Here is a 72089-nt window from a genome sequence, read left to right as displayed (position 1 = left end):
ATTCGCCATATGAATTGTTGTCCCGTGTTTGTGTGTGTGTTTGCAAGTACTTCATCGTGAAGGAGACGCGAGAAGGCCTACCCTTGGGAATTCCGGGAAAACAATTGGGAAATTGTCTGCGGAGTCTCGTCTCCGAGTACATACGGAAAAGGATTGAGAGCTCGTCTCTCGGATTTCCCTCACGGGAAGGAACGACCATCGAGTCTGAGAATTAGAACGGAGGGGTTTTCTCAGGTTCTTGTGCTTGTAAAAAGATTCTCCTTAGGGGGGGGGGGGGGGGGGGGGGGACCTGTCTGGCAGCTTATCTTCTGGTCCCAAATACTGTGTCGAACTTCTCCCTCAACTCTGTTTAGCTGAAAGATTATTTATTTTCATCTTGTTGATTGTTCATGTGTGCTCCCATTTGTGACATATACGCTACACGCATGACATGACACAAGCCAAACTCACACCTAAACACACACAGTGAGCTCACATCAGGCTCACCTCCCAGCCATAGAGCCAATACGAGCTCACCCCTGAGCTTGGGAGCCTGCAAGCCAAGCAGGAAAGTCTCTACCACAAGAGCCGGTGTCCCATGCCACCAAGCCCACACCACATGGGTGTGCAGGCAGAGCTCCCAAGGGCCAAGAGTCCATGTGTGGTGATCACACAAGATGTCTCACAAATGAGACTCAAGTCCTATTTCTAGGACTTCATAACCAAAAGGCAAGGTTCACACTGGTCGGACATACTGAAGGCGCCCATCTTGATGTCTTAAGACGTAACACTTCCCCCCTTATATTTAATTGTTGTCCTCAACAATATCCTCAGTTATAAAACCAAGAAAGCGATTCCTCCTCAGCAATAGCCTCAGTTATAAAACCGAGAAAGCGATTCCTTAACGATCTGACTGACTCACAAGTGGCTTGGCATAACCGGCCTGTACATAGTAGAGGGCGGTATTATTTCAATTACCTATTAAATTTACACAGAGCACGAAGAACATAGATGCGTCCAACGACTAGAATGTCATTGCAAACACGAGACCGACACCATCTAGGCCCCAAAGGCTGGGGCCCCTTTCGGTATTTCTTTATTCAATTGGAAGTGAACGATCTGAACACTTAGATCAAACTCTCACTAAGATGTCCAAACCTGGAAAGGACTGAAAACGCAGGCTTCCGACCTGATTTCTGCAGTAGAATGGCGCCAGAACCCCTGTAGGTCAAAAGCACCTCTCTAGGACGGATTCCCTTGCAATTTAGAAGCTTTCTGGTGAGATGTAACAAAAATTCAGCATGTTGTAATTCCCTGTTTTGCCACTGCCAGGTGCCTAAAGCCCTATCTAAGCATGCCAAGGCCTTTTTGAGGCTCCCCTGGTGTTCCCTTGTAGTTTAGGTGCGAAACCCTAAACCTGCAGAAAAACACAGCAGGATGTAGCGAAGCGAACACGTATATGCGTGTCCCAAGGGCTCCCGCACGCAATGGGACAGTTCCCCTTTCTTCGAATTCGCAATCTTTTGCAATGGAACTGTGCGTTCGTGTGGGGGATTAGCAATTGGCTAATCCAGTTCCTGTTCAGAAGGCACTTGCCTTGGCAAACGAGCATAAAACCCTCAGAATTGTACATGATCATCTGAGTAGCCCAACTAGTGGGGCATTACCATATGTGCAAAGGGGAGAGAGACATGCACGAGAGCAGATCACCAGGCTACATGAGGCAAAGGAGAAGGCAAGCTTTCCATTAAAGCTGTGAATAAGCCTTCTCTCTCATTGGGCACCCTCAGTTGGGATCGAGACTCAGGGTTGACTTGCAGGTTGCTCTCCTACTATCAAGTGTTCATTTTGTCCCTTTGGTTAAATTTCCTAGTTCCCACCAACTTATAAAGCTGTAAGTGACTTGCCGAGCGGCCCAAAATCCCATCTAGCGCACACAGGCTTACATACTCATCAAAATTTAGTCCTAACTGGCTCGACTAGTCTTGGACTGAACGACCTAGACTCTCGACGTGAGAAACCTATTCGACCGCAACCGTTTCACATTGGCCATGCAATGTCCACTTGCACCTTTTCAAGGGTTCCAAGGAAAACAAGTAAAAAGAAAATAAAAAATATGTAGTACATATTTCATAAAGGCAACAAGAAAAATTTATCTCCTGGTGATACACCCCACCCTTGAAATACTGCAAGCGACCTTGCTTGCATGCCAATAATACATGTGGATATCTCCTAATATCACATATGTTCTATGATGGGAATCCAACATATACATGCTTCCAAAAATGCAGCATTGGACGACTTAACAATCCCACCAACCTGGCTACCACATATATATATCAAGCATAGAAGCCTTCTTGTGTACTCTCAAGCACGAACTTCTCTAGCCAAATTCTGTATGGAAAGAGTAGACACAATTGCTTAACTACTCCTTTCAGTATCATGAACCATGCTTTTACCTTGCTCTAAAGGGCTACATAAGATCACTATGGGTTCCATCTGAAAGGATTTCAGATATGATTGCAATAGCTGAGGAAAATCAACCAAATCAAACTCTTCCATTTATTTGGCATCCAATGATGGATAGTTCTTGAACTTCACCAAATAGCGTCTTGCAACTTTTCCTCTAACCTTCCTTTCCTTATGTGCCAATATCTCCCCTTGGGTTGTTCTTCATCAAGCATGTTCTTTAGCACATCACCAACAAAGGGCCTTAGAAGGCGGACATGAAAAGCATTATGTATTTTCTAGCCTTCTGGTAGCTTCAACCTGTAAGCTACATCGCTGATCTTTTCTAAAATCTTAAAAGGACCATTATATCGCATACTGAGCTGAGCTTTGGAAACAAACGTTTGCTGCCTTTCTGTTTCCTTAACTTGGCCTTTTCAAACCGCAAAAGTACCCAATCACCAAGTGAAAATACAAGCTAACGACGGTGACGATCAGCAGCTTTCTTTTGCTTAGCCTGAGTCTTCTCAAGAGCAATCTTTATCTTCCTATATGTTTCATCCATGTCTTGCACATACTTGTCTGCCTCAAATATCTTGTCCTTGGTTTGCAAATTGGGTGGAACTTTCTTCCCTCCTATTATCTCAAATGGTGCCTTACATGTGGACGTATGCACAATGTTATTGTAAGCATATTCAACCAATGGGAGATGGCGTTCCCAAGTTACCTTGTGCTTTGACACATAACATTTAAGTAGATCTAGGACAATAGAATTTGCCTCTTCTGACTATCCATCATTTTGTGGATGAAACGAAGATGAGAACTTTAGCGTAGTGCCCATATTCTCAAACAGTGCCTTCCAAAAAAGACTCGTCATACGTGGATCCCTGTCACACTGACAATTGACTGAGGCATCCTGTGATATTTAAAGATATTGCTCATGAATATCTTGACCATGTGTTCTGGCTTTATCTTCTTCCTAACAGGAATGAAACGAGTCTGCTTACTGAACCTACAAATGATAGTCCAAATCCCATCATTGCTTGTTTGGGTTCTTGGAAGATCAAAGATAAAGTCCATCGCTATGCTTTCCCATGGCCTATCAGGGATCGACAATGGATGCTACAATCTCGGTTGCTTTTGCCTGTCAAATTTGACTTTTTGACATACTAGGCATGATCTTACAAAAGTGTCAACATCTTGATGTGAAGCTGGACAATAGAAAAATGCCTCAACCCCTTTCACTGTCGCATCAATTCCACGATTCCCTGCATATGGTGGAGCATGACCGTCCATCAAAACCTTTGGCCGCAACTGTTTAGTAACACATAACTTTCCATGCATCATGAGAGAGTCATTCTTAAGCATATAGTGATCATGATGTTGCCCATCAACAAGCTGATCATAGATCCTTGCAAAATCTAAATCTTCAGCATATTGTGTCTTTATTTTGTCTAGTTCACAATGGTACGGAATTGACACTGTTGAAATTTGGGGCTTTCAATCCAGTGGCGATTGGTGGTTTTGGCTCATAACCGCACATAAGCATAAACGGGCTATAGCCAGTAGCCGAGTGCTCTGTATTGTTATAGGCAAACTCAATTTGCGGGAGATAACGTTCCCAATCAGATTGACATCAAGAGACATATATGCTCGTCGCATATCCTCCGTAGTTTGATTTGTATGTTCGGTCTGTCCATCAGTCTCAAGACGATTTGAGGACGACATGCACAAAAGAGTCTCCAATTTCTGGAAGACCGTTTGCCCAAAAATTGCTTGTGAATTTAGAATCACGATCACTGAAAATTTTGTCGGGCAAACCATATAGTTTGTATAAATGTTTCACAAAGAGTTTAGCTAACTTGTGGCTCTTTACGGTGGAACGTGTGGGCATAAATCGCACCATCTTCGTGAGTCGATCGACGACAACCCAAATGGCATCATGCCCACGGTGGTTCATGGTAATCCAACTACAAAATCGATAGAAATTCTTGTCCATTTGCTATCGGAATTTGCAAAGGATGTAGTAACCCAACGCATTCTTGACGTTCACCTTTGGTAAGCTGACATTGCGCGCATTCCCGCACATATGTTGGACGGGAGAGACTCACACACCCATGAAGTGCATGCAAACACTACCTAGATCAACATAATGTTAATCGAGGACACAGATGACACGATAGGCACACGGAGGAAATCTCTTTAGCTTGTCAGGCTGAGACCATCCTACACATACAACACTCTGGAAGGCCAACTAAACCACAATCAAGAACCTCACTACTCTCAACTACACCACCTAGCCACATACACACATACGGAAGGTAACTCACCTAATCATGCCAGATTCGTACGAAACTTAAGGAACACCATCCCCTCACTAGGATACACCTGTCCCTAAGCTTCTACACTCAAAACCCTCACTCAAAACCCATCTGCGAAAAACGCGTAGGATGACAAAGCCGAATTTTGAAAGTGCTCGAAACTGAAAATTATAAGTACCTATGCGTAGCTTATGTCGCCACGATTCTATAGACTACTAGCACGCAGAAAACAGACATCGTTTGATACACTTACGGCCACAAATAGCTCGTAGATGTGTCGACGTGTGCGCTTCGTCTCGCGTGGAATGCTTGGCGTTGTCGCGTAGCTCTCCTCGAGCCTACAACAATGGTGCAGTCGGATCTCCAATGTGTTGAGCGAGCCGGGCATAGCAAGAGGATGAAGCTCACACTCACTCTCTTTCTCTCTCACACACAGTAGACGGCAGCGCTAAAGTTTGATTATGATAAAAGTCTTCTTACAAAATGACCTAGGTACCTTATATACTAAGGCTACCTTAGGTTTAACCAAAAATGGGGTTGAAAGGGTCAAATGGCTTTGTATTTACAATCTGGAAGTGCCATTGCACCCCGGCTTCTGAAACTAGAATAACTACTCATTACAAATGACGTTTATAGCCATAATCCGCAGCATTTCATAACTCGCAAAAGATAAGACTTTGGTACGAAACTTGACTTATGTTGTGTTGTTGACCTAGCGGTCAACATTCCCCCCTTCCGCGTTCATGTCGTCCACGACATGACCTGATTGTCGATGGAGATGTGGTCTTTGCTTGTCGTTTTGTTGTTGGAAGGAAAGTATAGACGTTAGCCTTGGCAGTAGCTTGTCTTGTTCGTCCAATCGGATGTATATAGTCTTCACATGATTCAGGAAAATCATAATTGATGACGAACGTTATGTCTTTCACATCCACGCTCCAAGCTGCAGCATCTGTTTCTATCATTATAGGTCTACTGCCGGATCTAAATTCAAAAAGAACCCAATGTCCTTTAACTTGACTCTTATCATCATGGATAGAGAAAGCTCCATCCATCACTTGCTCCAGCAAATCTATCAATTCGGAGTATTTGTGATTCTCAGAAACAACTTCTACAATCTGTAGAATTGAGTGATTGGCTTTTTGATCTTGTGAGCCAATGACAACTTTGTAAGGAGTTATGTCGTGTAGTTGACCCAGCGGTCAACACTTTGCTGCTGTTTTGGCTTCATCTGTTGCACTGCTTGTAACTTTGTCGAACCACAGCAAGAACTATGATCCATTAGAGCGGACGTCTATCATTGTAACCATTCATCTTTTGAGATCCTCTGATTACTTTTATGTCTGCTCTTTGTCATTGAGGACTTCTTTGTTCTTTTGCAATCATGTTGTTAGTGTTGTCTGCAGCTTTGTCATTGTATGCCATTCTTCGACTCGCCATTGAGGAGAAGTATGCTATGATCTGAAATTGGTGCTCCAATTCATTTGTCAATTGATTTGAGTAGCATTTCCTTATTGTTGATGTAGAAGGAATATGTACAAGAGAATGGTGATAGGTGTCTTTAGATTAGGGTCTAAAACCTGGAGGACCAAAGGAAAAAAACCCGGTGGGAAAAAAATACCTTTGGTATACGCTCTTATTGGACTTGAGCAGTTGAACGTGAAGTACATGTTCATGAAAGTTGTGTGCTTGGGTGAAACACGGAAAGAGTGCCTGATGCAAGTGCCAATTATGAGACACTCTATATGCATATGAGAAATTTGTCAACAAAAGCATGCAATGTGAAAGAAGGAGATGATGGGTGTTTCGAGGAATAAATGTAGCACATGTGACATCAAAAGATGTCTCAATAGCTTCCACCTTTCCGAGAAGGGTTTTCGATGTAGAAGTTTCTCCACTCATATCTCACTGTGCTCCGTAGGTGAGTGTCTTCTGGACCTTCTCCTTCACTTCACCAGACTTAAGTACTTAGACTTCGACTCTTTTGCTCACCTATACCAGCATGAGCGACACAACGTAAATATGCTCAACTCTTCCAGCTTGAGCAGTACATAGAATAACTAAGACGCTTAGACCACAGAGAATATTACTTGAAGCTTTGGAACTAACACCTCACTCATTTTGTGGCTTAGCTATTCGACTCTGACTTGTATGACTTGTCGGTTGCATGTTGACACTGCTTTGTGCAAGTTCTTCGGCTGTTGTAGTGGCTGCTGAGACATACTTCGTGAAGTTTCATCGTTTCCCTGTACCTTCTTCTCTTTGTAGTGCTCGGGTTTCTCGTCATTCTTTTCTTCATGTGGATTATGGATTTTTATTTTTTTTTCTTAATAATAAACAAAGAAAATCTTAAAACAACTCAACAAAAGAAAAATCATTCAAATAGAAATCTAAATGCTATGTACACTATACACATGTCCCTAGGGGCTCATATATGGATTTTGTCCCCATACTCCTCTGTAACACTACTATGAGGGCATATACTCTAAATTTCGTCAAAAAATTATCACAATAAAATGCAAAAATTCAATGCATCTCACAAAACATTGCCCTCTAATAGTCATAATGTTAGGTCCGCATTCAGAATGCCTCCCCCCTTCCTATTTGGAGTCGTCCTTTACGACAGGGTATCGCAAAGGGTATGTGTTGTGCCTGGGCAATTAAAAGTTGTGCCTATGCAGGCCTTGTAATGTAGCCCTATTATGCATACACATTGAATGCATGGAAAAGATTTATGTTGTGCAAGATGTGGGTACAAGCAATTTGCTTATTGCCATTTGTTGGCGAGGCTTCCTATTCTAAGCAATGTAATGGTCTTTGAAGCTCCTGTATCGTTGCTTGATTGAAGCGACTTGCTCTCTTCTAACTGTACTGTAATCGCAGGAAGAATTGTAAGAATTCAAGCGGCGATACACTGACAGCAGTTTTGTTGTTTTTCTTTGGGACCCATTTCTTTGTGATTATTGGCTGTTTTTGTGCTGGCGCTTGTTTGGGAATCCATACTTGCCCGTGCTTCGTTTGTGTTTGAAGAGACTTGTTTGGAATCCACCTTTTTGTTGTGTGAGTCGACAGTGTTCATTGCTTCAGCCCTTGTATGGAATCCACCTTTTTGTTGTGTGAGTCGACAGTGTTCTTTGCTTCAGCCCTTGTACACTTGGTTGGGGACGGGATTCAGGCTTTGAAAGTTGATACTGTGGTTGTTTTGGAATCCAAATGAATTCCGGACTTTTTTGTGCTTGAATCAACTTCTTTGGAGCCCAAACCTGAGTTGTGAAAGCTTGCGACTTTGTGATATTCTTACCCGTTCGTGCACGCTTTCCTTGTTTTTGTTTTGGTGTTGGATCTTGTGATTTGTCATTAGAGATCTTTGTCTTCTTGATCCATATCTGTTTTTGGTCGATCTGGCTTTTTGGTATCCAGATTTTTTGAGCTTTTTTGCTTTGACTTGTTGTCCTGTTCTTTTGACATGTCGTGGTTGTTGCTGAAGGGGTTGGTGATAGTGATGGCCTGAGTTGATGATAGGGGATGTCGTAAGATTCATCACTATCACTACTATCCTCAACAAGGTTGACTTCTTGTACTTTCCCTTGATTTTTTTGCTGGTAGTGGAAAGTTACTGTTTGTTTGCTCGTGGGTGGTAGTTTCTTAGAGGACTTTTCTAGCCCATTGATTAGAGCATTGTTAGCTCGTTGCTCTGGTCGTATTCTTCCTAGTTGAGTCTTTGCCTCCTTATTAGGAGCCATGTATGAGGATGCTTGTGGTGGCTATGTCTTCACGGAGGACTTTGGAATCCACTTTTGATGCACTTTAATCGTGTAGCAATGACATTGAATCTCGGGTCGTTGATCTTCTTGAAGCTCGAAGTGTTCTACAGAGTCATAGAATTCGTCATCTTCTTCATCTTTTGATTCTCCACCTTTCTTTGTTTGCTCCTTATTTCGAGAGCTTGTTGATGTCTGGTTCTCTTGTTTTCTTGGATTACACTCACTGCAAAATAAGGAACGACATTATAGCCATTTTCATCACAAAACTTTGTTGTGGGAGCATCCTCCACGGCGCACACGTCTAGAGTAGCCAAGATGTGTTCCCATCCAAAAGGCTCTAACTCTTCTTCAGGAAATGGTTCTGGGATATAGTCCATATCCTCTATAACAAGCTTTAGGAGACATTCCTCACGTTTCAAGCTACCACATTGTGAAGCTCCACACATCCACAGTTCTTTAGGCTTACCCAACCAAGCTGGAAGTTCTTATCCTACTATGTGTTGAAGCTCATACTCACTCTCTTTCTTTCTCACACACAGTAGACGGCAGCGCTAAAGTTTGATTATGATAAAAGTCTTCTTACAAAATGACCTAAGTACCTTATATACTAAGGCTACCTTAGGTTTAACCAAAAATGGGGTTGAAAGGGTCAAATGGCTTTGTATTTACAATCTGGAAGTGCCATTGCAACCCGGCTTCTGAAACTAGAATAACTACTCATTACAAATGACATTTATAGCCTTAATCCGCAGCATTTCATAACTCGCAAAAGATAAGACTTTGGTACGAAACTTGAGTTATGTTGTGTTGTTGACCTAGCGGTCAACATTCCCCCCTTCCGCGTTCATGTCGTCCTCGACATGACCTGATTGTCGATGGAGATGTGGTCTTTGCTTGTCGTTTTGTTGTTGGAAGGAAAGTATAGACGTTAGCCTTGGCAGTAGCTTGTCTTGTTCGTCCAATCCGATGTATATAGTCTTCACATGATTCAGGAAAATCATAATTGATGACAAACGTTATGTCTTTCACATCCACGCTCCAAGCTGCAGCATCTGTTTCTGTCATTATAGGTCTACTGCCAGATCTAAATTCAAAAAGAACCCAATGTCGTTTAACTTGACTCTTATCATCATGGATAGAGAAAGCTCCATCCATCACTTGCTCCAGCAAATCTGTCCATTCGGAGTATTTGTGATTCTTAGAAACAACTTCTACAATCTGTAGAATTGAGTGATTGGATTTTTTATCTTGTGAGCCAATGACAACTTTGTAAGGAGTTATGTCGTGTAGTTGACCCAGCGGTCAACACTTTGCTGTTATTTTGGCTTCATCTGTTGCACTGCTTGTAACTTTGTCGAACCACAGCAAGAACTATGATTCATTAGAGCGGACGTCTATCATCGTAACCATTCATCTTTTGAGATCCTCTGATTACTTTTATGTCTGCTCTTTGTCATTGAGGACTTCTTTGTTCTTTTGCAATCATGTTGTTAGTGTTGTCTGCAACTTTGTCATTGTAGGCCATTCTTCGACTCGCCATTGAGGAGAAGTATGCTATGATCTGAAATTGGTGCTCCAATTCATTTGTCAATTGATTTGAGTAGCATTTCCTTATTGTTGATGTAGAAGGAATATGTACAAGAGGATGGTGATAGGTGTCTTTAGATTAGGGTCTAAAACCTGGAGGACCAAAGGGAAAAAACCCGGTGGGAAAAAATGCCTTTGGTATACGCTCTTATTGGAGTTGAGCAGTTGAACGTGAAGTACATGTTCATGAAAGGTGTGTGCTTGGGTGAAACACGGAAAGAGTGCTTGATGCAAGTGCCAATTATGAGACACTCTATATGCATATGAGAAATTTGTCAACAAAAGCATGCAATGTGAAAGAAGGAGATGATGGGTGTTTCGAGGAATAAATGTAGCACATGTGACATCAAAAGATGTCTCAATAGCTTCCACCTTTCCTAGAAGGGTTTTCGATGTAGAAGTTTCTCCACTCATATCTCACTGTGCTCAGTACGTGAGTGTCTTCTGGACCTTCTCCTTCACTTCACCAGACTTAAGTACTTAGACTTCGACTCTTTTGCTCACCTATACCAGCATGAGCGACACAACGTAAATATGATCAACTCTTCCAGCTTGAGCAGTACCTAGAATAACTAAGACGCTTAGACCACAGAGAATATTACTTGAAGCTTTGGGACTAACACCTCACTCATTTTGTGGCTTAGCTACTCGACTCTGACTTGTATGACTTGTCGGTTGTATGTTGACACTGCTTTGTGACAAGTTCTTCGGCTGTTGTAGTGGCTGCTGAGACATACTTCGTGAAGTTTCATCGTTTCCCTGTACCTTCTTCTCTTTGTAGTGCTCGGGCCTCTCGTCATTCTTTTCTTCATGTGGATTATGGATTTTTATTTTTTTTTCTTAATAATAAACAAAGAAAATCTTAAAACAACTCAATAAAAGAAAAATCATTCAAATAGAAATCTAAATGCTATGTACACTATACACATGTCCCTTGGGGCTCATATATGGATTTTGTCCCCATACTCCTCTGTAACACTACTATGAGGGCATATACTCTAAATTTCGTCCAAAAATTATCACAATAAAACGCAAAAATTCAATGCATCTCACAAAACATTGCCCTCTAATAGTCATAATGTTAGGTCCGCATTCAGAATGCCTCCCCCCTTCCTGTTTGGAGTCATCCTTTACAACAGGGTATTGCAAAGGGTATGTGTTGTGCCTGGGCAATTAAAAGTTGTGCCTATGCAGGCCTTGTAATGTAGCCCTATTATGCATACACAGTCAATGCATGGAAAAGATTTATGTTGTGCAAGATGTGGGTATAAGCAATTTGCTTATTGGCATTTGTTGGCGAGGCTTCCTATTCTAAGCAATGTAATGGTCTTTGAAGCTCCTATATCGTTGCTTGATTGAAGCGACTTGCTCTCTTCTAGCTGTACTGTAATCGCAGGAAGAATTGTAAGAATTCAAGCGGCGATGCACTGACAGCAATTTTGTTGTTCTTCTTTGGGACCCATTTCTTTGTGATTATTGGTTGTTTTTTTGCTGGCGCTCGTTTGGGAACCCATACTTGCCCGTGCTTCGTTTGTGTTTGAAGAGACTTCTTTGGAATCCACCTTTTTGTTGTGTGAGTCGACAGTGTTCTTTGCTTCAGCCCTTGTACGCTTGGTTGGGGACAAGATTCAGGCTTTGAAAGTTGATACTGTGGTTGTTTTGGAATCCAAATGAATTCCGGAATTTTTTGTGCTTGAATCAACTTCTTTGGAGCCCAAACCTGAGTTGTGAAAGCTTGCGACTTTGTGATATTCTTACCCGTTCGTGCACGCTTTCCTTGTTTTTGTTTTGGTGTTGGATCTTGTGATTTGTCATTAGAGATCTTTGTCTTCTTGATCCATATCTGTTTTTGGCCGATCTGGCTTTTTGGTATCCAGATTTGTCGAGCTTTTTTGCTTTGACTTGTTGTCCTGTTCTTTTGACCTGTCGTGGTTGTTGCTGAAGGGGTTGGTGATAGTGATGGCCTGAGTTGATGATAGGGGATGTCGTAAGATTCATCACTATCGCTACTATCCTCAACAAGGTTGACTTCTTGTACTTTCCCTTGATTTTTTGGTTGGTAGTGGAAAGTTACTGTCTGTTTGCTCGTGGGTGGTAGTTTCTTGGAGGACTTTTCTAGCCCATTGATTAGAGCATTGTTAGCTCGTTGCTCTGGTCGTATTCTTCCTAGCTGAGTCTTTGCCTCCTTATTAGGAGCCATGTATGAGGATGCTTGGGGTGGCTGTTTCTTCACGGAGGACTTTGGAATTCACTTTTGATGCACTTTAATCGTGTAGTGATGACATTGAATCCTGGGTCGTTGATCTTCTTGAAGCTGGAAGTGTTCTACGGAGTCATAGAATTCGTCATGGTCTTCATTTTTTGATTCTCCACCTTTCTTTGTTTGCTCCTTATTTCGAGAGCTTGTTGATGTCTGGTTCTCTTGTTTTCCTGGATTACACTCACTGCAAAATAAGGAACGACATTATAGCCATTTTCATCACAAAACTTTGTTGTGGGAGCATCCTCCACGGCGCACATGTCCAGAGTAGCCAAGATGTGTTCCCATCCAAAAGGCTCTAACTCTTCTTCAGGAAATGGTTCTGGGATATAGTCCATATCCTCTATAACACGCCTTAGGATACATTCCTTACGTTTCAAGCTACCACATTGTGAAGCTCCACACATCCACAGTTCTTTAGGCTTACCCAACCAAGCTGGAAGTTCTGATCCTACTACTGTGGCGGAATCAAACTCCTCAACCGGTGTTCTCGTCACATCCCTGTAGCTATGGTCCCTCAAGGTTATCTTTGTTATGGTTTCCATATGGCTTAGGTATATTTGGTCATAACCCCAATCTTGGACCATTTTCAATTGTCGCATGAATGGTCTTCCCAGAATGATTTCATAGTTGTTCTTCTTGCCAAAGTCAACAACAGCAAAAGTGTGTTCATATTCAATGCCACAAGAAGTAACAAGTACTTTTTCTAGCAGTCCTAGGGGCTTTTCCTTGTGTCCATCTGCAAGCTGCAGGGTCATTCGTGTGGATATTAAGGCAGGTTTTCCCCATTTTTTCCAAACCTCTTTGGTTGCAATGGCCACACTAGCTCCACTGTCAAGGATTGCCATGGTTTGTACACCATTGAATTCCACAGGAAGGGTGGTGTTTCCATCTTCTCCCTCGTAATACTCGCCTACCTTGTTTAATGGCACTGGCCTAGTTTTTAGTTGAGGCATTTCAAGCTCTTTGATGCCTTTCTCGATTTGAGTCATTGGGGTTTTTACACCAAATTTCTCTAGACATTTACCCACATTAGCCCACATGTTTGGTCTTATTCTGAGCAACTCGGCTAACATTATTGTACAGGTGACTGGGGTAGATAGAATATCTACTAGCCCCTTTGAATCGATGGCCTTGTTGGGAGACAGTCTCTTTGATGGGACTGCAACCACATCTGACTTGGTCTCGTACTCTCCCATGTAGGACGGTAGTGTTCTTAGCGAATGGGGTTGACTATCCATAGATTGTATAGATCCTTTGTCGCCCCAATAAGATCTCACGTTTAGATTCATTTGAGATCCAGTCTCAAATTCCTCTATTGGTGGTAGAAACACTCCTCGTTCATCGCCAGTCTTGTCTACTCGTCTTCTTAGGTCATCGGCTTCATTGGCCTCTCTGACTTGTTTCCACAATTCGTCAAGACCATCTATCTCTTTACGATCCTCAGGTATAGCTTGGTGAAATCCCTCAGAAGAGTTATCCGTGGTATTCAGTACTATCCTTGGTTCTAATGCTGGGTCTTTGAGTTTTGGTCTGTGCTCATGACTAGAATCTGGCTCTTTTAGTTCCTGGTTTGGTGGAATTACTTGTGTAGGCATGACATGGATCGCATCCTCAGGTTTTGCACCTGGTGGTTCTAGTAAAGATTGGGCTGTTTGAATCATTTTCCTGCACATTTCCAACCTTTGCTTTTCTAATTCCGCATAGGGATATGTCATCCACCTCTGTTCTTGGGTTTGGTTGTTTTTGAGCCTCGCATCATAGGCTTTCAAGAGGGCTAATGTCTCATTAACCTTCTCTACCAACACAGATCCTCCTGAACTAGCACTTCTCCGTTTCTCATCCGTGGATGGTTCTTCTAGAGGTTTAACCATCTGTGTAAGAGAAGGTGCCTCCTTTTCCTCATGTTGTTTTATCTTCTCATGAGCTTTGGTAAGCTTCTCAGCTAGGGAATTTTGCTCTCGCTCCCTGCGTGCTTTCATCCTAGTCTTTCTAGCTTTCCAACTATTTCATTTGCTCTTGGTTTTCTGACTAGGTGCGTCTGTCTTTGGTCCATCATCTGTCTTTGGACTCGTGTCACTTTCCGTGTTCTTTGTCTCTGGATTCTCATCAGCTTTCTTTTGAGCTTGTGCTCTCGTAACCACTTGAACTGGTACAACATTTTCATTTTCTGAGCTACTAGGTAGATGAACAATCCCTGATACATTTGTCGTGATTTTCCTGATTTGGTTTGGTTTTTTTGGGCAATCAGGGATCAAGTGAGTGATGCCACACTCAAGACAATAGGCATTTACTTCAGTGATCTCCGTATGAGGACATTGTTTGACCAAGTGGTTGTCACGACTTTTGTGACAATATGTCTGTGGTTGAGGAGATTCTTTTAGCATTTCCTCTTGGCTAAAAGCAAGCTTTGACCTAGATAAGCCGCTTTTGCAATGAATCGCAATGTCCTTTCGTCCATTTCATACCTTCTTTCTTTCGCCTGAAACCCAGGAGGTGGAGGTTGTACCGGCCTCACCACTCCATGTGTTTCTCTCACATTTTGTTTCTCCGAAGGGTAGTACTCTCTTTGGTTGCTATACCACATTGTAGCTGGTACTGGCGTTGGTTTATTTGATGCTTCCATCATTGGCATGTATCTCATGTCTACCGGCATTCTAGCACCTGGCAGCGAAGGTTGTTGTTCAAGCTGTTGCCTTGAAACTCCTACTGGTCTTGGCGCATTCCCCGTAATGTATCTAGGTGGAGTAGGTGCTTCTGGAACAGGTTGTACGTACCTCTCCCTAACATTTTCCATGCTATAATAGCACTCTTCCCCCATATGGTTCGTCCATTTTCTCTCAATTTCACACCACTTCGGCTCTCTCGAATCATACCTTACAAGAGGAATCAACCTCTTGACCAAGTCGTCGTTAAGCTTTTCTTGATCAATAGGTGCCGTTGGCTTGGCAATGGACTCACTTATCTGTGAAACACTATGCTGAGAGGATGTGTCATCTCCTTGACTCTTTAAGTCCTTTTCTTTGTATGCCTCACAGTTATCCACTAGATAAAGAGCTTCTTTGATCAACTCGTTTAGCGTCATCCTCCTTATCATATGCAGATCCTTCTGAAGGCCCGCATGTCTCATTCCCTGGATAAAGATCAGCATCAGTCGTGCTTGCATAGGTAATTCCGCTCTCGGACAAAGCTTAACATATCTCTTGAGCCGTAATGATGCTTTGCGTACTGATTCATCCTCTTTCTGTTTGAATCTATGGATTTGCGAGACCGTGTTGTGAGCAATACCTTTTGGCGAGAATTCTTCAATAAACTCCTCAAACAGCTCATCTAGGGTCTCAAAATCCCACATTTCCACCGAGTCGAACCATGTAGTTGCATCATCTTCTAGAGTCAATCCAAATCCCGCAAACTGTGTCGCAAAATCTGAAACTTTCTCTGCTCTAATCACTCTTCTAAAAGCCGTTACGTGATCTCTCGGATCTGTATCTCCGGAGTATTTTCTGTTTACCCATTTCTGGACTTGGGATGGTCTAACTCGTCGATTGTCTACAAGTCTAACCAGAGACTCTACCAATCCTTCTCTCGTTATCGCTCTTGAAGGGAATCCTAGTGGCTCTCTTCTTGGAACTCCTATAGGAATTCTCGTGTTTGGTGGAGGCATTTGTGGTCCTTCATTGACCAAATATCCACCTCTTTCTAGTACAGTCTATGGATTTGTTCTTTCTACAACTCTGTATTATCGTCCATACTTGTCGACAACTATAGATCTCCATTGACAGTCAACTCCGTATGTATAGACATATAAGAGCTTGTAATCCATTATCTCTTCTAGGTATGGATCTGAGCACTTATAAAGATTGACCTCATTGTCGTCAATGTATCTATATAGTCCTTCACTCTCATGACCAATCATCCAAACTCTCTCAACAAGATGGGTCTTTATCAACTGCAAGTTTGGAAGATCCATTGTGGGAGGATATTCCTCTATCGTCGGGATCTCCAAGCTTGTGTAAGCTGCGTTTGAATCTAGGGTAGACATGATTTCTGGGCTTAAGAGCTTTTGCTTGGTTCAAGTAGACTTAGTCCACTGTGTTCAAGTGCTTTGGTTAGGGAAAAGTCGAAACTATGTCCAAAACCGCAACCGTTTCGTCACAATTCTCCAAATTGTCGCTTTCAGACACCCCTGACTTCCGGATGAATTTTGAGGTCTCAAACGATGTTTTTTTCAAAGTTGAACTAAATGGTTGTCGTGGGCATACATTTAGTTCATGTTTTGCTCTAAGATCTGTAGAGCCGCTCTCAGGCTACGTTTTGATATAAAAACTTTTCCGATCCGATACCGTTTGTGAAAGTTATGGCCAAAATAGTGAAATGCAGTTTAGACTGGTCAAAATGAGTCCAAATTCAATTTTGAAAGAAGATTTGGGATCTCTGTGACTCTGTGAACACTTCTGTATGGTCAAAATTACAGTTGGACCCTAACACTGGCCTAGAGACATCCTACGCGTAGTATGTCTATATGCTTAGAATTTAACAAAATTTGGTCCAGAGACTCCCCTTAAGTCCAGCAACACAATGGTATGCTCAGAATTTCATTTCAACCTAAAAATGGCCTTGAGACATCCTACGCGTAGGATATCTTTTTGCTAAGAATGACTTGAAATTTTCACCCCAGCTTCTCTTTGATGTGCTGATCACAGTGGTGTGCTCATAGGTTGGTTTGGAGTCCTAAATCAAGCTCTGTTTCAGCTCAAACTTGCACTGTAGCTTCCCCTTGATGTGCTTAACTCAGCTATTTTTACTTTTTGATTCTGACACCTATAGGTTGGTCAAATGATCAAGAATCTATTCCAAAAGCCTGATGTCTGTTCTGATGAATTCCCAACTCAACTCAACTCCAAATTGGACCAAAATTGACTAGGAGGCTTGCCTAAGGCTATATGACAGCATGGTATGGTCAAAGTAGAATTTTGGTCTCAAAATCATGTAGGAGACATCCTACGCGTAGGATGTCTTTTTGCTCAGAATGAACCCAAATTTGAACTACAGACTCTCCTTAAGGTGCTGATCACTCTGGTATGCTCAAAATTAAGTTTGGAGTGCAAAATCACACATATGACATCCTACACGTAGGATGTTTTTTTGGCCTGTTTGACCCCAGACTTGACCCAAAGCTTCCCCTTGATGTTAGCAACCCAGTGGTATGCTTAGATTTTAATTTGGATGTCAAAAGACCCCAAAACTAGCTATCCTTGCTTTTTCAGTCAAAAGTGCTAGAGTCTGTTCAATCTTCCTTTCACTAACCCAAATGAGATGAAATTTATCACATGCACTCAATACAACATTTAGATCATGCTCCTGCAGCCATCCTATGGTTTTGGTCTTGGAATAATGCCTTGGCACAATTTGGGTAGGATGTCTGGCAATTCTCGTCTTTTAGCTTTGATCTGTCAAAATTTGGTCAAATTTCCACTTTCCAGGTGAAAATAGGGTAAAACCTACCTTCTGAACACACTCGTAACCTCAGATTTTCAAAAAAATGCCCAGATCACCCTGTAGACATCCTACGCATAGGATGTCTATTGCTGATTTTTTGAGACTGAAGTTTCCCTGATGCTTCCTTATGCTCTCAGCAAGTGCAAGTATGCTTCATTGCAAAAACATGCAACAACCACTCAATTTAAGCCTTTTCTGAAATTTTACGTTTTCTGACTCCGGCTTTTGGCTTTTGGTCAACAAAAATAGGGAAAAACACCCAAGTCAATATGTTACTAGGGTAAAACCTACCCTCTGAAGCCACTGGTGCAGTCAGAATTTTCAAATTTGGTCTCCAGAACCCCCTTGAGACATCCTACGCGTAGGATGTCTATGTTTACAGAATTGCAGGTTTTCTTCACAGAACCCTTGCAAATGCTCTTTTATATGCACAACATCAGTCACTCATACTAAAATATCCACAAAAGCTTGTTTAATGCATTTTTACCCTCAAAAGTACACTTTTCCGTGATTTCAAATACAATCAAGCACTTTAGCAAATCATTCAATGCTGAATAGCTCTAGATCAGAATCGGATCACTTACCTAAAGCTACTCCTACAAATCATATGGGGTTTTGCATCTATGAGTAGAAAAACGCTTCACTGCCACACACGGACTAGTAAACGCTTTTATCACCTCACAAATCACTCGACCACCAACAACTACTCTAATCCCCAGATCCTAGCTAAACCTATCTAGTCGCAGACCCTCGGCAAGACACACGCTTCCTGCCTATCCACTTGATCGCGGAATCGCGGAATCGCGGAATATCCTCTTCCGAATCCACTTAAGAAAAACGCTTTCTTTAGCCGAAACTAAATCAACCAACCATCACACGAGTGTTAGTAGGAAACCTACTTAGGTCCTTGTGTCCCCGGCAGCGGCGCCAATGTTGGACGGGAGAGACTCACACACCCATGAAGTGCATGCAAAAACTACCTAGATCAGCATAATGTCAATCGAGGACACGGATGACACGATAGGCACACGGAGGAAATCTCTTTAGCTTGTCAGGCTGAGACCATCCTACACATACAACACTCTGGAAGGCCAACTAAACCACAATCAAGAACCTCACTACTCTCAACTACACCACCTAGCCACATACACACATACGGAAGGTAACTCACCTAATCATGCCAGATTCGTACGAAACTTAAGGAACACCATCCCCTCACTAGGATACACCTGTCCCTAAGCTTCTACACTCAAAACCCTCACTCAGAACCCATCTGCGGAAAACGCGTAGGATGACAAAGCCGAATTTTGAAAGTGCCCGAAACTGAAAATTATGAGTACCTATGCGTAGCTTATGTCGCCACGATTCTATAGACTACTAGCATGCAGAAAACAGACATCGTTTGATACACTTACGGCCACAAATAGCTCATAGATGTGTCGGCGTGTGCGCTTCATCTCGCGTGGAATGCTTGGCGTTGTCGCGTAGCTCTCCTCGAGCCTACAACAATGGTGCAGTCGGATCTCCAATGTGTTAAGCGAGCCGGGCATAGCAAGATGATGAAGCTCACACTCACTCTCTTTCTCTCTCACACACAGTAGACGGCAGCGCTAAAGTTTGATTATGATAAAAGTCTTCTTACAAAATGACCTAGGTACCTTATATACTAAGGCTACCTTAGGTTTAACCAAAAATGGGGTTGAAAGGTCAAATGGCTTTGTATTTACAATCTAGAAGTGCCATTGCACCCCGGCTTCTGAAACTAGAATAACTACTCATTACAAATGACGTTTATAGCCATAATCCGCAGCATTTCATAACTCGCAAAAGATAAGAATTTGGTACGAAACTTGACTTATGTTGTGTTGTTGACCCAGCGGTCAACAACATACTTTCAACAACTTTCATGTGCGGCCAATAGAAATATCGGCCAACCAAGGACAAAGTACAGTGTATGCCAGGGTGTCCTGCACTTGTTGCATCATGACACTCGAATAAAATTTTCTTGCGCATATCCTCATCGACGAACACACACACTTTGTCTTGCTTGAAAAGTAATCTCTTACGTATGGAATACTTCTTTGCTACCTTTGTCTCTAGAGCCATCCCAAAGGCATTTGGATCGCTATGGCTTTCTTGAGTGGAATAATGTGTGCACGTTTGTGAGCTTGCAACTCTCAAGTGCTACGGGTCGCTCATCTTGGTATAGGACAACGCCGATTGCATAATCAGTGGCATCTGTTTCCACCACAAAGCGTTTGTTAGGATCCACAATCTGCAACATCGGTGTTGTAGAAACAACTCGCTCAATGTTTTAAAACATTGATCGAGATCATCGGTCCATCGAACAGACGGACTAACACTACGCTTCATGCTTTAAACGCATTTTAACAAACAAGTAAAGGGTTCTGCAATACGAGTGTAGTCCTTGATAAAATTTTGAAAGAAGCTAGTAAAACCAAAAAAGGATTTCAATTGCCTATTTGCGCAAAGAATGGGCCAATCCAGCACAACAAGTATCTTTTTAGGGTCAATGCAAATGCCATTGACCGAGATGACATGACCGCTACAGTAATTCCGTGTGGAAAAATTCGCACTTAGTTTGCTTTGCATACAACTTTTCTTGTCTTAAAATACGCTAGATGAGATGAAGCTCCTCGAGTGTTTTGTTCTAAATCAAGACATCTTTGAGGAACACAACAACCCACTTTCCTAGATACGAACGAAAGAGATGATTCATTATTTGTTGAAAAGCGGCAGGAGCGTTGGTTAACCCAAAGGGTAAAAGCGAAAATTGATAATGTCCATACCGTGTATGAAACACAGTTTTTGGGACATCATGAGGGTGTATCCATATCTGATGCTACTCAAAATGTAGATCGATCTTAGTGAAATAACGAGCATCGGAGAGTCGATCCATAAGGTCGTTCATGCAAGGTGATGGATACTTATTATGAAGGTTACCTTATTGAGACCTTTGTAATCTATGTAAAAGGGCATCCCATTGTCCTTCTTTTTGGTGAGAAGGATTAGAGCGCCCCATGGAGACATACTAGGTTCATTGAAACCTTTAACAAGATGGGCTTGAAGCTGCCTAGCTATCTCGTCTTCCTCTTTTGGGTCGAGGCATTCTTCTATTGGCTAGCTTTACGTCAAGATGTTGACACATTTGTAAGATCATGCTTGGTATGCCAAAAAGTGAGATTTGACAGGTAAAAGCAATCGGGATTGTTGCAGCCATTGCCGATCTCTGATACGCCATGGGAAAGCATAGCAATGGACTTTGTAACAAACTGCTAACATGTCAAAGCCTAAAGAATGAGCCAACTTACATATGTGGCCAAGGGGCCTAAACCCTAAGAAGAACAAGTAACAGAAGAAGTCCTCCCAACTTATGGGGACCCCGTTCGATGGGGCCCCAAGTGACATAAAAGAAGAAAATAAAGCACGATTCGGACACACACCAAAAACTGATGACGTGGTAGATTTCCGAAAATTGCACTGGCATGATGACGTGGCAGGCTGTACGGATTTTCGTAAATTACACTGACAGCTTTTGGCATTGCTTTTTGGACCAGAAGCTTTTGAGTTTAAAGGTTTTTTACTGTAACTGCTTTTCAGGCCAAGGGCCTTTAAATATGAGGCTAGGGCTCATTCTCTGGCATGCTTCTTGGAGAAGGTGCAGAGTCTGGAGTATTGGCTTGTACTGTGTTGATGCAATATAAAGAAATACCGAAAGGGGCGCCAAGGTTTGGGGCCAATACTTCTGGGGTGGAATTCCGCCACTCCGTGTCGCGTGTTCTCTCTCTCTCTCTCTCTCTCTCTCTCTCTCTCTCTCTCTCTCTCTCTCTCTCTCTCTCTCTCTCTCTCTCTCTCTCTCTCTCTCTCTCAATTCAATTGTTATTTGAAGTGCTTAAAGTTTTTCAGTCTGTTCTTTTCTATTGGCACGTGGTGCCCGTCTTGTGACAGTGGTATCAAAGCATAGGCGTGTGCTTTTCTGAAAGCATACCGGTCCAACAAAAGAGCAGACAAAGCTCTTGGAATTTTTTTTGAGGTATCTTCTCCCTCCAACCTCGACTTATTAGCCACTCCCACCCTTACTTCATCGCGCATCGAGCGCGCTCCCGTCTTCACCGCTCATGTCTTACAGGGCATAAGCCAATTAAGATCACTTGCAAGAGAAGGATCCAGATTTGTTTCAAGTCACTGTTTTTTCTCAGAAGCAGTGCCATGCAGATGTTGATGCCTACAGCTACCAAGCAGCATACTCCAAGTACTTGGCAAGCTTTCAAGAAAAATTTTGTCCGAAGTTATATGGTTTCTGACATCTTCCTTCAGGGTGCAACTTCTAGCAGAGTGGGGTATCCTGAAATGCTTGCGAGGGAAACCCTAGCAGATTATAACTTGAAATTTCTTGATATCTCTCAGTAGATGTGTCTTCACGAGCAGATGACCTTGGAGGTTTGGTGTGATTGCTATCTTTTGGGACTACCATCATTGCCAAAGAAACATTGTTTGTCCAAGAGCTGATGGACCATGCTGTGCTCGGCTACGACCTCATGGAAGGAACCTAACCCTAATTTTTGGTGCAGGTTTCAAGATGGAAAGTCAGTTGACTTTTCGAGCTCGACTAATGTCGAGATTGATTTTTAAGTTTGAGTTCTGTTTGATCTTGTTTGGTGATTCTGTTTGGAATTTGTTTGAAATGGATGGTATCTGTTTTGAACCTGTTTTGGTGCCAATTTGAATTGTTTGACTTTGGTTTTATATTGGTTTCAATAATTGGTGATTTTACTCCCGGGTAGGAAGTGAGAAATACGTTTTGGTATTGTTTGAACCTTGGAACAATGAGGCCGATGCCTGGGGAGCGTTTCGTTGTATGTTTGAAAACCTCGAAACGACGCAGGCCGATGCCTGGGGAGCGTTCCGTTGTATGCTAGAAAACGACGCAGGCCGATGCTTGGGGAGTGTTTGGTTGTATGCTTCAACCTCCAAGCGACACACACTGCAATTTTGGGGAGCGTTTGGTTGTACAGTCCTCTAAGCTCATGGCCCGGACCTTTTTAGGTTATTTGCGGGGGGAGTGACGAGGTAGTCGTTGAGTAGCTTCATACCGCAGACCGTTTGTCTCGGGGGAGTGCTCAACGGCGTTGTTTGTTGTGTCTTGTAACATGCATATGTAAGTATTTGTGTTGCATTGTGATGTGCCAATTACTGAATATTCCTAATTGGTTGAGGTTGCCTGGGTATGTAATTTTAGTGCATCAAGACACCCGTGGAAGATCAGTACAGTTTGGGTGTGATGGCTAATTTTACTACGCCGGAATATCAAGAGTTCCGATCTGGACGAAAGGAGAAGCTAACTCCTTGATCAAAAGAGCAAAAAGGAGAAGCCAACTCCTTGATCAAAACAGCCGAAAGGAGAAGCTAACTCCTTGATCAAAACAGTCAAAAGGAGAAGCTAACTCCTTGATCAAAAGAGTAGAAAGGAGAAGATAACTCCTTAATAAAAGGAGCAAATTGATTGTCCCTTGGAATGTCCATCGGAATGACCCTCGGAAATTTTTGAGCTAACTTGGATTGTTTTGCAGGTATGCTGTAATCGCGGACGATTACTCTCTTTCAAGAAGGGGAGATGTAACAAACTGCTAGCGTGTCAAAGCCTAAAGAATGGAGCCAACTTATAGATGTGGCCGAGGGGCCTAAACCCTAAGAAGAACAAGTAACAGAAGAAGTCCTACCAACTTATGGGGACCCCGTTCGATGGGGCCCCAAGTGACATAAAGGAAGAAAATAAAGCAGGATCCAAACACACGCCAAAAACTAATGACGTGGCAGATTTCCGAAAATTGCACTGGCATGACGATGTGGCAGGTTGTATGGATTTCCGCATTTTGTGCTGGCTGATGACATGGTAGGCTGTACGGATTTTCATAAATTACGTTGGTAGCTTTTTGCATTGCTTTTTGGATCAGAAGCTTTTGAGTTTTAAAGGCTTTTTACGGTAACTGTTTTTCAAGCCAAGGGGCTTAAATATGAGGCTAGGGCTCATTCTTTGGCATGCTTCCTGGAGAAGTTGTAGAGTCTGGAGTACTGGCTTGTACTGTGTTGATGCAATATAAAGAAATATCGAAAGGGGCGCCAAGGTTTAGGGTCAATACTCTCTGGGGTGGAATTCCGCCACTCCGTGTCGCGTGTTGTCTCTCTCTCTCTCTCTCTCTCTCTCTCTCTCTCTCTCTCTCTCTCTCTCTCTCTCTCAGTTCAATTGTTATTTGAAGTGCTTAAAGTTGTTCAGTCTGTCTTTTCTATTTGCACGTGGTGCCCGTCTTGTGACAAACTTTAGATCTTCCAAGAACGCAAATAGGCAATGATGGGATTTGGACTATCATTTGTAGGTTTTGTAAGCAGGCTCATTTCATTCTTATTAGGAAGAAGATAAAGCCAGAACACATGGTCAATATATTCATGAGCTATCTTTAAGTATCACGGGATGTCTTAGTCAATTGTCAGTGACAAGGATCCACGTATGACGAGTCTTTTCTAGAAGGCATTGTTTGAGAATATGGGCACTACGCTAAAGTTCTCATCTTCGTTTCATCCACAAAGTGATGGAAAATCAAAAGAGGCAACCTCTACTGTCCTAGATTTTCTCAAATGTTATGCGTCAAAGCACAAGGCAACTTGGGAACACCATCTCCCTTTTGAATATGCTTACAATAACACTGTGCATACATCAATAGGCAAGGCACCATTTGAGATAGTAGAAGGAGGGAATAAAGTCCCACCTATTTTGCATACTAAGGATAAGATATTCGAGGCAAATAAATATGTGCAAGATATGAATGAAATATATAGAAAGATAAAGATTGCTCTTGAGAAGACTCAGGCTAAGCAAAAGAAAGCTACTGATCGTCACTGTTGTGAACTTGTATTTTCACTTTGTGATTGGGTACTTTTGTGCTTTGAAAAAGCGAGGTTAAGAAAAAATTTCCCAAAGCTCAGTATGCGATATTATGGTCCTTGTCAGATTTTAGAAAAGATCAGCGATGTAGCTTACAGGTTGAAGCTACGAGAAGACTAGAAAATACATAATGCTTTTCATGTCAGCCTTCTAAGGCCCTTTGTTGGTGATGTGCCAAAGAACATGCTTGATGAGGAACAACCCGAAGTGGAAGAATTGGACGAGATTCTTGTTCTTGAAGAGATATTGGCACCTAAGGAAAGGAAGGTTAGAGGAAAGGTTGCAAGACACTATTTGGTGAAGGTCAAGAACTATCCATCGTTGGATGCCAAATGGTTGGAGGAGTGTGAATTGGTTGGTTCACCTCAGCTATTGTAACTATATCTAGAAGCCTTTCAGATGAAACCCACAGTGACTTGATGTAGCCCTTTGGAGCAAGGTAAGAGCATGCATGGTTCATGTTGCTCAAAGGAGTAGTTAAGCAATTGTACTACTCTTTCCATACAGAATTTGGCTAAAGAAGTTTGTGCTTGAGAGTACACGAGAAGACTTCTATGCTTGATAGAGGTGTAGTAGCCAGGTTGGTGGGATTGTTTAATCGTTGAACACTACATTTCCGAAAGCATGTATATCTTTGATTACCATCATAGAATAAATGTGGTGTCAGGAGATATCAGCATGTATTATTGGCATGCAAGCGAGGTCGCTTGCAATATTTCAAGGGTTGGGTATGTCACCAGGAGGTGTATATTTCTTGTTGCCTTCTTTAAAGATGTACTTCATTTAGTTATTTATTTTTATTTTACTTATTTTCCCGAAACCTTGAAAAGGTGCAAGTAGACATTGCATAGCCAGTGTGAGACCAGTTCTTGACTGATCTCACATGGTCGGTCAGTCAGGAAGTGGTCGGGCCAGTTAGCACTGAATTCTGATGAGTACGTAAGCCTGTGTGCATCAAAATGGAATTTGGGTCACTTGGCAAGTCACCTACAACTTTATAAGTTGGTGGGTACTAGGAATTAAACCAAAAGGAGCATGTGAGGATTCTAGGTACTAATCCTTTATTAAGTACTTAAACTCATGATTAAGTCTTAAGAAACTGAACTGAACTCACAGAAAGACTCAGAAGACTCTGTGTTTGATTGATTGAAAGTGTGATACAAGGGCTCCTTATATAGGAGACAAAGAGACACAAATGAAAAGACACATCTCTTGGTGAAGAGACATGACTTTACATGTAAAGACACATCCTTTCGGCGAAGAGCTGCAACCATTGGGCGAAGAGTCGCACCCGTAGAGCGAAGGGGTGTGACCAATCGTCGAAGGAGTGTGGCTTTTGGCGAAGAGGCACATCTCTTGGGTGGAGGGGTGTGACCATCCAAGCGCAGGGGTCCTCCTTGGCATGGCACTTCGCGTATCTACATCAATGAGTAAGTATTGTAATGTAGTTAAGTCACAAACGTGACATTCCCTCCCTCTTAAAACAAAACCCATGTGTGAAATGGAAGTCTGCCGTTTGTCGAAGAATTCTTGGAGGAGGCGAGGGTATTGTTGCATTTCTTCATCAGTTTGCCAAGTAGAATCTAACTCATCTAAGTCCATGCACTTAACAAGAAATTTAGTTATGATCTTTTTCCTAGTTTCTTTTTGACGAACATTGAGAATCTTTTCTGGGACAAGAATTATGTATTCATCCTCAATTTCTGGCACATAAGAAGATAAGTCTGCAACATGCGAATCTCCTTGAATATATTGTTTGAGCCAGGAAATGTGAAAAGTTGGATGAATTTTTCCCCATGAAGGCAGAGGTTCTAACTTGTAGAGCTGAGAACTGAATTCTTCTTGATGATCTTGAAAGGTCCATAGAAGCGAGGTCGCAATTTTGGAAAGACTGATTTCACTGTTTTGTAGCGATTGGGTGCTACATACAATAAAACCAAGTCACCTTCTTTAAATTCTGCATATCAACGATGCTTATTTGCCAGTTTCTGATAACTTTGTTGAACATGTAGCAATTTATCTCAAATCTGTAGAAGGACATCTTGCATTTCTTGAACCAATTGATCTGCTAACGCTACTTTGTGCTGAAGAACAAAGTTCGTAGGCACAAGAGGAGTATGTCCATATGCTGCTTGAAATGGTGTCATTCGAGTTACCGAATGAGGAGAGTTATTATAAGCAAAATCCACAAGTGGCAAATAATCCTCCCAAGATGCTAATCAAGTTTGAATGTAATGTTGAAGCATCCCTTCTAAAATTTGGTTCACTCTTTCTGTTTGACCATCTGTTTGAGGATGGTAGGCTGAACTGAACAATAGATTGGTGCCAAGGCCAGAAATGTCATGTAAACTTTGGATCTCTATCGGATATGATGGATTTTGGTAATCCACTGAAAATATGTTGTACGAACAATGTTGCAACATTTGGAGCAGAAACTGTTTTCTTGCAACGTATAAAATGCGCCATTTTGGAAAATCGATCAACTACCACAAGAATTTGAGCATTGCCTTTAGGTGATCGAGGCAAAGTGGTAATAAAATCCATGCTGATACTTTCCCATCTTTCATTAGGCACGGCTAAAGGTTGAAGTAAACCTTGAGGTAATTGTCGAGAAGCTTTCATGATCTGACATAAGTGACAAGCTTTCACAAACTTATTAACATCTGCTTGCATCTGCGTCCAAAAATATGTTGCTAACAAAAGCCGATATGTTTTTGTTAACTATAGGATGTGCAACAAAAGGTACTTCATGATGTTCCTGTATCAAAATCTTCCTCAAAGATCCTTTGTGTGGAACACAAATACGATCCTTAGAGTAAAGTAACTCATCCACAATTGTATATGTTGCAAACATATTCATCTCTGAAGGAGTGGGACTTAGAGATTTGAGGGCTTGAAAAACGTCTCCAAAGTCTTTATCTGTCAAATATTCATTCTTGAAACACGCAGGAATTTCCATCTGCACATTTGTTATGGAAAAATTGGTTGCTTGAGGCATGCGGCTCAAAGCATCTGCTACCACATTTTGTAGAACAGGCATATAGTGAATCACCATGTGAAAATTTGCCAGTAAAAATATACGTCAATGACTGATGATCTGTTTTAACCACTGAATCTGCACCAAGAAGGTAATGTTTCCAAGTGCGGTAAGCATGTACGATAGCCAAAATTCCTTATCATATACTGGGTATCGTATTTGTATTGCTAAAAATTTTCGACTGTCAAAAGCAATGACACGATCATTATGCATGAGAACACCACCTGATGCTTCATCAGAAGCATCGGTCATCACGTCAAATGGTTGAGTAGGATCGGCTAAGACAGGTGTTGTCGTCAAAGCATGCTTGAGTTCATTGAAAGACTTTTCTGCTTCAGGAGTCCAATGTAGCTTATCCTTCTCTGTCAATTCCGTTAGAGGAGAAGTAATATCTGAGAACTTTTGGACTTTGGTGTGATAAAAATTAGCAAGACCCAATTGAAATCGCACATCTGTAATAGTGAGAGGTAAAGGCCAGTCAACAATGACCTTAATCTTCTTTGGATCCACAGCAATCCCTGTAGCAGAAATCACATGTCCAAGGTATCCTACGTGATCCTTGAAAAACTCGCTTTTCTTCTTGTTGATGTACAATACATTTGTACGTAATGTCTCAAAGACAATCTGCAAGTGTTCTTTGTGATCTGCCACTAAAGACAAGGATGTCATCGAGGTACACGATCACAAATTTATCCAAATAAGGGCCAACAATTTTATTCATCAAGGTCATGAAGGTTGTTGGGGCATTGGTTAACCCAAAAGGAATGACTAGAAATTCATAATGACCATACTTTGTCCGAAAAGCTGTTTTGTATTCATCGCCAATTCTAATGTGAATCTGGTGATAACCTGACTTCAGATCGATCTTGGAATAGACCCTTGAATCCAATAGTTGATCAAAGAGTTCATCGATGCGAGGTAAAGGAAATTTGTTTTTATCGTCAGCTTATTGAGAGCACGATAATCAATGCAAAGATGCATGGAGCCATCCTTCTTTTTTACCAATAAGACTGGAGCACCAAAAGGACTTTTGCTGGGACGGATATGACCTTTATCCAATAAATCTTCCAATTGTCGCTGAATTTCTTGAGATTTTGAATATGAAACGCGATAAGGAGCTCGAATTGTAGGAGGTTGTCCAAGAATCAAATCGATTGTATGATCCACAGGACGACGAGGAGGTAATGTAGTTGGGAGCTCATCAGGAAATAAGTCCATGAATGGTTTAAAGAAGGGCTGTTGCAAGTAAGCAGTGGTGGGCGATGTTGAGGATTTTGATGTTTCTTCCGTTTCTGCTTCTTTTTCTCGCAACATAACCAAGGCTATTGCACAATCACACTTGCGAACCAAACACTTAACTTGTAAAGCTGAGACCAAGGTTATCGATAGGCTTTGCATTAGAAAGACCACGAAGTTCCACTTCTCGATGATCATGATAAAGCCGAATGGAATGATCTCTGAAACTGATTACAGGATCATACTGATACAGCCAAGATTGACGAAGAATCATGTCGTAGTGTGATAAGGGAATTACTGCAAAGCTTAACCGATCCTGGTAATCCTGAATTTGAAATTGTAATTGTTGAAGTTACCTGTTGCAGTTCAAAAATGAACCATCTGCAAGTATTACTTGAAAAGCTTTCAAACTCTGTTAGGTTGGTAGGTGAAGCTTGCTGACTAAAGAAGTGCTGACAAAATTTGTGGAACATCCACTATCCACGAGCACATTGATTGGATGTTGACCAATGAAACCAAGAAGACTGAGCACTTGGTTAGAAATATCAATAGGAACTGAGGTGCGATCGTGGGCATTTAACATTAAGGCGCTAACCACTTTGGATACTCGAATCACACAAACTGCTTGTTTGTCTTTGTCCTTTATAGGAGGTGGACAGTGTTCTGAATCTATACATGCCTCCATATTTGAATTTTGCTGTATATTTGAAGGGTTTGGATGCTTTGGGCATTCATACCACCTATGTGATCCACCACAAATTGTGCACAATCCTGTGCTGTTGGACTGAGAGGTGGAGGGAGCCGATGAAGAGGCTTGTTGCTCTACTGGACCATTACAACGGCCGTTACGTCGACGGTCGGATTGAAAGTGTCCTCGATTCCGATTGTTGTTGCTGGAAGAGGAGCCATTATATGAAGCTGCTGCTTGTACAGAGAACCGAGGCCGAAAAGACTGCTATCTAGAAAATTGTTGTCTAGAAGACTGAGGCTACTGTAGTGAGCGCCGATTAGGATTAAAGTTGCTTGGGCTACCACGTTGAGAAAAGTGGCCAGTGGTTGAAGACTGATTGCCCATAAATGAGATCCATGTTGGACGGTAATTGTCTCCAAGCCGTTCGACATAAGCAATGGCAGCATCCAGTGTAGTTTGGTTAAACTTTTGCACATCATCCTTCAGGTTGGGTTCTAGTCCGTCGATGAAACTGTGTAGTTTATCCGAGGAACTGAGGGTCTCTATCTCTAGATTTAGCCTTTGGAACTCTGTGATATACGCGGCCAAGGAACCTGTTTGGTTCAGGCGGCGAAGAGCAGACCAGGCATCCACTGAAGCTTCTGAAGAAGAGGGTTTAGCAGCAGAAGGGTTTGCTCGAGAAGTGTGTGTCTGCTGCATCTGCTCCAAACGAGTGTTGAGGGAAGCAAGACTTGCTGTAAAAGTCTGTTGTAAAGCTTCTATTTGTTTCTTGAGGAGAGCAAGCATCGGTGCCTGCTGGTGATCTTCTTCTGCTTGGGACGTTGACATGGTTCTGCCTCAGAGAGAGTATTGAGGAGAAGCTGGAGAAGTATGGGGCGTGTAGACAGGAGAAGCTGTTTCTGACAATTCGCCAAGCTCTGCTAGGAAGTCGGAATGTCCGAATCCTCGAGATCCTCGATCTCTTCCACTGGAGGTGTCTGTGCTGGAGGTGTGTACTCCGGAAAGCGTAACTCGCTGTGAACACGTACCAGGGGCTGGAGGAATATAATATTGTTGACAACGTCCACTCTGCACTCTGCCAGTGAGTAGGCAAGATGGGGGTAGCGCCCAAGTATAAACTCGTAATGTTGAAGGTGCTAAGAGTCGCATGTGGGAAAAATATGCCACACCACCTAAGTCTGGAACTGTGTCTCGTGCGGTGGGTGACGTAAAGTAAATATTCCTGCTGGACCGACACGGCCTGTGGCGTGGGAATAGGTGCAGGGACGAGTTCTGGAACGGGTTCTAGAGAATCCAGAATAATAATGACCTCTGGTGCGGGTGCAGTCGATTGTTCGGGCTCTGGAGTATCGAAAATAAGGATTACTTCGGGTATAGGGATCGGGTACACCGGCAAAACTGCGTCGAATCTCGTCTATGTACGAAGGCGTCGTCTGCCATGTTGGTGAAAAATCCCATGCGCGCACCCGACAATGGCCAGACTTTGCAGCGCTGAAAATTGACAAAATAAGGAACGGCACCGGATGCTCACGCTGGTTCGTAAGCAGCATTGGCTGGCTAGTTTGGAGGCCTTCTTCTTTTTTTTTAATGTGTGGAACCAAAAGGGTGCCCACTTGCACCTATTGGGTGGCCGGCCAAGGTTTTTTTTTTAATTGTTAATGTCTGGCTACACATAAACTCTAGTGCTGGAAATTTAGAAAACGCTGGCTGGTTGACGTTTTTAAAAAAACGCTACACTGTTTCTCGCCTTGCGTAGAGATTTTACTGAATCGATGCTAGCGTTGGGGTGCAGCACAAGGGGTGCCGGGTGAAGAGGCACATGATGTGCATACGCTAGGGCCGGATATTGCTTGGAGGTGCGACCCTTCATGCGAAAAGGTACAACCCGTCCACTTGAAGAGGCACCACTTGATGGAGAGGCATGCTCCAGAACTGCAGCCGGTATGCCCCAACACACATCTCCATCTTCTGTTTGCTACTTGACTTTATTTAATTAGAAGAGAAGGTTACCTCATGCAGGGTTTGTGCATTGGCCATCGTTCCTTTTCTTCCATGCAACTCCGGGAAGGGGGGGGAGAGGGTAGCGGCGAGGGTTGCTCTGATACCACTGTGAGGATTCTAGGTACTAATCCTTTATTAAATACTTAAACTCATGATTAAGTCTTAAGAAAGTGAACTGAACTCAAAGAAAGACTTAGAAGACTCTGTGTTTGATTGATTGTAAGTGTGATACAAGGGCTCCTTATATAGGAGACAAAGAGACACAAATGAAAAGACACATCTCTTGGTGAAGAGACATGACTTTAGATGTAAAGACACATCCTTTCGGCAAAGAGCTACAACCATTGGGCGAAGGGTCGCACCCGTAGAGCAAAGGGGCGTGACCAGTCGTCGAAGGAGTGTGGCTTTTGGCGAAGAGGCATGTCTCTTGGGCGAAGGGGTGTGACCATCCAAGCGCAGGGGTCCTCCTTGGCATGGCACTTCGCATATCTGCATCAATGATTAAGTATTGTAATGTAGTTAAGTCACAAACGTGGCAAAGCAAACTGGACACATTACAGTAGGAGAGCAACCTGCAGGTCAACACAGCTCCAATAGTACACCTCAGTAAGAGGGGGTTTGCAAATGAGAGTGGAGGATGATTTTTGAGTTAGTGTGCATCTATAGTATGTGTGTGAGTAGTGGGTGTTGGTTCACAGCTTTAATGGAAAGCTCGTTTTCTCCTTTGTCTCATGTATCGCGATGATTTGCTCTCGTGTCGCTCCCCTTTGCACATATGGTAATACTCCACTAGTTGGGCTTCTCACATGATCTTGTTCAGCTCTATGGGTTTTATGTTGGTTTGCCAAGGCAAGAGCGTTCTGAACAGGAACTAGAGTAGCTAATTGCTAATTCCCCATAGGTACACATTGTTCCATAGCGGAACATTGTGAATTTGGAGAGTTTTCTCGCGCTAAAACTCGTCCAAATCACAGGGGGAGTGTCCCATGGCGTGCATGAGCTCTTTGGACACGCATTGACGTGCTTGCTCCGCCCAAAACGATCCAAAACAAAGAATTACAACCTGCTGTGTTTTTATGCAGGTTTAGGGTTTGGCACCTAAATTGCAAGAAAACACCGGGGAGCCTCAGGAAGGCCTTGGGATGCTGAGACAGGGCTTTGGGCACCTGGCAGTGACAAAACAGGGAAGTATAGCACGCTGAAATTCAAATACAGCTCATTAGAAAGGCGAGGGAATCCGTTTTGGGCATGTACTTTTGACCTACGGGGGGTTTGGTATCGTTATGCCTGCCGAAATTGGGTCAAAAACCTGTGATTTCAACCATCGCCAGGTTTGGACAGCTCTATGAGACTTTGATCTAAGTGTTCGGATGGTTTATTTTCAGTTGAATAAAGAAATACCGAAAGGGGCGCTAGTCTTTGGGGCCTACAGGGTGTTGGTCTCCGTGTGCGCAATGACATCCTAGTCGTTGGACGCATCTATGTTCTCTTTTTCTCTCAATGCTCTGTGCAAAGTTAATAGGTAATTGAATTAGTACCTCCCTCTATTTTGTATGGGCCGGTTATATGCATCGTTTAGAGGTTCCAAGTGCAACAACCAAACACTCCCCTAACCGAATTTGCGTCATTTAGACTCCGGAGGCCATATACAACCAAACGCTCCCCAAACAACAACTTGTGTCATTGGAAGGTTTCTAGTTACAATGAAACGCTCCCGTGACTGTAGCTTGCGTCGTTCAGAGGGTTTCAAGTACACCCAAACGCTCCCTAGACCGAAGTCTACATTGTCCAGAGGCCACATACAACCAAACGCTCCCCAGGTCGCAGCTTGCATTGTTGAGAGGTTTCCAGTTACAACCACTTTCTCCCCAGATCGCAACAAAGGTCATTTAGAGTTCTCAAGTACAACAAGATGCTCCCTAGACCACAATGTGGTTGTCCAGAGGTTATCAAACAACATTGAGACCAACATTCAAACCTGAATCAAAGAATTTCAATTGGTATCAACGTAAGCTTAAAACAGGTAAAATCTATTCAAAACAAATGTCAAATAATGTTCTCAAAGAGTGGTCCAAAATTATCTAAATACAAAGCAAAACTAAAATCATTTGATTGGTTTATGCCAATCAAACTTGAAGGACAATTGGCTTGCCATGCTGGATCAAAGTGATGGTTCTATTGCGGATTTGAATGATAGCATCATTTTTGTCGTGCAAAGGCATGCTCAACAGAGTGTCGCATTGCTCTTAAGCTCATGATCGTAAAATCTGCCTTGCCGTGGTATCCTTGAATGGTGATAGGGAGAGCACCAATAAGTGGTACAACTGTACTAGTATCTCATGTAGCCAGCTCGGCCTCAATACCTCCAACAAACTCGTGCTACTGAAAGTCCATCTGATTGAAGAACTTTGGGTAGTTGAAGTTTTTGGTGGCTCTGGGATCGAAGAAGATAAGGGCTTTGTGGCTATGAATCTTACCTTTAGGATGCGATGGGACGTATAGTACGTTGAAGTATAGTACATGTACTAGATGTCTTTCTCACATACCCAAAATAAAAATTCGTTTTTTTTTTTCCATTGTATTGTTTCCTTCTATACCCCTAGACATGACTCTTGAGTCAAATATGATATAGAATGTATCTACTCATTGCAATTCATAATCAGACACCGCTTTCAACTTTCAACTTTCAATAACCAAATTAGGAAGATGCAAAATTTAAAAGCTTACATCTAAGGCAATTTCAAGTGACGAGTGGGCAAATCGACCAACTAGGATACACGTGAGACTTGAGTTGGTAGGAAAGGGAAATTGGAGAAATTAGTGAAAGAGAGGTGAATGTGAGAGAATTTGATTGTGTGTGTGTTTGAGAGAGAGAGAGAGAGGATCAAACCCTTGCGATGGCTACTCTCTCGGTGTTGCTCCAGCAGCGTGCTTCGCGTGGCATGCTTCCCCTCCCCTCTTCCGCGGTCTAGCTCCCCTCCCTTTTGCAGCGTTGTCCCGGCTTAGCGATATCTTCGACTTGCCACGCTGTGCCTGTTGGTTATTGTCACAGCCGCTGTACTCTGCACGGATTCAGTTCTTGGCCTTTGTACCTCACCTTGTCCATCTATCTGCTCAATCCCCATGCTTCCGCCCTACCTTCCTCAACACGGAGCCCGTTGGGACAACTGTCTTTGCCTGGAGCCCTTGCCTCCCACACCAGCTTCCCCTCCTAGTGCTGCAGACTCTGGCGCTTGTTTAGGCGTTTCTCCTATGTTGAACCTGCTGGTTCATTAGTGCCTTACCTATTTCGGGTTTGGTTTTTCCTTGTTGTCACTCCTTCCTCTTTGGTTCTTGTTTTGTTTTTGCTTTTATGTTTGTTTGTGTGTGTGTGTGCGTGCGTGTGTGTCTCCCTACGATGACTTGCTTTTGGGTGTGTGGGTTTTAATGCGTGCGGTGTGTCGGTGGAAGCTTGTCTTTGAGTCTGTGTGTGTGTGTGTGTGTTTATGTGTGTTGCTTGTTGCCCCCTCAAGGCTTGCTTTCTTGTGTCTTTGTGCGTGAATGTGTCGATGAGAGCTTGTCCTTAGGGTTTGTTTTTTCTGCTTTTTTGTTTTCATTGCTTTTGCTTGTTTGTTTTCTTTCCTCTTCTTTTGGTTTGCTTGGGTTGTTTGTTTGGGGTTTTGGTTATTGTTGTTGCTTGTTAGCGGCTCGTTTGCTCAGGGTTGGCTAGTTGCTCTCTACCAAGCTTCTTCAACTGGTTTTCACTTGTATGGTGCGTCAAAGCCTCCTACATTGTCTCCTAGAAGTTCCCTCCCCAGCTATGGTCTCTAGGAGCCACCTTTAGCAAGTGGACTGCTCGGTCTTCTAGATGAAAGCTCCTTGTCAACTCTGGTGCAATGCGTTGTTACCCACCTTGTGTGATCCTCCTAAAGTACCTTGGTGATGTCAGTTGCCTCTTCACCCTCAACCACTGATCTCTCCCGTCTGTTCCTCCATTACTTCTTGCTATCAGATTTTACCAGTTGGTGGGCATATGCCCGACACTGAGCTGCTTGTAGTTGCTCATTGTCATCTTCAGTATTGGTTGATTCTGGTGGCTCTGGCTCTTGATTTAGAGTTGATGAATGAGCTTTTGGTTGAAGCGCGTATCTTTCAGAAGCAATTGACATCCTCTCTCCACTTAGGAGAGGCTTTTAAACTTGGCCTTCCGTCTTTTCTGTTTGGCCATGTGCCTAGTTGTATCTCGTTTTATAGTTTCCATTTGATGTTTATGGGCTTGCTATGTAAACAGTGATATACTTGCTCTCAGAATAGGCACCAATTGGTCGTTCTAGGAGATTCTCAAGTAATAGCTTAGAGACCTAGCCTCCTTTCTTAGAGAGAGAGAGAGAGAGAGAGAGAGAGAGAGAGATGAAATGTTAACATCTTCTAAAGGTCAGATTGCCTATGAGACCAGAGAGTTACATCATGGTGAATCCGATACAAGGTCTAGATAAAAAGAAAGAAAGAAAGTAACTAAACAGAAACACTACTAGAGCTATAAAAGGTGGTATCTGTCATAATAATCAATATCTAATTCTCCTAAATGATTTTCTCATATTAAATTAATCATTTAATGTGGGGAAGTGCCAGGGGAGAAAAAGCTAGAATATTGATTAAGCTAGCAGACCGGTCACAATAGGGATCCAAAGGGGGGGCCATCTGCAATAGAGCCATGTGCAACAATGGGCTAAAAAGACCCTAAGGTTTAGCCCATTAAGACTTCCAAAATGCTAAGGTTCCAAAATTCAAAGGTTGTGTCCAAAGGGTTAAAGCTTAGGGGGGAATTGGATGCTTTGTGTGCTCTCCAAAGTCAATGCATATCCCTACATGGGAGGGGGCGAGCCCTTCTTCTAGGGGATGAGAGAGAAAGTCACACACACACACAGGCTCCCTTTACACAAAGGGAATTAGGGACACATGTCAGCTCCCTAGCCCAGATGCCCACAAGGTGTGTCCAATTCCTATTGGATGACCCTTGAAGTGGACCAATGAGAATTAAGCTAGAGTAAATTTAGCCTAATTAATTTTAAAACACTTAATAAAAAGAGCCAATGAAAATTAAGTCTCCTAGATGATTATTGGACAGCCTGAGAAGCGGTCCAATAGGAATTGAGCAGCCCAATGGGCTACTTAATTTCTATTGGTCAGAATGGGGAAAGGTCCAATGGGGATTAAATTTATTTAAATCAATTAAGTTTAATTGATTAAGCTCTCACAAAAGGGGAAAGGGACACATGTCAGAAAGCTATCACTTATGCTGCTTATTAGCCATTGGCTGAGCTTGGCATTGTCCAATGGGGCGTCAGCAAGAGCAAATAGCGAGGGGGCTCGCCCAAGAGAGAGAGGGGGCTGATTTTTGCAAGGCATTATCACACACACACTCACACAATCTCATGTGTGAAAAAAGAGAAGACTATCTCTTCCCAAGCTTTAATGGAGAGCTCATCACCTACTCCAAGCTTGTGAGATAGAAGCCTACATCGACACACTCTTGGCTTGTGGATGCAAATCCAACCAAGAGTCAAGCTTCAATGCATGCTCATCTCCTCTACCAAGCTAATTACTAAGCTAAAGCTCTGCTAATATGAGTGATTATGTGAGGAGATGTACATCTTTCTCGTAAGATACTCCTTCTTCCTCTCAATCTACTCTCATACCCTGCTAGCTCTCACCATCTTCGAAGGTGTGTGAGGTCTTGGGTCAGAGAATGGGGATAATTAAAGGTGTGTTTGCTAAGTGTTTTGCTTGGTGCATGAAGCTTTCATCTTCATTGCACTAGCTAGTCTTGAAGGAACACAAAGAATTGTATTGTACAATGTCTCTCTTGATGGGAGAAACCATAATACAAAGCCTTTTGGAGGGGGGACCGGCTCCATGCAAATCCAGTCCTCAACTGTTGTCAATAGCTTAATTTCTCTCTCTTTTGAAAGTATTGTTGATGCTATCTAACTAGGTGTTATGCTTTTTGTTGCTCTCTCCACCCAAGCACTCTTGTAATTCTCATTAGGAATCTATTCTAATGAAATGCCCACTATGTTCATACTCATTTTCGCTACACACAAGTTATTAGGCCATTAAATGTTACATTGGTATCAGAGCACAAGGTTTCTCTTTTCTTGCTCAAGAAGGGAGGTCCTCAAGCTAGCTACAAATGGTTGGTATTATTAATTGCCTGTGAGTAAGTAGAATAGGGATTTTTCAGCCTTGCAGTGCGCCTGCCTTTGTGCAGTTAACGGGGCATCACCGTCGAGAGCTATGGTCTTAATAGTGGAGTCCTACGGGGCTTGCCTATGGCTTAACCACTATTGAGCTATTAGAAGCTTGACAGGAGCCGGTGCTGTTTTGGTGTCGAAAGACCCTCTCTTCTATTCTTTGCAATTAATGGTATTCGAGCCGCGGGTACAGTAGCTTGAGTGCTTTTTCTAAAGGGGTAAAGAGGAGTAGCAACTAGGGCTTGAAGTGCCAAAGTACACTTAAAAAGTTTACACCTAAAAGTTGTTAGAATGGCTAACAATAGTATAGAGAGTGATAATGTTGATAACTTTGATTTTGCTCATGAGCAAGCTACTAATGATGCTTCAATGCTTGTTAACTATCTTGTTTCTAGGCTTCAACAAGCCATGGACAATCCATCTCTCCAAAGTGAAGTGCAACGGCAGCTCCGTGCTCACGGGATTCTCCAAGCTCATCACCATGACGAAAAAACACCTAGGAAGCCTCCTTGTGAGACTACCAAAAGAGGTCCCTCTCCGATTCGGAAAGAAGAAGAGAATCCTTACGAAGGGCTCAAGAATTTACTTCTTGATGATGCATCTCCTTCCCAAAGGAGAACTCAAGAGCCTCCACCGAAGGAACGAGAAAGAAGTGAGTCTCCCGCCACCTCGGCGGAGATGGCTCTACGAAGACGGCGGGCTAAACGCTCTCCATCACCACCAAAGCGGAGAAGACCATCGTATTCTTCTCCTCACCACAATTCAAAAAGGGATAATAAAAAGCAAGAGAAGAAAAAGGCGAGAAAGAGGACACCCTCTTCTCCATCTTCTTCATCCTCTTCCTCTTATGAAAGTGATGGTGAAGACGACAAAGATCAAGACAAGAAAAAGGCGAGAAAGAGGTCACCCTCTTCTCCACCTTCTTCAAATTCTACCCCTTCTGAAGAAAGTGATGGTACAACCTTTGAACCATCAAAAAGAAGAGGCCATAGGAAATCCTATGCCGCATGGAAGAGGTTGTCCAAGCTGAAGAAATTCAAAGAGGGAGGGAAGAGCATCTCTTTCCTTACCTATGATGGCACCTTTGGTGCTACGGACAAAGTCTTGGCCTTTATCCAACAATTCGATGCGGCGTTTGGAGATGAGGGCTTCACGGAGTCCTCTAAGCTACGCCATGTAGCTATGCACTTTCAAAAGTCCGCCAGACAATGGTGGTCTAGCCTATGAGCCAATGGTGAAGCTCCACGAACATGGAAAGCTTTAAGAGCTTCCATTATGAAGCAGTTTTTGGCCACCGATGCAAAAGACAAAGTACTCACCGAATGGCGAAGCTTAAAGCTCTCTCCCAATGAATCCATCCACAAATATGTAGACAAGTTTTGGGACCTACAACTCAAAGCCACTGTCTTCAAAAAGTTGGATTTTGGAGAGCAATAGCAACAATTTTGTGCGGGCTTAACCGAAGAAATGGCGGAGTATGTCAACTCCCAAAGGCCACGTACCATATCGGCGGTAATACACCATACTATGGTGGCCTCTCGAATCAATTTCCAAACGGGAGCTAAAAGAAATAATAAGCCCCCGGAAAACAAGGGTTCCAATGAGCCTAAGGGGAAGGACAATGTCCAAAAGTCTCCTAAGGGCAACTCCAACAAAGCTAAAGAGAAGGGAGTTTACAAAGGTAAGAACAAACTCTCTCCTGAAGAGCTTGAGCGTTATCGCAAGGATAACCGGTGTTTCAAGTGCGGCGAACAAGGGCATGCGTACCGTGCTTGTCCCCAAAAGAACAACCGCCAAGATCCTCCTAGAGCTTCCTTGGTTGAAATCCAAGAGGAGGAGACTCACCAAACTCACCACAAAGGATCTCCTCTATGCCATGCTTAGGGAAAGCTAAGAGAACATGATGCTTTTATTCTCTTTGACCCTGGCTCTAGTCACAATTTTATATCTATAGAGTTGGCCACCAAGCTAGGCATACAATCCTACGAGATGGGAGATGTCCTACCCGCAAACAATGCCTTCAAGGGGCAAGAAGCTTCAGTCACTCCCTTAATTGGGAAATTGAGGCTTCATGTCCAAGGCTATGTGGACAAAGAGGACTTCTTTATCTCTCCTCTCAAGCATGAGGATGTAATCCTAGGGGCACCATGGTTTGACCGCCTGGCTGCCGATGTTAAATTTCCTGAAAGGAGAATCTCCTTTAAGTTCAGGGAAAAAGACATGTATATAGATGCTATGGAAATGGGTAACACTATCCCCATTGTACATACACCAGTTTTCAACAAGTCAATAAAGAACTCTATTTCCGTGTACATGATTTTTGTTAAAGATTCTCAAAATGAACCTAATGCTTTAGCAAAAGAAAATAAAAGCAATCAAAAGGAATTAGAGTTATCCAATTTTCTCAAGGGGTTTCAAAATGTTTTTATTGACGACATCCCTTGTGAGCTACCTCCTAAACGAGGTAATGATGACCATGCAATTGAACTTCTTCCAGGAAGTTCACCGCCTAACAAACCTCCTTATAGAGTTTCTCAAGCTCAACAAGAGGAGATTATGCGGCAAGTGCATGAGTTAGTTGAGAAGGTTATGGTCAGGCCAAGCTCATCTCCATTTCGCTCACCTGTGCTATTAGTGCAAAAGAAAGACGGCACATATCGTATGTGTGTCTACTATAGAGCACTAAATAGGATCACTATCAAGAATAGGTTTCCCGTTCCACGGGTAGAAGACCTATTTGATAAGCTACAAGGATCCACCTACTTCAGGAGGATTGACCTAAAAAGTGGCTATCATCAAATAAGGATAGTTGATCAAGACATTGTAAAGACCGCATTTCGCACCACATTTGGTCTTTACGAATACATTGTCATGCCTTTTGGCTTGACCAATGCACCAACCACATTCAACCGCTTGATGGAGAAGCTGTTCAGGCCTCATCGAACCTTCACTGGAGTGTTCTTTGATGATATTATCATCTACTCTAATTCATTGGAGGAACACAAGCAACACCTCCAGGTAATATTTCGAGTTTTAAGAGAGAATAAACTTTATGTTAATTGAAAGAAAAGTGAATTTTTCTTGCAAGAGATTCAGTATTTAGGTCATATTATCTCTCAAGATGGCATCCAAATGGATCCATCTAAGTTAGAGGTAATAAAAGGATGGCCTAAACCAAGTAATCTTCATGAACTAAGAAGCTTTATAGGTATGTGTGCATACTATAGACGCTTCATAGAAAAGTTCTCACAAATTGCGGGACCATTACATGACCTAACAAAGAAAAGCGTTAGATATACATGGTCTGCTAAGGAGAACAATGCTTTCGAAAAGCTTATTTCTCAACCTGTGCTTACACTACCGGATCTCTCAAAACCATTTGAGGTCCAATGTGATGCTTGTGGTGATTGCCTTGGAGCTGTTTTGCTCCAAGAAGGGCATGCCATAGGCTATGAGAGTCGAAGGCTCGACCCTATTGAGAAAGCTCTAGGCATATATGAAAAGGAACTCCTTGCAGTTCTACATGCCTTAGACTCATGGAAGCACTATTTATTGGGGACTCCTTTCATTCTGCGAACGGATCACCAAAATCTTAAGTACTTCATGACGCAGACCAAGCTCTCCGACAAACAAATGAGGTGGGCAAATTTCCTTTCGCAATTTCATTTTCATATTGCTCACATTGCTGGCAAGCATAATCAAGTAGCTGATGCACTCTCAAGATGGCCGAGAATGCGGTTTCCATAGCAACTCACAATGATCTATCTTCAATGATAGATGAGTATGCTATTGATCCCGATTTTAGAGATGTGATTTAAGCCCTTGCATTAGGGAAAAAAGAAGAACCATTTACCTTACAAGATGGTTATCTTCTCTATGGCAATAGACTATGCGTTACTAACTCACTACGTGAGAAAGTAATTTATGAATCTCATGCTCCACCTTATGCGGGGCATAGAGGGATTCAGTCTACCTTAAAGGGAATTGAAACATATTTCTATTGGCCTACCATGAAAGTGAACATACAAGAGTATGTTTCTAAATGTGTGGTATGCCAAAAGACAAAATTTGATAGAGGGAAGCAACTTGGATTGCTTCAACCCTTGCCAATCCCTAATTCAGCATGGGAGAGCATATCCATGGATTTTATCTTTGGACTGCCTAAGTCTATCCATGGGAATACGAGAATATGGACGATAGTAGACAGGTTCAGTAAACAAGCTCATTTTATACCTGTCAAAAAGACTATCAAAGCCCATCAAATGGCAACCCTCTTCATTTCACAAATTTTCAAGTACCATGGCTTGCCAATGTCCATAGTGTCGGATAGAGATCCTAGAATGACTAGTAATTTCTGAAAGGGTCTCTTTGAGAATTTAGGGACAAGGCTAAACTTCTCTTCGGCCTATCATCCACCAACGGATGGCCAAAGTGAAATAGCTAACCTAACCATTCTCGATCTACTAAAAGCCTATGTAACGGAAGTAGATCAAAGATCCCAATGGGAGAAGTACTTACCCTTAGTGGAGTATGCTTACAATAACACTATACATACTTCCACGGGAAAAGCACCTTTCGAGGTAATTGAGGGAAGATCAAAAATTCCCTTGCTACTTAAAGCACATGGGAAGATCTTCGCTGTAGATGAGTATAGCCGAGACCTACAAGAATCTTTTCAAAAGATTAAGGATGCTATCTCTATCTCACAGCAAAGGCAAAAGGCTGCTGCTGACAAGCACAGAAGAGCCCAAGCCTTTAAAGAAAATGATTGGGTCTTATTAAAGTTTCCCAAGGCTCGATTAAGGCACATGACGGGCAAGAATCCTAAGGGCCACCAAAAGTACTATGCTAAACTAGCAAAAAGGTACTATGGTCCCTTCCAGATTCTTAGGCCAATCAATGAGATGGCCTATCAACTCAAGTTGCCCAATCATTGGCTCATACACAATGCTTTCCATGTGAGCCTATTAAAGCCTTACAAAGGAGAGCCACCTCAAGAACCAACTATTGAAGACCCACCGGAGATCGAGGACCAAGAGGAGGTGCTGCAGCCCGAGTCCATTCTCCGACATGAAGACAAGGTATTAAGAGGCAGTAAGACTATACAACGATATCTTATTAAGTTTAAGAATGATCCTTTTGAAGATGCTAGATGGATGCAAGGCATACAATTAAAGGATAACCTAAACCTTGTCAATGCTTACAATGCTTCCCAAGAGTAAGCAAATGTACAAAATGTTAAAAATGAACAAAGTTTTTGTCTTATAAGACTCTCTTTTTCTTTATTGTGCACAAAAATGAAGTAGTATGCATGCTTAGATCAAGTTTGCAGAGACGACGTCTCCCAAACACCAAGTAGAGCTTGTCACTCTATTATGGAAGACTGATAGGACTAATGAGCAGACATGCTTGAGGCAGCATAAGGCTCTCAAGCGCCAAATGGACTAGTCATCCATTGTGGAATGATGTCGTAGGGTAACATAGGGATCCTCTACCCGCTAAGAAAAGGACTCATGAATATGCTTTATCTTCTCTATACCATAGTCGAGGACGACTATGATTTCAAGAGAGAGGTAATGTCATAATAATCAATATCTAATTCTCCTAAATGATTTTCTCATATTAAACTGATCATTTAATGTGGGGAAGTGCCTGGGGAGAAAAAGCTAGAATATTGGTTAAGCTAGCAGACCGGCCACAGCAGGGATCCAAAGGAGGGAAAATAGGGATCCAAAGGGGAGGCCATCTGCAAAAGAGCCATGTGCAACAATGGGCTAAAAAGACCCTAAGGTTCAGCCCATTAAGACTTCCAAAATGCTAAGGTTCCAAAATTCAAAGGTTGTGTCCAAAGGGTTAAAGCTTAGGGGGGAATTGGATGCTTTGTGTGCTCTCCAAAGTCAATGCATATCCCTACATGGGAGGGGGCGAGCCCTTCTTCTAGGGGATGAGAGAGAAAGTCACACACACACACACACAGGCTCCCTTTACACAAAGGGAATTAGGGACACATGTCAGCTCCCTAGCCCAGATGCCCACAAGGTGTGCCCAATTCCTATTGGATGACCCTTGAAGTGGACCAATGAGAATTAGGCTAGAGTAAATTTAGCCTAATTAATTTTAAAACACTTAATAAAAAGAACCAATGAAAATTAAGTCTCCTGGATGATTATTGGACAGCCTGAGAAGCGGTCCAATAGGAATTGAGCAGCCCAATGGGCTACTTAATTCCTATTGGTCAGAATGGGAAAAGGTCCAATGGGGATTTAATTCATTTAAATCAATTAAGTTTAATTGATTAAGCTCTCACAAAAGGGGAAAGGGGGACACATGTCAGAAAGCTATCACTTATGCTGCTTATTAGCCATTGGCTGAGCTTGGCATTGTCCAATGGGGCGCCAGCAAGAGCAAATAGCGAGGGGGCTCGCCCAAGAGAGAGAGGGGGCTGATTTTTGCAAGGCATTATCACACACACACTCACACAATCTCATGTGTGAAAAAAGAGAAGACTATCTCTTCCCAAGCTTTAATGGAGAGCTCATCACCTACTCCAAGCTTGTGAGATAGAAGCCTACATCGACACACTCTTGGCTTGTGGATGCAAATCCAACCAAGAGTCAAGCTTCAATGCATGCTCATCTCCTCTACCAAGCTAATTACTAAGCTAAAGCTCTGCTAATATGAGTGATTATGTGAGGAGATGTACATCTTTCTCGTAAGATACTCCTTCTTCCTCTCAATCTACTCTCATACCCTGCTAGCTCTCACCATCTTCGAAGGTGTGTGAGGTCTTGGGTCTGAGAACGGGGATAATTAAAGTTTTGTTTGCTAAGTGTTTTGCTTGGTGCATGAAGCTTTCATCTTCATTGCACTAGCTAGTCTTGAAGGAACACAAAGAATTGTATTGTACAATGTCTCTCTTGATGGGAGAAACCATAATACAAAGCCTTTTGGAGGGGGGACCGGCTCCATGCAAATCCGGTCCTCAACTATTGTCAATAGCTTAATTTCTCTCTCTTTTGAAAGTATTGTTGATGCTATCTAACTAGGTGTTATGCTTTTTGTTGCTCTCTCCACCCAAGCACTCTTGTAATTCTCATTAGGAATCTATTCTAATGAAATGCCCACTATGTTCATGCTCATTTCCGCTACACACAAGTTATTAGGCCATTAAATGTTACATTATCAAAGGCTTGAGAGATACATATAGAAAAAGTGGATGTGTATTGCAGAGAACAGATACAAAATGGTAGATATGTGTATCAGAATCTAGAGATGGCTCGCATCGGTCGTTGCATGATCGTGTCGATGTCCTCCATGGTGAGAGTCTTCACAGGGCGTCTCCCATGTCTCACCAATATAGATATGATCAACCTCCTCCGCTGGTGAGAGCATCCCCTGATGTTGGGCGTCGTGGATCTGCCTTGTTCTATTGCTATATGCCTCGTGTCTAGCTGGTCTCGTCTTTGCTCAATCTCTGGATGGAAGAACATTGTGATCTGTCTCTGGGTGTGTCTCGCGGTGTGTGTGTGTGTGTGTGTGTGTGTGTGTGTGTGTGTGTGTGACGGTGCTCGATATATCTGAATCTCCAATAGATAGAGGCCAAGACATCTTTGATCCCGGTATCTCATAACTCTAGATAGAGGCCCGAAACCCTTTCTAAAGAGGTAGTGAAAGCGGCCACGTATCGCCATACAATGGCTGGCATATATAGTGAAGCTCTGTCTTTGGCTCTCTTTGACATAGCTAGCACAACTTGCCCTTAGTTGAAAGGCCTCGATATCAGCGAGTCCCAATTTCCAGCTGACGTGATGATGTCCAAATCTGTCAAATAGTAGATCGTAATCCGTGGGAACAGAGAGTGTGCATGTAGGTTGGCCTACATGTAGGTTGGCCTAGATAAGAACCCATCCTTTGTGAGCTGGAGAAAATGCTCTCTATGTGTAGTCATCTTTGTGCCCAACTCCTGTATTGGCTGTATCCATGTCCTCTGCATATACAACTGAAACAGATCCTATTGTATAAGTCTAGTCACCTCCCTCCGTGTCAGAGAAAGAGAGGGTGCATCTATAGAATTATAAATTTCCCTTGTCCATGGAGAAACCATGTAGCTGAAACCATGCTGCCATCTGTGCATACCAATATGATGTATCTCTATGTGCTATCATGTGCCGGGAGGAATGTAGGGCCAGTCAAGCATCTCGTGGGAGATCCCATAAGCTATTTATGAATGCCATTGATCTCGTAAGAGCCTCAACTACCAAAGGAGGGGCAGCAAGCTTTGCTCGAATGATTGCATGGGGAACCGAGGCCTTAGCCTTGATCATCCTGGAGATCAAAGTGGTCTCTCCATGTCTCGCTACCCATCTGTACGTCCAGGTTGACGACGATGATGATCTACTTAGGGTCCCCATATATGTACTCCATATAGCATGACTGAGGTTGACCCATCCGTTCTTCTACGCATCGAGCTTCTTCTCAATGCTCCATGCAATCTCTTTGGTGATCTCTTCTTTGATGGCCTTCTGTCGGTGAGTATCTCCCTCTCTTCTTTTGTCATAAGGGTAGCATAGTGCCTTCCAAAAGAGAGATTCTTGCTTGGAGACTTCCTTTCTCCTTTCCACCCTCTCCTCTTGCTCGTGGAGAAAAACTATTTTCGTTTCTCTCCATTCTTCTTCCATGGCCTTCTGTCGGTGAGTATCTCCCTCTCTTCTTTTGTCATAAGGGTAGGAACAGTGCCTTCCAGAAGAGAGATTCTCACTTGGAGACTACCTTTCTCCTTTACATCTACTCTCCCTCTCCTCTTGCTCGGGAGAAAAACTATTTTTGTTTCTCTCCATTCTTTTGCTATGTCCTTCTTCCAAGCTTTCATTTCTATCTCCAATGTCGAAATGTGCTTGTTCGTGAGCGCAAATTCTGCCTTGCTAGCCATTCGTGTGAGTGGGGAAGACATTCTCCTTTCCCGGTTGAGAGAGAGAGAGAGAGAGAGAGTAAACAACAAAAAAACACAAGAAACACTTTTGAAACCCTTAAAACATAAAAAACACAGTGACAAAACCTTAAAAAACAACGAAAAACAAATTTGAACCCAAAAAAACAGTGGCAAAAGCTCGGAAAACAGTTTGGAAACCCTAACAAACAACAAAAAATGGTGGCGAAACTCTAAAAACAGCCAAAAAGTGGTGGCAAAACCTTAAAAAACAGAGAGAGAGAAGTCCAAACCCATTATGTGGAGAAGAAGAAGAAGAAGAGAGAGAGAGAGAGAGCTCAACGTGAAGCCCTTATGCCGCCGCACAAGCTCCTGCCCCACGTACTCGCACGTGCTGCCCCCGCCGGTGGCTGATCTTTCTGTAGCTACCGTGTTGGTCCCTGCTTGACTATCGTGAATTTGACCGCACCCATATATGCTCCTGCATCTTCAATCTGGTGACCTCCCTCCGGTCCCATCCTTCTCGCTACTTCCTGCTTCGATTCATGTATTCTACAATCAACTAAATGTGTCTTGCCATTAAAACATGGCATTCTTAACATTACATCCTAAACCCTATGTCACAAATTGTTGACGTGTCAAAGCCTAAAGAATAGAGCCAACTTACAGATGCCAGCCGAGGGCCTAAACCCTAAGAAGAACAAGTAGCAGAAGAAGAAGTCCTACCAACTTATGGAGACCCCGTCCGATGGGGCCCCAGTGACATAAAGGGATTAAAATAAAGCTGGACTCATACACACACTCACGCAAAGCTGATGATGTGGCAGCTGTACGGAAGTTTCAAAAATTACGATGGCTGAGGACGTGGCAGGTTGTACAAATTTTTGCGTTTTGCGTTGTCTGATGACGTGGCATGCTATACGGATTTTTGTAAATTACACTGGCAACTTTTGGCATTGCTTTTGGGACCATAAGCTTTTGAGTTTTGAAGGCTTTTCATTGTAACTGCTTTTCAGGCCAAGGGCCTATAAATATGAGGTTAGGGCTCATTCTCTGGCATGCTTCCTGGAGAAGGTGCAGAGTCTGGAGTACCGGCTTGTACTATGTTGATGCAATATAAAGAAATACAGAAAGGGGCGCCAAGGTTTGGGGCCAATACTCTCTAAGGTGAAATTTTGCCACTACGTGTTGTCTCTCTCTCTCTCTCTCTCTCTCTCTCTCAGTTCAGTTGTTATTGAAGGGCTAAAAGTCTGTTCAGTCTGTTCTTTTCTATTGGCACGTGGTGCCCGTCTTGTGACAGTGGTATTAGAGCATCAAGCGTGTGCTTTTCTGAAAGAATACTGGTCCTTCAAAATAGTAGACAGAGCAAGATCGCACTTTCAAAAGTTCATTGGGAATTTTGGCTTCGTGCTCCGATCCCGGGCCTATTAGCCACTCCCACCCTTATTTCATCGCGCATCGAGCGCGCTCCGATCTTCACCGCTCATGTCTTACAGGGCATAAGCCATTAAGATCACTTGCAAGAGAAGGATCCAAGATTTGTTTCGAGCTGCTGTTTTTTCTCAGAGACAGTACCATGCAGATGTTGATAGCTACCAAGCAGCATACTCCAAGTACTTGGCAAGCTTTCAAGAAATTTTTTGCCCGAAGTTATATGATTTTTGACATCTTCCTTCGGAGTGCAACTTCTGGCAGAGTGGGGTATCTTGAAATGCTTGCAATGGAAACCCTAGCAGATTATAACTTGAAATATCTCGACATCTCTTAGTCGATGTCTCTTCTCGAGTTGATAACCTTGGAGGTTCGGTACGATTGCTATCTTGGGACTACCATCACCGCCAAAGAAACACTGTCTGTCCAAGAGCTGGTGGACCATGCTGTGCTCGGCTACGACCTTGCGGAATGAACCTAACCCTAATTTTTGGTGCAGGTTCCAAGATGGAAAGTCAATCGACTTTTCGAGCTCGACTAATGTCGAGATTGCTTTTTAAGCTTGAAATCTGTTTGAGAACCTGTTTGGTGATCCTGTTTGAAATTAGTTTGAAATGGATGGTATTCGTTTTGAACCCCGTTTTGGTGCCGATTTGAAATGTTTGACTCTGGTTTTAATACTAGTTCCATTGATTGGTGATTTTTACTCCCGGGTGGAGAAGTGAGAAATACTGTTTTGGCATTGTTTGAACCTCGGAACGACGCAGGCCGATGCCTGGGGAGCGTTTGGTTGTATGCTAGAAAACCTCCAAACGACGCAGGACGATGCCTGGGGAGCGTTTGGTTGTACAATCCTCTGAGCTCATGGCCCGGACCTTTTTAGGTTATTTGCGGGGGGAGTGACAAGGTAGTCGTAGAGTAGCTTCATCCCGCAGACCGTTTGTCTCGGGGGAGTGCTCAACGGCGTTGTTTGTTGTGTCTTGTAACATGCATATGTAAGCATTTGTGTTGCATTGTGATGTGCCAACCACTGAATATTCCTAATCGGATGAGATTGCCTAGGTATGTAATTTTAGTGCATTAAGACACCCGTAGAAGATCAGTACAGTTTGGGTGTGATGGCTAATTTTATGCTGGAATATCAAGAGTTCCGATCTGGACGAAACGAGAAGCTAACTCCTTGATCAAAAGAGCCGAAAGGAGAAGCTAACTCCTTAACTAAAAGAGCAAACTGATTGTCCGTCGGAATGCCCCTTGGATTTTTTTGAGCTAACTTGAGTTGTTTTGCAAATATGTTGTAATCGCGGACGATTACTCTCTTTCAAGAAGGGGAGATGTCACAAACTACTGACATGTCAAAGCCTAAAGAATGGAGCCAACTTACAGATGCCGACCGAGGGGCCTAAACCCTGAGAAGAACAAGTAGCAGAAGAAGAGGAAGTCCTACCAACTTCAAACGGGGGCCCCGGTGACATAAAGGGATTAAAATAAAGCAGGACTCACACACACTCACGCAAAGCTGATGACGTGGCAGTTGTACGAAAGTTTCGGAAATTACACTGACTGATGACGTGGAAGGCTGTACGGATTTCTGCGTTTTGCGTTGGTTGATGATGTTGCAGGCTGTACGGATTTTTGTAAATTATGCTGGCAGCTTTTGGCATTGCTTTTGGGACCAAAAGCTTTTGAGTTTTCAAGGCCTTTCACTGTAATTGCTTTTCAGGCCAAGGGCCTTTAAATATGAGGTTAGGGATCATTCTCTGGCATGCTTACTAGAGAAGGTGCAGAGTATGGAGTACGGGCTTGTACTGTGTTGATGCAATATAAAGAAATACCGAAAGGGGCGCCAATACTCTTTGGGGTGGAATTCCGCCACTCCGTGTCGCGTGTCGTCTCTCTCTCTCTCTCTCTCTCTCTCTCTCTCTCTCTCAATTTAGTTGTTATTGAAGTGCTAAAAGTCTGTTCAGTTTGTTCTTTTCTATTGGCACGTGGTGCCCGTCTTGTGACACCCTAAAATCATAATCAACCAAATGTGTCTTGCCAAAAAACCATGCATTCTTAACATTACATCCTAAACTCTAAGATCCTCAATTACTGAAGAGCGGAGTTTAGGTTGTGCCAAGACCAATATGCTCATACCATTATCAAAACCAGCTAAAATGGTCCTCATCAGATTATGCATCGAACATTTTGGACTTTTGATACGATGGATATGATTTGTGGTGTCTCTATGTCACTTAAGTTGGCTTTTCCTCTTGTTGATTGATGGTCATGTTGGTATCGTCAATCTTTTTCACACACAATTGAATTTTGACATGTAGCTAATTATTTAGATCCACGAGGTCTTTGCGTTGGGGGGAGCTAGACATGTAACTTATAATTTAAACCCATCCACTCAGCACTAACAATTAAAATTTTGAATAGCACTAACATCCCATCTAACATGAGAAACATTGTTTTGATGCGAAATGTTTTGGCCTGAGTATCCATACGTTTAAGAACTCTTAAATACTTCTACTGCTTTTACCTCAAAGGTACTCTACTTGTGGGGATGTTAAGGGAAATTCCCTCCAACAAGCTATAAACAAGTGACTTAAGTTGGTGGCTTAGGTTTTAAATGTCGCTTAATCCATAGGCGGACATGATTTTAATGTGATTATTGCTTGTTCATATAAGCTTCTTAGGAAAGTAACTCTTATTACTCTTTTGCCTGCTCTTAATGCAATTATAAGGTGCTGCCAGGAACATTAAGGCATTTTGACTAAAAGAGTTTCAAGGTCGGCCATGAGCAACTCTACGCACAAGTGTATCCTGCTCTCAAATTCTTATTCGGTATCGGGCATGCTTTTTGTGAAGAGCTTCTCTTATAACTTTAAGGAAAGCCCGTTGAAGTCAGTTAGTGTATTTCCTACAAGAGTAGTGTTAACAACTTTGGTCAGTTTGTTGATTTTATCTTTCTCGTCTGTCTTGTGTTTTGCATTGGCAGGACAATAATTGGCGAGAGTTTACTGCTCTCGGAAAAGATGGTGTCTGTCCCTGTGCAGTACTGGTGGCCGGAATCAGCCAAGTGGAATTTTCCCATAGGTAAGCTTGCCTTCATGTGAGAGTGGCTTGATAGAAAATATTACAGTAGGAGTCACCTTCCTAGGGCTAGTGGTCACCATTCCAACAACAAGCAAGGTGTACTCTACTTAAGGCTAGTTTGTGGCTGCTGTGGATAGGAAGGGAGGCTATTGTCCTCTTTAGTATTTTGCTCTCAAGATAAAAAATTTAGGGCATTCTTGGCATGTGCAGGAACTTTGGTGTTGCGAATTATGTGGTGCAAGTCCTGGTCGTGGATTTTGTCTTGCAATCCTACTGATGTGCAACTTTGTCTTGTTGCCTGATTTGGACATGTTTTTGAGAACAGAAGTTGCTGTTGAGGTCATACCCAGGCTTTGCAAGTCCAAATTTGACAATGGGGAACTTGAGGAGCTACTCTTTGTGGATCTTCCTCATGAGTACAGACTTAACTCAGGACAGACCGTTCTTGAATACAAAAAAGCTGTTCAAGAGAGCGTATATGAGCAGCTTCGAGTTGTTTGGGAGGGTCAACTAAAAATTGTATTCACCTCAGAACTGAAGGTAGCTGGACTATAAATCATGATTTGAGTTTTCGTCTGGGTTCAAGCAGAGAATGACTTCATTTGCGTTTGAGTAGGTTCTATCCTGGGATTTTTGTGCCAAGAGTCACGAAGAGCTCCTGCCTCGTTGGAGCATTGTACCTCAGGTATAACTTGTGTGAAGATTGTACTGTGCCCTGTTTAAAGGCTCTGTGCCCATTTTTTAACCTCCTCTCAATTCGATTATGTGTAGGTAAATCAGCTAGTAGCTCTGGCTTCAAAATATCAGTCTATGGCACACAGCAATGGAAACGGTATTTCTGTAGAGGAGCTTCAACCAATCTGCAAAGTGTGAGTGCTAATGAGACTGGTCGATCCCAATTGGAATGTTTTGTGCCATGTCTTTAAGAACCCTTAGTTGGCCGTGTGCTTTTGTATTGCAGAAATTGGCATTTTCATTGTGATACTTTGTTGGGTGCAGATATGTTGTGGCATCATTCTCTGATTCTATGTTTGTTTTGTGTCTGCAGGTTTGTGGCATGTGCTCACCAATTGGCAAACAGTCTGGAGCCACCTTGTGTGAATGAGCTTGGGTTTACGAAACGATTTGTTCGCTGTATACAGGTAGAGATTGGTGATTTATCGAGTTCTGCATTGCAGCTTGTTAGCTGTGGGTTGTTGATTTTTTATTTTTGTGCAGATTGCTGAAGTTGTAAACAGCATGAAGGATTTATTGATTTTAGCTGCAACAACAATTTAGGCCCTATTGGTATGGTTTATGTATTCTTTTTTATTTTAGTTCAGGATCATACAGCTATGAAGTAGGAGTGTAAAAGCGAAAGTTCAGACAACTCTTTAACAGCAGGCTACCAGCAATATTGGAGGAAAGAAGCACTATAAAGTATTTGAAAAAAGCTAGGAAGCTAGGAACTTTAATGCTAGTGTGACCACTACTGCACTGATGTATGCACCCATGAATCAAGCAAGCCATACCAGCACAACAGACAAGCGCAAGGAACAGGCAACAAGGTCATCTCTTAGCCAATGAGGCTCTTCCCTAAACTTTAGGGCTAGTATCTTTAAGCTGCGAAATATGGTCATTAACTTATTTCTTCTGGGTAAAAGTGCGGTGATGTGTCAACCTTGTCCCCTGATATTAATGAAACTCGCCTTCAATATGGATAACTTGAGAGACTGAGAGAGACAGATTATAGAGACAGGGAGAGAAGGTTCAGAGTGACACAGGCCTGACCTGGAACGATGGGGCCCTTCACGGGGTTCCTCCAGAATCACAAGTGTATAGGCTTAAATTCAGCATGGAATCACCAACAAACAATAGCAAACAAATACTGAGTTACTCCTCACTTGCACATCTGTTGGCCTCCTCTGGTTCTACATTCTATGCTCCTTCCTGATTGTTTAAGCAGATTGAGGATTGAATTGCGTTCTGTTCTCTGTTTCCAGAAAGTCTTGCCAAATTTCCTACTCTGAGGCAGTCTGTGGCAGTTCAAGATCTTACGAGACAGAATAAGTCCATGGGACTGGAGAAATTACCAGTTACGGTTTCCTACATTCAAAGATTGAGGATCGAGGGAACATCCTAGGGCGATCTGTGTCTGAGAAAATGAATGTAACGCAGTCATGGCTTCCGCAACAGGGTATTAGGTCTCAGCAAAATTTCTTATATGGAGATCCATCCGCTATTGGGACCCCAATTGCTGGTTGCAGTGCTGCAGCTAACGTGCAACAGGCCTCCCCTACTGGTTTCTCCCCGTTGACTAACATTTCTCAACCATTGGTCACTCCCTTTCAGAAACCTTATACGGGGAGTCCTGGTAGCATGAGTTTGCTGCTTCGGCCATCTTTTCAGCAGAATCTACAAACTATTGATCCAATTGGTGGTGCACCGGTGCAGCAGTTTGTTCATGGAATGATCAACTCACAGCAAAGGCCTGGCCCAGCTTTAGGGCAAAAGAACATCGGAAGCTTAGGTTTGAACATGAGAAATGCAGAGGGAATGCTAGCAACTAGCTTATCGAGAAGCTTACCAGGATTCAATACCTCTATTGACAGTGTCAGTGGTCAGCCAGCGGGGACAGGTCCCATATCTGAAGCTCGCCAGCAGCAACTTTAGGCAGGAAGTTGATTTGATACAATGGTTTAGCTAATAAACTTTTGGATTGAGGAAAGCTGACAACTTGAACCAGAGATTTTTTTCTAGCTTCAGTTTTAGTTTTAAGAGGTTTGAGAATTTAGAAAGAGGATGAGGCTGTAGCAAGGACAGAAGTTGTTCCAGAATGAGAATGAGATTGTAGGTTGCAAGGTGTAGAGATACATTGTCCTCTCCTTGCACCAAGACCAAGGCCAAGGCGAAGGTTGTAAAGTTTTGTGTTTTTTGGGGGGTTGGTGTGTGCATAGCGAGCGTTTTGGAACAGCAAAACATGTGAACAAAGCAAGTAGTCCCTCCCTGTTGCTTTGTCTCTGTGCATAAAAGTCCTCCATGAGTATTCTGTTTCTGCATCTGCTTCTGCTTCTGTATATACATCTACGGGTTTGCGTTCGTTTGGTTTTGAGAGATGGTTCTGTCTCCGTTTCTGTGTGCTGCTGGGTCGATTGAGACTCGAGAGCCCCATGAAAAGTTCCTTCGTGCGCACCTTCTACTAAGGCTGTGATGAAGTGAACTTTTGCTTCATTTGTGGTAAGAACAAGGCCGTCACGAACTTGACGACGGCGGCATTGCCTGATCAGAGACAGAGAGAGAGAGAGACGAGCACAACGTTCCTCTTCAGAGTAGCGTTGCCAACGAGAGAGAGAGAGAATTGCTTACAGAGTATTGCCTGAGACGAGAGCCACCGGGGAGAGTTTGCTGCTGTCGACTTTTTTAAAGTGCGTGCTATTTTTATTGCAACAAGCATGGCTCCAAAGAATAGCATCTTAAAATAGCTTCAAAAAGCCTAAAAGTTGTGTACAACATTTCATAGGGACCAGGCCTATATAACTGTAGGCAGTGCCAACAATCATACTACAAAGTATTGTAGAGTCTACACCAAAACCATAGTAAGTCTCAATTAGATTAGAGACTAAGTTCTTCAAATATAAACACTTCAAATCACAGCAAGTCAATCAAAATAAATGCTTCAAATATAAACGAAAATAGAAATCATTATTACTTCACCCTTTGTGAGTTCTGAGGAAAGGAAGTTGTGTCATGTTTGCAACACAATCCACATAGGGAATAGGATGGTTGGATAGTTGCATCTATTGTATGAAATATCCTATCCACCTCATAATGTGTGAAGCTTAGTAGACGATAGTCATGCGACTTATTTTAAGTGGAAAGTGATTTTGAGAAGTTTAGTCAACCATAATATGTAAGGCTTAAAAGAATCCAACTATAGTGCTTATATGTGTGGCAAAACAACTACTCTTTTTAACTTTACAAAAGTGTTAATGGCTGTACAGATTTTATGCATATTATTCAAACTTATTTTTAAGTTATATTTACTTGATGCATTGGGTCATTAATTAGTTTTAGATTTAATTTAATCTAATTATGATTAAACTATGAATGAGATATTGATCCATCCACCATAAGCTATATGAACTTTAATGTCAGTTGCTCAACTCAATAAGAGCATCTATCGGAGCCACTTTCTTTCCATCGGGTTGCTTCTCTATGTATGTCCAGGTTTCAAACCTTAATTTAAAACCACTTACCACTATCCTCTTGCACACATTTCTTTTATATAAAACAATTCCATTATACAAAGATAATAGGAGGCTTGCTCTAAAAATATCATCAAGATGTCTAGTTATGGTTGGGATTGAGATTTTATGGTCAACAAGTGATCTGCTAAAAAGAAGTCTAAAGAGACCAAAATGCCATAAGAATTTTGCTATAGGTTGAGCAAGGTGCTAGGGGGACATAAGGGAGCTGTCTTGGGCAAAAGTCGTAGTTTTCCATGGATTGCATCCCATCACCAACCAAGTATTCCGAAAGTGACCATACCAGCTTTATCTATGCTACCTCTTGAGCCCAATTAACTAGATTTGATAGAAATTGGAATTCTACAAGTCAAGCAAGAAATGGTTTATTACTAAGAAAACTAAAGTAAATTCGTAGAAGTAATAGAGGGAGGGTTTGAGAATCCCTACTTTTAGGAAAGTGGGCGTTGAAATTTTGTGGCCCTCAAAAATTTGGGAGAAAAGAGCTTGAAAAGGCGAAGACTGATTCATAGCCAATAACGAAGGGTAGATGAGGTTGAACGTGCAAAAACCAAAAGTGCAGAAGACGTGTCTAGAAAGCAATGGAAGAGACGAAGCCAAAAATCATGCACCAAAAATAAAAAACCCACGAGCCTCTATAAAGGGCCAGAGAACTCTGCAACAAGATTTCTGCATGATGGTGAGAGCACACAGAACCGGCAATCTTGCCACTTCTCTCCTACAACTCTATCCAAGGCAACCAAGGCATGGTCCTTGGCAACAAGGCTACCATTGGTTGCATGTGAGGTACAATCATTTTCTTTCCAAGAGGTCTCCTATCCGAGTAGAGTTCTGACCCAAGCACGCTTAGTCGAAAGGTAACTAAACAGTGAGTCAAACCTCTTTGTTGTTCATACCTCCAAAAGAAACTGGGGTTAAACTTGAATTTGTTGTTTACCCAAGCTATATGAAGAATAAGCATTTGACGAAATATCTAGAATTAGTTAAGTTTGAACGTAGGTAGGTGTGTGATGGTGGGTACATGGGTAATTACTTCTTTTTAATCATAGGTATATGGTATGTGAAGAGTGGTGCGCACAATAAGATGTGTGCCTAGGTGAATAGATGCATAATTCTATGCCTTAGGATTGTATCTTCACCACTTTTCCTATTTATTAGTTGGTATATCTACTTTGTCTTACAACTAACAGGAGAAGGGTTGTGATTAATTCCACCTTGTTTTCCTTGTTTGTGTACTGCGTAAGAGATGGCCTAGAAGAAAAATATAAGAATTTTGAGTGCCGTACTTGTAGCCCTAGAGAATCTTCAAACTGTGGGGCAAGTAAATGAAAATGCATCTATCCTCAATTGCATGCCACCATTGTCCCCACACTTGTCCTCGTAGGTCAAACCCTCAATTTTTGCGTTGTTAACACATGAGCCTACCTTAGCAAGAGAAGCCTCGGATGCCCCAAAAATGGCCAATAAAATGTGAATTGCATTGCGAGAGACAATCATGTGTTTCCTAATTCATGTCAAGGATCTGTTGATGAGGTACTTCTTAGGTTAAGGTCAATCATGTTTGACCACTAGTGAAATGCATTGCTTGAGAAGAAAGTTACTGATCGGGCATCTTCTTGCCAGAGGGAGCTTATAGTTTAATGAGAGGATCCAACAATTAGTGGAGAATAAGTTGTGGTTATCAACCCTTTTACCTCGCAGTGGTTAGTGAATGTCCCTGAGGATTTTTCTACCTTGTGGGTGCAAACAAGAAAACTATGATGACATGGAAACACCAAGATTGCAACGACAATAAATTTTTTGAAAATTCATAAATTTTGCGACAATGATTAGAAAGCTATGGAGTCTCTATACTTCTTATTCTTTGTAATTTTTTAAAAAAAAAAACAACTTATCTTAGATTAAAAGGAGTCAATGGACTTTTGGTTTGTAATTACTTTGAATCATTTGTGAGCTCTAATCCTAGAACATTGATTTCTCCCAATTCCTAGGTATACAAGTGAGTACTCCTTTTTCAATTTGTAAGAGTCCATTATAAGCAGTGAAGCAACATATTGTAACAAAGAGCTTATCCACTAACTCCAAAGCCAGATTTCTTGTATCCAAAGTGTCTGTTTTGTATACCATGGTAACCTCCTATATGCTTGCTCTTCACTTTAATTGCTTACATTTTGTGATTTGTGTTAGTTGTTGCTGATGGGTTCCTTTTGATCTAAATTTGAATAAATGACAGGTTTACTAATCTTCTCACCCAAGCTTATCATATTTAAATCTGCTACAATTTGGAATTATTATTTATATAGCATGGTTTGCAAAAAACATACTGAGATTTTACAATTTCATGGGAAGAAGTTTAATGTCCATCTTTGGCCGATAACTTTTATTATTCCATTCTTCTAGCCATCTTTGCATCCTTGCTCCAATCTTATTCTCTTCATGTTGATAAGGTGTTATTGCTACACATTTATCTTCATAACTTGTAACATTCCCCTCTTTCAATTTTAATGTTTGTCCATAGGTATTGTTGAAGAGTGTCCATAACTAGCTTGAAGATTGTTGAGATGGATATAGGTGCCAAATTGAGGCAATAACCAATCCCTTACCAACACTGACCACCTTTTTGTACTTTGAGAGTGAGTGCTTGTCAAACACCGACTAGTGTGAGTTATGATATGTTGGTGCCAACTCACTTAAATGCTTAATTTTTGCACCTTGTAGAGACCTCCTTAGCTTTGTACAATGTCAAGGCTTAGATATACAAAGAGCATATCCAAGAGGAAAGCTATGAGTCTATTCAAACAAGGTTCTAAAAATTGGATGACCAAAGGAAAAAAACCCAATGGGAAAAAGTGCCTCTGGTATATGCTCTTATTGGCTTGAGCAGTTGACACCAAATGATTCATGGAGGGTGGGTACATAGGACAAAAAAATGAAGAGTGGATTATGTAAGTGTCAATTATGGGACACTCTTTATGAATACAAGATAATTTGTAAGAAAACAATATGGTGCCAGAGTGGAATTGATGGGTGCTTCAAGGAACAAATGCAGCACATGTGACACCAATAGAAGTGTCAATAACTTCCACTTTTTTCATTTACACCTATATTGCTTTGTGCATGAGTGTTCTTTGGACTCTTCTTGTGCACTCCACTAGAATTAAAATACAAAGACTTTTGACTCTTATGTTCACCTATACCAACATGAGGGATACAACTTAACTATGCTCAACTTTGCCAGCTTGAGTGCTACCTAGAACTGCTATACTCTTAGACTACAGATAATATTAAAAGGTCTTCAAGGGGGACAAGAAGATGAGTAGATTCCAAAATGTGCACACTATGATATTAGTCATATGTTTTTGGAATGTCCACTTAGTAAATGAGCTGATGAAGGAAAATGTGAACAATGGGAGGTTAAACGTGTGTTCTTGGAATGTCTCAATGTAAAGGGTGGAGTAAGGAATGTCAACATGGTAGACTTCAAGGCCCATAGTCAACAACTTTATCAAGTGGCTAGCAGTCCTTCAACATTGGGGCTCATGTATACAAAGGAGGATTCCTTTAAGTCTTGTCACCAAACTTGGAGTGTAGATGGTCATAGTCAAAATGACTTGAGTATTTCTACAAAGCAAAGCTCAATCTAAGAACATTAGGGTTATATTTATCAATTGAGGACATGTGTTTTTGGAATTCCCACTTACTAAATGAGATGATGAAGGGAACATGTGGAGTCAAACGTGTGTTCTTGTAATGTCTCAACGTAAAAGGTGAAGTAGTTAATGTCAACATCGCAGACTTCAAGGTCCATAGTCAACAAATTTATCAAGTGTCTAACAATTCTTCAACATTGGGTCTCACAGATACAAAGGAGGATTCCTCTAAGTCTTGTCACCAAACTTGAAGTCTAGATGGTCATACTTAAAATGACTTGAGGTGTTCTACAGTAAGCAAAGCTCAATCTAAGCACATTAGGGTAATATATATCAATTGAAGGTTTCTACAAACAATAAGAAATGATCAATCTAAGAACATCAAGGTTATGAAGATGTCTATTTAGGAAGATAAAACAACTACTATCACACAATTCTTACTTTGCAAGAGAAGCTTGATAAAAAAAGTTTCATGGTTCCTCTAGTGCTTGAAAGACGAGTACTTTGGCTAACAGATTGGGTTTTTGCTTAGTACCTATGGTTTGAATGTATACTTTGTAGAGGAGGAGACCATGTTTCCATGGTGCTGACATTGGTTGTAGAAAACTATCTTGAAGTTTCTTTCAATGTTCTTCTCTGTGCATGGACCTCTCTTGATGTTGAAACTACAAGCTAAATTGTTGATTCTCTTTCTTCCCTTGGCGGTGGAAATAACTCTTCATCAAAGGTGCCTTGCTTATCACTTATTAAAACTCCTTCAATATCTAGATCTCCCCCATACTATGCATAGAGCTTGGTCAAAAAAGCTTCCCTTGATAAATTTTACAAGTGCAGATCCAATTTGGGTCCTAACAGGTCAACCACATCATAAAGGTAGTTTCAAAGTGGATTAAAAGATGTGGTGACATGTGTGTGTGTGTGTGTGTGTGTGTGTGTGTGTGTGTGTGTGTGTGTGTGTGTGTGTGTGTGTGTGTGTGTGTGTGTGTGTGTGTGTGTGTGTGAGAGAGAGAGAGAGAGAGAGAGAGAGAGAGAGAGAGAGAGATTACAAGCCTTATGAGGAAAAAACTCTAGAAACACGAGAAACTAAAAGTCTAAGCACAATCTATCAAAGGAGGGATGCTCCCTCCCCTTTACACGGGACTGCACAACATGCTTGACCTAGTCTAATACCCCATGACCCATAAGTTTGTCGCTAGCTTTGTTGTCTAAGTTTGGCAATGGTTTGATGGATACATACTTCCACTCTTCAATGTGCATTCTATTTATTCATCTTCTCTATAGCCCATTCATACATGGTTCACAAAAGCATGAAAGTGTTTAGAAGCGCATTGTGCATTTATCATCTTTTGAATATCCATCAACACGATGAAAATTGGAGATTTCATTTTACATAATCCTTGGAAACAAGCCAGAAGACTCTCTGTGTATTAATTCTATGCGTTTCTCCTCATGGTTGAAATGCTGCATTTAAAAATTAACCACATTAGATGCACGCTCCATAGGCCATCCATCTAGTTTCAATTGCTCATGTGTCACGGTTCCCTTGATGACTGGTCCCGCCTCGTCATGATCTCCTTTTCCATGCCCTGATGCAAAAAAGTTGTGCATCATGTGCAACCCTATGATCTGATATTTTCTGGCCACAAAGTAGTAAGGTGTAATGGAAATAACCTATGAACTTTGACAGTAGCGAAATTAGGAAACTAGGTGAAGCACTTTTGTGAGATTACTTTGTGAGCATAGCGGGTGAACTTAATTGATGGTAGCAACGTAAACATGGTACTTAGTTAACTTGGCATGAACAATACTTTTGCAAGAGAGAGAGAGTTTAGAGAACATGACAATAGTTGAGGACCAGATTCATATGGAGCCGGTCCCCCCTCCAATATGCATTTGTATTATAGTTTCTCCCATCAAGAGAGACTTGGTACAATACAATCTTTGTGTTCCTTGTGACCTAGGTGATGCAATGAAGATGGAAGTCTTCATGCATCATAACATAACATAAACTTTGTAGAAACCCGGGGGATTCACTATTGAAAACTTATTGCACCACGTAAGTGTTGGGGAGGGGTTTTTTTTTACAAGTTATATAGCGTATAAGTTAGGGACAGGCCCCCAATAATTTATCTCCCAAGCTTAAAATTAAGGGAGGGGGTATCATATTTATTGGGGGGGGGGTGAGAAAAGAGGAAAATGAGAGGAAGTTTTTGTGTTTCAAAATCATGGCTTGCCAAAAGATTCTTCCCTCAAACTTGTGAGTCAATAGCTACAAAGATACATGCAAGAGCTACCAGTGCTTTGTATCAATTGCTTGTTTTGTGATTATAGTTCATTTGTTAAGGGATGCAAGCTATAAAGAGCTTGTATAGATGCAAATTTACACGGAGAACCTAACACAACTTTATAACCGCATTTTTTGAGTAATTTAGATGGGTCCAAATTGGACAAGTAGCTAGCGTGCATGATGAACGGGCACATAGTTTGAAAGTCAAACTAAGACACATCAAGGGTACTTCTAGTTATCAATAAAAGTGGTTCCTTTGTACATTGCCAGTCACTATGCTACATGCTCTTTGACTAGTTTTACTCAGTTAGATCATGCTACACCTAAATTTTATATGTAAGATAGGGGTATGATAGTTTTTTGCATTGGTTATCATATAAGCGTAGAAAGGGGGGTCATATTCCCTAATATAATTCATTTATAGGGGTTTCATCAAAGTTGTTCGCTCGCAGGTGGCGTCCCATTTTGTATATAGAGTGAATCCCCCGGGTGTAGAAAGCATTAACTATCCCAAGCCTCAGTCCCAAGGCCTCAAACACCTTCGAAGGTGGAGAGAGGTAGCGGGGAAGGAGGGTAGGGAAGAGGAAGAAGAAACATTCCATAGGAGAAAGAAATAGTTCCTCACTTAGGATCAATCTTCTTGCTAGAATATATAATAGCATAGTAATGAAGATGGAGAAGATGGTAAGCTTAAGCATTGAAGCATGGCTCTTGGTTGGATTTGCATTCCATAGCCAAGAGTGCTGGTGTAGGCTCTCACTTCTCACGAGCTTGGAGAAGGAGGTGGAGTTCCTCAACTTTTACCAAGTGAGAATGGATCCACAAAATGAGTGTGTGTGTGTGGTGTATATCCCCCTAGCACCCCCCTTGCTTGCTTGGGGCGAGTTGTAACTTTTCCACATGCTGCAAGCAATGGATCCACATAATGAGTGTGTGTGTGGTTTATATCCCCCTAGCACCCCCCTTGCTTGCTTGGGGCGAGTTGTAACTTTTTTACATGATGCTGCAATCTCATTGGACCCCTCTCCCTCCAGCCAATCACATGCAACATGCATTCAAGTACATGGGTAGTCTTTTGACAAGTGTCCTCCTTACCCCTTAGAGAGAGAGAGAGCTTGAAAATATTTAGATATTTGTTGGATGGAACTAGAAGCTCATTGGAACCCTCTTTAGCCCAACCAATAGCATTAAATCTAATCTAATCTTAAATCTTGTCTTAATCTTAAATCTAAATCTAACTTAATCTTAAACTCAACATAAACCTAAATCTAATCCAATCTTAAATCCTAAACCTAAATGTAATCTAACTTAAATCTAACCTAGTTAATCTTAAATCTTGCCCTAATTTTAAATCTTCCCATTGCATTGCCTCCTTCCAAATCGTCTTTGTTTCCTCTTCTATCTGCCTTTTCAAAATAGCTTCCTCCTCAGCAGTCAGTCTTTTTGGAGTAGTGGAAGGTTCCACTTCTAAATCTAACATACTGTTAAACTCAACATAAACCTTGACAAGCTTTTAAAATCTCTTCAATTTCACTCTTCAAAGGAACTCTCCTAAGCACACCATCCTTACCAAGACAATACAAGTCATTATTTACTATGCGATACCTGGTAGCCTTCCTAGCTAACCATCGCCTTTCCCCTGCATTCAAGTGTTTAGGAGCCTCTCCTTGCTCCAGAATGTGCATAATATCTTCCAAGTCCTCCTTGCCTTGCTGAAGTGGAAGTTTGATGGCCACTGCTCCCACTATTGACTCATTTAACTTTGATGATGCTAGGTGGTCTGCATCCTTGTTCTGGCATCATAGGTGAGAAAAGAGATACTCTTTGAGCTTCTTGAGCTTTTGTGACCTTCGCCATGCAGGGTAAGATTTTTGATGTCCTCCCCTCTTGTATTCTCTAGGAGAATAGCCATAGCTTTCATCAGTAGGGGAGGAAAGTGAAGAAGAAGGAGAAGAGGGTGACCTCTTTCTTGCCCTTTTCTTCCTTTGTTTCCTCTCTTCCTTTTTGAAGTGATGAGGAGAAGGACTTTGGGTTAACCGTTTCCTCTTGGGAGGAGTTAGCGATCGTTTAGTCCGCCTTCTTCGTGGAGCCACATCTTCGGAGGAACTTAGGGATTCATTACTTTCTTGTTCTTTGGATTCCTCCTCTCTATGGGAGTGAGTCTTCTTTTGGGGGGAAAGAAATCCCATAAGTATGAAGTTGTTGAGTAACTTTGGCTTGCAAAGTGGGGTTGCCCATAGCTTGGTTATTGTTAGCCATGTTAATTAAACTTATATGTTTACTTAGTGTATGCTTTGGCAATTCAAAACCTTATTTGCTACTCCTCTTAGCCTTTGAAAATGAGTACTTATGCATCTACACCCACTACTCGAATTGGTTAATTATAGAGAGTAGTGGAGTGGGTCTAACAAAGGGATAGCTCCTTTTGGATTTCTTATGGCTCAATAATGGTAAAGCCATAGGCAAGTCTAAAAAGACTCCATTATTAAGACCAAAGCTCCCGAGGTGTGCACCAGATCCCACACAATGAGCTCAACAAAACCGATAATAGATCCCAGTCCCACTTACCCTAATATAATTAACAAAATCAACCATTAATAGGCTACTTAAGGACCTCTCTTATTAATCAAGAAAAGAGAAACCAAATGCTCTGATACCAATGTAATGGAAATGGCCTATGAACTTTGAGAGTAGTGGAATTAGGAAATTAGGTGAAACACTTTTGTGAGATTACTTTGTGAGCATAGCGGGTGAACTTAATTGATGGTAGCAACATAAACATGGTACTTAGTTAACTTGGCATGAACAATGTTTTTGCAAGAGAGAGAAAGTTTAGAGAACATGACAATAGTTGAGGACCGGATTCATACGGAGCCGGTCCCCCCTTCCAATAGGCATTTGTATCATAGTTTCTCCCATAAAGAGAGACTTGGTACAATACAATCTTTTTGTTCCTTGTGACCTAGGTGATGCAATGAAGATGGAAAGCTTCATGCATCATAAACATAACATAAACTTTGTAGAAAGCATTAACTATTCCAAGCCTCAGACCCAAGGCCTCAAACACCTTCGAAGGTGGAGAAAGCTAACGGGGAAGGAGGGTAGGGAAGAGGAAGAAGAAACATTCCATAGGAGAAAGAAATAGTTCCTCACTTATCATCACTCTTCTTGCTAGCATACATAATAGCATAGTAATGAAGATGGAGTAGATGGTAAGCTGAAGCATTGAAGCATGGCTCTTGGTTGGATTTGCATTCCATAGCCAAGAGTGTTCGTGTAGGCTCTCACTTCTCACAAGCTTGGAGAAGGAGGTGGAGTTCCTCAACTTTTACCAAGTGAGAATGGATCCACAAAATGAGTGTGTGTGTGGTGTATATCCCCCTAGCACCCCCCTTGCTTGCTTGGGGCGATTTGTAAATTTTCCACATGCTGCAAGCAATGAATCCACAAAATGAGTGTGTGTGTGTGGTGTATATCCCCCTAGCACCCCCCTTGCTTGCTTGGGGAGAGTTGTAACTTTTCCACATGATGCTGCAAGCTCATTGGATCCCCCTCCCTCTAGCCAATCACATGCATCATGCATTCAAGTACATGGGTAGTCTTTTGATAAGTGTCCTCCTTACCCCTTAGAGAGAGAGAGAGAGAGAGAGAGAGAGAGAGAGAGAGAGAGCTTGAAAATAGCTAGATATTTGTTGGATGGAACCAGAAGCTCATTAGACCCCTCTTTAGCTCAACCAATAGCATTCAAGCACACAATGTGGTTAAGCATAGGGAGAGTCTGACATGTGTTCCATGTGCCCTTTGAAAAAGGGGCGCCCTTTGGGTGAGTGGAAAGTTAAGTCAAATATTCCCCTAACTTTGGGACTTTCATGCATAGGAAGCTTCTCAAGTATCTTCTTCATTAAGTTTGTAGGGTCTCTTTTTGACTCAAGCACCTTACCCCCCATGTATGGGAAGCTTCTCAAGCACCTTCCTCATTAAGTTTGTAGGGTCTCTTTTTGACTCAAGCACCTTACCCCCTATGTATGGGAAGCTTCTCAAGCATCTTCCTCATTAAGTTTGTAGGGTCTCTTTTTTACTCAAGCACCTCAAACTTAGGTCGGGTTCTCACCTCAATCTGAGCCCTAGCTTGCCTAAGGTCATTTGCCTAAGGTCAAAGTACTTTTAACACTAACCATTGGAGGTCTTTAATGAAGCTAACCCTAAGGTATTTTAAGCTCCATTAGATGCACATTGCTCTTTGATAGACTACCTCTTTTTGGACCCTTATTGAGATGTAACCATCTCTCCTCCTGGTCCCCTTCTAAGGTAAGTCTAGAAGCACTTATTGCACATTCTCCTTTTGGACCCTATTGAGATGCAACTATCTCTCCTTTTGGTCCCGTATTGAGATAGGTCTAGAAGCACATGTCTCTATTCTAACTCTTGTTCCCGTTTATTCTCCCACATTAAATCATCAGTTTAATATGAGAAAATCATTTGGTAAAGTTAGATATTATATTTTATGACATAAGGACTTTGTGCCTTGGATTGTGAAGCAACACCATTTGACCACACCCAATGATAATGGAGACAAAGTCCTCATTTCTTCAGCCACTTGTCATGAAGCATAAAAAAATGTTGCATGAATAATGTCATGCTGTTTCTCATCTGACATGTAAAAATGATTTTTCTTCTCAACATTCTCCGTTGAATTTCTTACATAGGTAATGTGCACTAGTATTGTGACATTGGGTCAATCACGAATACATATATTGAATCTCATTTTGAATTTGAAAGAGTATTTTTTTGCAAAGTCAATGACTGAAACAACAATATTGATAGGAAAATTGAGCAATCGCTCCTTATACTATTGGGCTTGCCACTGGAAGACAAAGTTATGGTTGATGACATTTGTGAGGTGAGCTAAAAACATGTCAAGAAAGGCAACACTTTGCATTCTTTTTAAAAGTAAGTCCTTTCTCTTCTTCATGCATCAACCTATCTAGTTTTGACATCCATAAAAACTCTCATAGTCACCTCCTTGCTATCCATTGCAATCTCACTGGGATAAAATGCCTCCTTGCATATTACACATCGGGAGAAATCCCCCACATAGCACTTCTTGTCAGGGTACTCGCTATTATGAGTCTTTGGGCACATTATGGATTCCCAAAAAACTAGTGATGCGCTGACATACCGTTTGATTCATTGAACTTTGTCTTGTATCCTCACTTCTACAACAAATAGAGCAAGTGCAAATATGACCTTTCCCATGGTTTCCAAACTTGTCTGTTAAAAGCCTCCTTGAAATACAACATTTGGATATGGTGTACGCAATAGCAAGTATACTGCTCTATGAGGTTCCAAACAAAGTATGGCTTTAATGCTTCAAAGAATCTAAGAGACATCTTCACTGTAGGATGACTCCTCTTGAATCTTTGGTATGGCTCAACTTGAGGCATCAAAACAATAAAATTTTCATTTTCCACAAGATGTTAGGATGTAACTCATGCAAAGGATACAATACCAAAATTGGTGGAATAGAAATTACTTTTATACTATATGGTGAGGTGTTGGTACTACACAGAGGCTTTGGTACTGTACAATAAGAATTGGATAGTATACAAAGGCTTTGGTACTATAAGTGGAGAAATGCTTTGGTACTATAAAGAAAGGCTTTGGTATCATTGCTATGCAAAAAAATACCATATTTGGTACAACACTATATCATACTAAAATATGGCAAGCTTGGTTCTACATAGGACTAGCTTGGTACAATACAGAATCATAGTTGCAATTTTGAGCTATATACACGAAGCAAAAAAGCACTAAATTTGTATAGTTCTCATAGGATGTACCAAAGAAATTGCAGTTGCAAAGAATCGTGATTAGCTGATATTCATTTTGAGAAGATGCACTGGACGTTTCACAATGCTTTTCTTTCCTAGTCTCTTCTTGCATATGTCATTCTTGTTAGGTGAAATTCTAGCCTTTGATGTCCAAAATGCATACACCAAGTCTCTTGATTCATTGGTGATAATGATTACTTGAGAAAATTGTCTCTCACAAGCATTTAATGGTAGTACTTCATCCTCATCTTTCTTCTATAGCCAGGAACTTGTAGCATGTATGTTTCTTTGATGAAAATCTAACACAATGGAAATTTTGCTTTGGTTGACAGATGCACCTGGGGCATTGTTCAAAATCATTGTCAAAGAGGTCCTCGTCACAAAAATTTCACTTGCTAAGTGAGGGACCTTAAGTTGGCTTAATGTGTTGCGTGTACCTGAGAGAACTGCGGTTTTGACATTGTGGCAACCTAAATTTTGCAAATTGGAGAACATGTGATGGTTCAAGAGTTGCTGAAATATTTCCTTTTGTTTGTTCATTGAAAGCCCTTTTGTTTGATTGTGCCAAGATCGTGCCACAACCAAGCATATGTTCTTCATTGACCTTGGTTTTTGGTAATCTCGTAGTAAGAGAAGGATCCCTTTCTTTCTTTGTTTGTTCGCGTTTCTTGGGAACCCAATAATTGTGGATGAATGCTTGCTTGGTAGGGCATGGCTCCATCAAAGTAGGGATGGAATGTCTTTGTGTATAACTAGTGCTGACCTCACCTTCCGGCACCTTGGGCAAGAGCAGTTGGCTGTCACACAAGATGCAGTCATCAATGATATTGTCCATTGACACACACACACACACACACACACAAAGAGAGAGAGAGAGAGAGAGAGAGAGAGTTGTTATAGTAGGTCATGTGTAGCTAGCTTCACACACGTGCACGCACACACACACACACACACAAAGAGAGAGAGAGAGAGAGAGAGAGCGAGAGAGCGCGAGCTTCTTGTAACCACACTACAAACAAGGAAGTGTGAGAGAAACAAATTTACATGCATAGCCCCCCACGTTGTTTCATTGTGATTCACTTTTGAAACATCTAAAGTCCCTCTTTAACCTCCCAATTTTTTTTCCATTCCTTTTTTTCCACCCTCTAAACAAAAAATCAAAGTGGTGTCAAGGACATTATTTTTTGTATAGCCAAGCCATGCTTTCAGCTTTTAACAATGTACCCACATGTGTTTTTCTGACCATGGGGGGAAAAACACAACCTTATACATTAAAAGCTTAGAAAATAGAAAATGTACATTACATTAAATGATTAGAAAAAAGAAAACGATGATAAAAAAGAAAACACAAAATAGACTCCAAAACATCGAAGGGATCCTAATCTTTTGTGGGACTTGGACAACATCATTCAAGATCTCACGCCCTTTGGTTGAAACTTGAAGCGGGCAGAACATTTGGTGGGTGACATTTTAAAGGAAGGACAATATTTCTAGAATGTAAATGCTGCGCATACATAAATAGATAGGCTTGATACGTAGAAATGTAGTCACAATTTCGGAAGGTACATGATGGCGACAAGCAAAAGATAGTCAAGTGTACCACTTTTTTTTGGTAGTTTTGATGTATGTTTGAAAATACAAAAAAAAGAGACAAAAGTGAAATGGATTTCAACATTCATTAAGGCTAGGTATGCTCTCCGCATTTGTGAAACACCATTCTCTCCCTCTCTCTCTCTCTCTCTCTCTCTCTAAAAGGCTCAAATTTGAGTATAAACTTTACTTAATTCACAACTTTGATGGCAATGATGCTTCAACACTAGATGAGAGTGATGGATGCCCCCTCATTTCTAGGCTTATGTGGCTTGTTATTGCATGCAGTTGCTATAGCGTGTTCTATGGCCCAAGTGCACCCACCACTAAACCCTCGTTCTCTTGTTGTCTGCTAACCTTAATAGACATATACATGCATAATTCTTCTAACAATTGCAATTAATTAGTTCTAAGAATTGATTGAATTTGGCACACACAAAGCATGAAATCTAGTAGACGACACCCTATAGATGGTCAATTTTTTTGCAGCCATCCCCCCCCCCCCCCACAAAAAAAAAAAAAACAAAAACAAAAACGAAACACATTTTACTGTGAGGTCTTAATACTTGTGAGAATCTTGATCTTGCAAAAATTGCACTTGTTATCCTAGCACCACTTTGAAAGCCATTTGATTTATGCAGATCAGGTAGCCCCTATAGAGAGTAAGGTAAAAATCTATATGACGAAAATATGCTAACTTATATAATGGTAACTCTTCTGTGTGCAAACCATGCTGAAATCATAGAAATCCCTGGTTCTTCTTTGCCTCTCTAATTAAGTACTTCAAAGAGAAAGAAATAGCTAGCTTGTAGAGTAAGAAGAGGGTTCTCTAAAAGCCTAAGAATAGCTAGAGATGGAGATCCATTGCGTGAGTGGAGGAAGCCCTTACTTTGTAGCACTGCTCTGCAACATTAATTTGAATAAAAAATCCCCCATGTGACCTCCTAATGAAAACACGTTGAACACAAAGATTGTTTGTTTCAATGTTTTACTACGAGGGAGCACTCTTTGTTTTTGAGTTATTCCAAAAATACTCTCAAATAGGCCCTGCCAACGGCCAATTTTGATTTTGGGGTTTTTAAGGGGTATCTTGAAAGATCCCTTTTTGTGTTCAAGTTTAACAGAAAAAGTGGGCACGCGGTGGAGGGAAAAGAAGACAGAGAGAAGGGGTGTTCATTTTTTCAGATCACGGATGCAAGGTGCCGTGTCGCAATGGTATGTTTGAGGTGAGAGTGCTCGAGTGCAGAATCTACAGATGAGGGGAAGGCATAGAATCTCTCTCTCTCTCTCTCTCTCTCTCTCTCTCTCTCTCTCTCTCTCTCTCTGCGTCATTTGTCTGCAACGGGTGCATCAAGGGAGAACAAGGGGAAGGGTGAGTTAGGATTCCGAGGCTTGAAGGATGCAGTGGAGGGAGGGTGTTGGTCACAGTGCAGGGGGGGATGCTACAAGGGTGCGGTGCAAGTCTGATGAGGAAGAGCGCCATCTTGTCGGTGAAGACGCGGAGAGGGAGAGATATATTTTTTCCTCTGCTTCGATGGGAGGTGGCAGACTTCATCGAGAGCATGGTGCGTACGATCGTCTGAGAAGTAAGTGAATGGTGCAAATGGCCGACTTGGAGGTGGATGATAGCAAAGGCGAACGCGTCAGCAAAGGAACATATCTCTCTATCTTTTTCTGTCTCTCGCAGATGTGTTGTTGATGGCAGAGCAACAACAAGCACTATGTGAGCAGGGGTATGTCCCCCTGTGGGCAAGGCATGCCCGTAGCCCCAGAGGGCAGCTAAAATCTGTCTCGCTATCCGTATCGATGGTTCTCTCTCTATCCCATAGGCGAAATTTATCTCAGCTTTGCGAGCATCTGCTATCAAAGGGGTGTATGTCGATGTAGACGTGCACAAATGGCGATGCGGGAGATGGAGCTCGGGGGTGCGGTGCACTGCAAAGGGGAGGGACGGGAAAGACGGAGGGAGGAATATTCTTGCCAAATTAATGAATTGTAGCAATCTGGACCCAAAAAATAGGTCTACTTTTGCTAGTTTTACTTCATTTTGCACTGTTGCTCTTTTTTTTTTTCATAATGAGCATGTGCCTCTCCTTTCTAAGAGTTGCATATGCGTAGGTGGTTGTTGAGAGTCCATACATTTTGATCCACAAATAACCTTATCCTTTCTAAACCTTATTCCACCACGTTGAAATACCCGTGTAAGTTCTTTTTCTAAGTTTTTGAGATCCCACGAAAGCTAGATGGAACCCCTAGGACATTTCTTAGCGCCTTCTAAATGTTTTTCAACTCTTTTAGCAACCTTGCTAGCATTTTGCATTTCCATTCCTCCTAAATTGCTATCCCACGTAGCTTGTGAAATTTTTTTAGTCCTTAGACATATTTTATTACCATATATGTGATAGTGATATGTGTGAACACACTTAAGATTGTTGAAATACTTTTTCTCTTGCTAAGAGGTTTTTTTCAAGTGCATTGTATATACGCCCACCACTCTAGAGCTAACTTAACTTTCTATTTTTCCACTAAGCAATACACTCTCTGTTGTGTTCTTTGAACGTTTTCATCTTCTCCAAGTTGTGTGTGCATTCATGCAACCCTAATTCGAACAATTGGTATTAGAGCAAGTTGCGTCCTCTTGGGTATAATCACTAACATCCCCACATCCCCTTGCTCACTTTCTCCGATTTGGGTGAGCTTTGGTGAGCGCTAGTAGGTTGAGTAATAATTTGAGATACCTAGTAGTTTTGGTGCGCTCAAAATTTTGATTCGGGTTCATTTCGGCCTCCGTTTTCACTAAAGGCAATATTGTGCACGCAATTTCGTCCTTTTGTGCATATTTTTTATCATTGCAATTTTTGCAAAATAAGCTCCTTACACTATTCCTCTCTGGGTTGTGCTACATAGCACATGTTAGTCGTACTTTGTCTTTCCTGTTTTGAATTAGATTTCACATTAGGTGCAGTCACTCGCCATGGCTGGCAACAACACAGATGTTTTCAAGATGTTTGCTACTAAGAACAATTTGGATG

The 72089-nt window shown here is 41.9% G+C and overlaps 1 pseudogene across 1 annotated transcript; it reads left to right on the top strand.

The window, feature by feature from the left end:
- Positions 1-51047: 51047 nt before the first annotated feature.
- Positions 51048-54450, top strand: LOC147425892 (putative transcriptional regulator SLK2; annotated as a pseudogene). Its single transcript, XR_015186138.1, has 8 exons — positions 51048-51262; positions 51358-51455; positions 51781-51995; positions 52072-52140; positions 52227-52324; positions 52504-52597; positions 52674-52742; positions 53438-54450. The product of XR_015186138.1 is annotated as a putative transcriptional regulator SLK2 (transcript).
- Positions 54451-72089: the final 17639 nt, after the last annotated feature.

The sequence above is a fragment of the Adiantum capillus-veneris genome, chromosome 24 (assembly GCF_014529385.1).
Source record: "Adiantum capillus-veneris isolate H3 chromosome 24, ASM1452938v2, whole genome shotgun sequence".
Taxonomy (NCBI): Eukaryota; Viridiplantae; Streptophyta; class Polypodiopsida; order Polypodiales; family Pteridaceae; genus Adiantum; species Adiantum capillus-veneris.
Note: the sequence above shows the minus strand (reverse complement) of the source record. Positions and strands in the feature narration are given on the sequence as shown.